This window comes from Ascaphus truei, chromosome 1, assembly GCF_040206685.1.
Source record: "Ascaphus truei isolate aAscTru1 chromosome 1, aAscTru1.hap1, whole genome shotgun sequence".
NCBI classification, from domain to species: domain Eukaryota; kingdom Metazoa; phylum Chordata; class Amphibia; order Anura; family Ascaphidae; genus Ascaphus; species Ascaphus truei.
The window spans coordinates 354,092,109-354,164,197 of record NC_134483.1 but is presented as its reverse complement, the minus strand read 5'-3'; the positions used below and the strand labels follow the sequence as shown (position 1 = coordinate 354,164,197).

The following is a 72,089-nucleotide window of genomic DNA, read 5'->3' as shown; positions in this document are numbered from 1 at the left end:
CTGTTTCATGGACAGGTGTGGGCTATTCCTTCGTTATTTCATCATCAATTAAGCAGGTAAAAGGTCTGGAGTTGATTCCAGGTGTGGCATTCGCATTTGGAAGCTGTTGCTGTGAACCCACAACATGCGGTCAAAGGAGCTCTCAATGCAAGTGAAACAGGGCATCCTTAGGCTGCAAAAAAAAAAAGAAAATCCATCAGAGAGATAGCAGGAACATTAGAAGTGGCCAAATCAACAGTTTGGTACATTCTGAGCAAAAAAGTATGCACTGGTGAGCTCTGCAACACAAAAAAGCCTGGACGTTCACAGAAGACAACAGTGGTGGATGATCATAGGATCCTTTCCATTGTAAAGAAAAATCCCTTCACAACGTCCAGCCAAGTGAAGAAAACTCTCCAGGAGACAGGCATACTGTATCATTACTGAATATGTAAACGAGACTGCAGTCACCTGTGTATATCTATTCAAAGTAAATGATTGGTGCTTAGAGGGTAAAATATAGGATATTGACAGTGTTGATCAAAAAGAATTTGATCAGAAAGGTTTCCCCCTTTATACAGCACTCAAATCATATATGGTCTACTGATGGACAAAACAAATGGTCCTGCAGATATGCTGCGGAAAACTGGTAAGTATCCCAGAATCACTGTGGAAATCAAAAATAATAAAATGTTATTACGTCTACATAGATCATTAAAAACACAGATACAATATTAAAAATCCCCATATTGTGGTGGCTGATATGAATAATTATCGTAGTAATAAGGTAAGTATCATTAATTATTGTCTTGGTTTATTCATATCCTCACATCCAAAATTGTAACAATCAGAGAAAGACTTGTATATAAAGAGTATTTGTAACACCATCAGTAATATACAATGTTAGTACAATAAAGGTATCAGAGGTGATGTATAGAATACAGGGTAATCCCTAGTAATAATGCTCTCTGTATATCACTGCAAAATGCGGACGTGAAACCCCTTCAATACTCCTAGTGTTAACCACTGCTAGTTAGTCCTCATATGTATGAACTGAGAAACAAACACTAAATACACACGGTTTGTTGCAAATAATAGTATCAAGGGAAATAGTTTAGACACAGTCTCTTATGCTGCAACAGTCTCCAAAGCAATGTTACACAGTATAGCAGTAAACCGGAATAAATTTTGGATGTGAGGATATGAATAAACCAAGACAATAATTAATGATACTTACCTTATTACTACGATAATTATTCATATCAGCCACCACAATATGGGGATTTTTAATAATATATCTGTGTTTTTAATGATCTATGTAGACGTAATAAAATGTTATTATTTTTGATTTCCACTGTGATTCTGGGATACTTACCAGTTTTCCGCAGCATATCTGCAGGACCATTTGTTTTGTCCATCAGTAGACCATATGAGTGCTGTATAAAGGGGGAAACCTTTCTGATCAAATTCTTTTTGATCAACACTGTCAATATACTGTATCATTATCAAAGTCTACCATAAAGTGAAGACTTCACGAGCGCAAACACAGAGGGTTCACCACAAGGTGCAAACCATTCATAAACCTCAACAATAGAAAAGCCAGATTAGACTTTGCCAAGCAATATCTAAAAAAGCAGTTCTGGAACAGCATTCTTTGGACAGATGACACTAAGATCAACCTGTACCAGAATGATGGGAAGAAAAAAGTATGGAGAAGGCTTGTAACAGCTCATGATCCGAAGCATACCACTTCATCTGTAAAACATGGTGAGGCAGTGTGATGGCATGGGCATGCATGGCTTCTCATGGCACTGGGTCACTAGTGTTTATTTATGATGTGACAGAAGACAGAAGCAGTCGGATGAATTCTGAAGTGTATAGGGATATATTGTCTGCTCAGATTGAGCCAAATTCAGCGAAGTTGATTGGACGGCCCTTCACTTTACAGATGGACAATGACCCAAAATATACAGCAAAAGCAACCCAGGAGTTTTTTAAGGCAAAGAAGTGGAATATTCTGCAATGGCCGAGTCAATCACCTGATCTCAACCCGATCGAGCATGCATTTCACTTCCTGAAGACAAAACTTAAGGCAGAAAGACCCATGAACAAACAACAAAAGGTGGAATCCATTCGTCAGAACATCCCCTTTGTTTCCTCCTCCCATCCTATACTGCTTCCTAACTCTCCTCCTGCCTTCCTTGACTCTTTTTCTGCTGTCATAGAGCAGGATGTATCACTACTGATCTCCTCTTCCCCCTCTACCACTTGCCCTCTTGACCCCATTCCCTCCCATCTCCTAAAACATCTTGTTCCTACTATAACCCCTATGCTCACACACATATTTAACACCTCCCTCTTTTCTGGTACCTTTCCCTCCTCCTTCAAACATGCAACCGTTATACCATTACTCAAAAACAGCAAGCTTGACCCTACCTGTCTTTCTAACTATCGACCTGTCTCCCTCCTTCCTTTTGCCTCCAAACTCCTTGAACGTCTTGTTTTCTCTCGCTTGCTCCACTTTCTCAACGCCCATTCTCTCCTAGACCCTCTACAATCAGGCTTCCGCACTGCTTACTCGACTGAAACAGCCCTCACTAAAATAACTAATGACCTCCATGCTGCCAAAGACAGAGGTCATTATACTCTGCTCATATTACTCCTCTCTGCAGCATTTGACACCGTGTACCACCCTCTTCTCCTTCACACTCTCCATACTCTTGGTATTCGTAACAAAGCTCTATCCTGGATTTCCCCTTACCTCTCCCATCGTACTTTCAGTGTCTCTTCTGATAACACCATCTCCTCCTCCATAGATCTCTCTGTGGGGGTGCCACATGGTTCTATCCTGGGACCTCTTCTCTTTTCTCTGTACACACTTTCTCTAGGTGACCTAATCACATCCCTTGGGTTTAAATATCACCTATATGCTGACGACACACAAATTTACTTTTCAACCCCTGACCTTACACCAGCTGTACAGACCAAAGTCTCAGAATGCCTCTCTGCGATATCCTCCTGGATGGCCCTCCGTCGACTTAAACTTAACATGACAAAAACAGAGCTCCTCATACTTCCTCCCAAACCTGGCCTTACTACCTCCTTCCACATTACTGCTGGAAGTACCATCCTTCACCCAGTAGCCCAAGCACGCTGCCTAGGGGTCACACTTGACTCCTCTCTCACATTCTCCTCTCACATTCAAAACGTCTCTAAAACCTGTCGCTTTTTCCTCTGTAATATTACAAAGATTCGCCCTTTCCTCTTTTGCTCGACTGCTAAAACTCGGACTCAGGCCCTCATTCTCTCCCTTCTCAACTACTGTAACCTCCTGCTGTCCGGCCTTCCTGCCTCTCACCTGTCTCCCCTACAATCTATCCTAAACGCTACTGCCAGAATCACTCTACTCTTTCCTAAATCTGTCTCAGCATCTCCCCTGCTCAAATCACTCTCCTGGCTTCCTATCAAATCCCGTATCACACATGCAATTCTCCTCCTCACTTTTAAAGCTTTACACTCTTCTGCCCCTACTTAAATCTCATCCCTAATTTCTCGCTATGCACCATCCCGATTCTTGCGTTCTGCTCAAGGATGTCTTCTCTCTACCCCCTTTGTATCTAAAACCCTCTCCCGTCTTAAACCTTTCTCTCTGACTGCCCCACACCTATTGAATGCCTTTCCCCTCGATATCCGACTAGCACCCACTCTATCCACCTTTAAGACCCACCTTAAGGCACACTTGCTTAAAGAAGCATATGAATAGCACCATAGATATTACTAGACATGATACATAAAGCTTGGACCCCTGCAGAAGAACTTACCAAAATGCCCTCCTTCTGTTTCTGTACGTTCCTACTACATACCAATTAGATTGTAAGCTCCTCGGGGCAGGGACTTCTCTTCCTAAATGTTACGTTTGTCTGAAGCACTTATTCCCATGACCTGTTATTTATATCTGTTTATTATTTGTTATTTATATGATTACCACGTGTATTACTACTGTGAAGCGCTATGTACATTAATGGCGCTATACAAATAAAGACATACAATACAATACAATACAACAACTGAAGACAGCTGCAGTAAAGGCCTGGCAAAGCATCACAAAGGCAGAAACCCAGCGTTTGGTGATGTCCATGCTTTCCAGACTTCAAGCAGTCATTGCCTGCAAAGGATTCTTGACAAGTATTAAAAATTAATATTTTATTTATGATTGTGTTAATTTATCCAATTACATTTGAGCCCCTGAAATAAAGGGACAGTGTATGAAAATGGTTGCAATTCCTAAACGTTTCATACGATATTTTTGTTCAACCCCTTGAATTAAAGCTGAAAGTCTGCACTTCTATTGCATCTCGGTTGTTTAATTTCAAATCCATTGTGGTGGTGTACAGAGCCAAAATTATGAAAATTGTATCAGTGTCCAATTATTTTCGGACCTAACTGTATCTCTGAAATTATCCACCCCATTATGGAGTTCTCTGCTTATACTGCATATGTTTGATATATCTTTTATTCTCATTTTTTATTCGGTTGCTTGAGCACAAGATGCTATTTTTATCTACTAGGTGGAAGGAAGACCCGATAATTCTCCTAGTTTGGAGTGTGACGGGAGCTTTGTGACAGGCTGTAATTTACACAAAATATATATAAATATATACCTGGGTCTGAACTGGGACGAGACTTAGATATGATAAAATATAGTTTATTCCTTGATAAAGGTGAACACACAGATTATACAAATAACAGGCAAAATATGGACACTTACTTAAAGATGGGAAATGATGAAACAGTCCCAGCTGGACTGGCAGTTCATACAGCAATCATCCCAAGACATTGCATAGCATTTCTCTCAGCAGTCAGGTAGCAATTCAGATGATATCAGAAGACAATGAGTAAGGGCTTACTCTGACTTATATATCATTTTAACCCTTCTCTTCTACTCACGGCGCCGAGCCGTCTAGCAAAAGTCCTTTTGAAGCTCTTTGAAGCTGATTTTGGACTTCCAGTGTTTAGGGTGAAATATCACACTTAAACTGGTCAGTTCCTTTGGTCCCTGGGCCAAGCATAAACAATTAGGCAATTTAGTCTTTGATGACCAGGCTATGTAAATTCCAGCACGATGTTCTTCCTGCTTATTACCATAACAGCATAGAACCAAAATTCCATATATACTGTAAATACCTTCATAACTTCATAACTTCAGTTCAGTAGTACTTACTGGCATGCGCAACATATTAATACATTCCGTCACGCCTGGCGCTCCCAAAGAGACCAAATATTACAGTGTAATATTAAACTTAAGGGAGATATTAATATCCGGCTCTTAGTAGCTGTTAGATATCAAGTGTTTAGACTCATCAGGTGGGGCTTGGTCTCACGAATACACATATGTAACTCTTAGCATGTTCAGCCAAGGACATCTCATAATATTCTTATATTTAATAAGGTCACTCATTTTGATTTTCTCCTTGGGTAGCCCCACCCCTGGCAGGATACCTGGGTTTGTAAGTGTGAGTTTCAACGCTCAACACCCACTCAGTTCCTGGGTCCCGCATAAACAATTAGGTAATTAGCCTTTGATCACCAGCTCATAGGTGTCAAAACATTTGGTTCTGGTATGCATAACATTTGTTCCTTAATGCATTACAAAGGCAGGCAGAACACAATAGCATCCGGCCTGTACATTTTAAAACTGCATCAGAAAGGCACTTTATCAAAAATATATGTTTCCCTTATGACAAAGTTATATTTTTAATAGGTGTGTTCTTGGGGGGTTTCCCTGAGGCGGCACACCAACAATCAGGGTGCTGGCTCACTCCGTTCCTAAATTAGCAGTGTTAATGGAACGGCTCCTGTTATTCAGCACTGCATATAATATTAACCCCTTAAGCCCCAGTCTGTGTGTTGCAGACACTGGTCCAGAACCAATACATTCTTTTACAGGGGGATAAGTATTTAGACGGCTGAAAAATGGAGCATGAAAAGGCGGGAAAAAGGGAACAACGGGCTATAGTCACTATTTTAACATTAACCCTTTCCCTCCGGCAGCAACCCTAGTGTATGTGTGAGTGCAAACACCAGGATAACACAATACAGTTACACAGGGGAATATACATCTTCATGTTATAACAAGGGTTAAATCACATTTCTGGACCTCAGCCCAGTTAACCCCTTGTCTCCCTGGTGAGGTTAGAGGGTGGCCAATTGGGGTGTAACCCCTTTAATCCCGGGCCAAATCCTCACGAACGTCACACGGAGCAATGAAGATTCCCCAATGAGCGTGGGATGACAAGACACTTGGATCTACTGATGGGGGCCCATGCTGTAACCTGACCTGATACCCAGTCGTTCTGTGGGTTCTGAGCTCGCAGCCATGGGAGTGCCAGAATAATATCTTTGACTGGGTAGTGAATTACATTCAGCTGAAGAGACTCATGATGAACCACCCTGATGGTAGCTATGAACAGAGGAGTCTTCTGAGAGATAATAGGCAAAGACTTTCTTTTGAGCAGAATGCCGACATGAACGGCAAAGCCTGGTCCATGAAGGAGCCTGCAGCCCATAAATCCACAAAAGCCAGGTTTGGCACGAAGCCCCCCTGCCAGGAGAGTCATATGAGTAACATCAGACGACCAGGGGAAGCAGGACAGAAAATAGATGTACCCAGAGATGTACCCTCCCTCCTTTTCTAGACATTGGCATTTCCCGGCTTCTTCATACAGGATAGAGCTATAAGCCCCTTCTCACCGCAATAGAGACATAGCCTGGAAGTACGTCCTCTGAGAACTGCATACCCCAAAATGCATGGCTTCTTCTGTAATGTAGTTGGGACAGGAAGGATGTTCAGAGGACGAGGTTTTGGAAAAACCGACAGGATTTGGCGATCCTCCCTCTTCTCCTGTGTCCTTTCCAGGATGCAGATATCCAAGGAGATGCAGAGGGCAATCAGTCCTTCTAGGTTTGCTGGGATGTCTCTGCAGGTAAGATCATCTTTGAGCCTCTCAGAGAGACCTTGCCAGAAGGTGTCTTTCAGACCTCCCTCACTCCAGTAGGTCTCCGCAGGTAATGTCAGGAATTCGGCTGTATAGAGGCCTACGGGGCGATTCCCTTGTTGAATCCACATAAGAGTGGCTTTGGCAGTGATTGCCCGACCTGGAATGTTGAAGACCCTTCAGAAAGCCTGCAGTGTCGTGAAGTAGGGGAGAACCCCTCTCGTACAAAAGTGACACCCATGCCATAGCTTATCCAGACAGGAGAGACATGATTAACGCCACTCAAGAGCGATGGGAAATAAAAGAGGATGATTGTATTTCAAAGGGAACCCACTGCAGCCAGAGGAAGAGCCAGCATAATGTTCAGGGTAGGGGATAGTTGGTTCCTTGAGAACTACCGAAATCAGTGCCACTTGCTCGACTGGAGGAATGGGTGCAGGAGAGAAATCAGCAGGGGATGCAGAGGGAAAACAGGTAGCGAGGGTTTGCAAGATGGAGGCGATGGAGTCCACATTTTATATCTGACGTAGCTAAGTGGTTGGAGTGACTCACCAGGAGATGTCCCTAGAGGGACATAGCCTTCTCCACTTCTGCGGGGTCCATTGCATGACCTAGGCAACGCCTTACATTTTCGTATGTTACTTTGTACTCTCCAGGTGACAGACCCGCTGGGCAAATGTCAAGAGTATAGACAAATCTGTACCTGGGACCTAGATCCTGAGTCAGTAGAATATTGGGGTCTTGTTCCAGGGTCAGAGAAGGAGAGAAGCAGAATGTTCATGGTCACTGTTCCAGGGTCAGGGCTGGAGAGAGGCAGGGAAGTCCGGCGGCAGGCAATGGTCTGTGGCAGGTGAACCAGCATCAGGGTTCCAACAGGAGACAAGGTAGGGAATACCTTGCACAGGCAAGGGGAATGAAAGCCTTATAAATGGAGAAGGCAGGTGTGAGAAATCCAGCTCAAGCAGAGGGTGACTTCCTGCCTCAATAGCTGTGTTGGTAGAGGCAGCGAAGTCAGTGGGCATCCATGTTGGAGATCTTTATAAGGTAATGTCCGTACTCATGAAGAAAATAGAGAGGGTGATGGTGAAAACGAGACCACCCATGATGTGTTGGTACGTAGAGGCACTGTTGTGGCTTACCTGTACAGTACCAAAGTAATGAGTCCAGCCCAGCAGAAGTGAATTGATGGGGGTAAATTGACACCAGATATGTGTGATTACAGAAACAGAATTGCCTCAGAACAGTGGAAGAGGCATCTGAGAGAGAAAATGACCTGAGGGCCTGAAGTGTTCTCCACCCATGAGTCGGATCGTGGGCGCGACAGTGAGTTGATCACCAGATACACCTTTATCATACCCACCACTTTAGAGAAAGGTCACAGACATCGGCTCAGGTTGACGTGTAAAATGTGAGAACACCACCTACAAGAATTGAAGGGGCAGGTATAATCTCGGAATACCGAAGCCGTACCCTTCACCCATAATTGTGGCCCAAAAGAAAAGTGAGAATGTGTATTGACTATCTTACCTTGAACAAGTGAGCCACTCCTGACCAATATACCATTCCATACATAGGAGATGCATTGGATTGTCTCACAGGTAGCAAGTAGTTATCGGTCCTCGATTTTCAGAGCGGGTACTTTCATATCTCCATGTGTGAACAAGACAAAGAGAAGACTGCCTTCAATGACCGTTTTTTGATTGGTGGAGCGCAGGTGATATTACCCAATGCAGGTAATATAGAGTCAAAACAGACTTGTCAGCTACTCGTTGTCCCCTCTAGTAATCTCCTTTTACGTGGCTTCCTTTTGGCATGCTCAGATAAAGAGATGGAACTACATAGTGTAGTATGAAGAGTACAATATATTAAAACATCATAGCATGCGGCAATACCACTCACATTTTATCACTGAAAAACGGGCATGTAGTTCAAGTGCACAGCAGGAATCTTAAGCAGCAGATGGTACTGGTGATACTATCAGACCTCGAGGTTCCAATCACTCGACTCCCCCAGCATCTGACGTCACATCCAGTGATGTTACTTTTGGTATCGCTGAACACAGATTCCTGCGCTTTCACAAGCAATACAGCTCTCCGCAAATCAGGACTCAACGCGTCCTTCAGGAATCAATTTAATTTTAATATTTTTCACATTTTGCGTTTGGATCGCTTCTTTTCTGCTCTACTTTACAGAGATTGATGGAATGAGTCGTGGGAGATATAGAATTTTTAGGTTTGTGGCTATTATAGATGATTTGTTAATAACTTCTTGGCCATAGTCCAGCCAATGACTCAACTGACCACAGTTTACCCAACAACTCAACTATCCAGTATGGCCCCTGGGGCCACCAGTCAGGATTATTTGAAGATGAATGAACCATTTGGAGATAGATGTACACCAAAGTGCGAGGAAGCCTTCAAAGCCATCAAGGCTTGCCTCATTAATGCACCAGTACTGGCATTTGCCGACCCACAAATGCCCTATGCACTACATGAGGGACTAAGGACTGTATTATATCAGGAAAATTCAGAGTGACTTCGGCCTGTAGCATCTCTGAGCAGGAGATTAGCGCCATCTGAAAATAATTACCTGTTTCACAATCTTGAGTTTCTGGCATTGAAATGGGCAGTAGTTGACAAATTATGAGACTACTTATATGGGGCAACATTTGCCGTGCACACGGACAATAATCAGCTCACATATATCCTCTAATCTGCTAAATTGGATATCACTGGTCATAGGTGGCTAGCTGCATTGGCCACGTACAATTTCAGCCTGAAATATCTGTCCCGGTTTCACAGAGATACCCAGAAGACGGATAGTGGGGGGAAATTACCGCCACTCAGGATACAAACATTGTGCAAACAATTTAAGATGCCTTGAGGCACCATGACAGCGAACCTGAATCTGAAAAATCCATACAGATTGAAGTTGGAACAATCCGTCTACGGATTTTACACACCGGACTGGATTTTCAATGGATAGCTCGGGAAATACTGGGAAACGGATTTTGTTAATCTCTAGTATTGATCAGGAATATTATGGCATGAGAATTCTGTTCAGCAAGGTAATAGTTAACCCCACTGGACTATAAAACAGGAGGAATCAGGACTTTCTAATTAAACAGACTATTTAAAGTGTGAGGCAAGATGGGAGGTTTATCTCTGAGGAAGCCAATGTTATTGGCTATACGGAGGGCGGTACCAACAGGGGAGAGCAGGAGAACACGCAGAAGGGGTCTGTGACACACCTGACACACCGAATTAGAGTGTCTGAAAATCCCACTGTGCGATGGAACCCAGAAGGGACAGCTGAGCTGAACTGACATGCAGCAAAGGTCCATGTGGCAGGGAGAATACAGATCTACAATCTGAGAGAGAATTACACATTCCAACTGATGGAGAGTCCCTGCACACCCGTGAGAAAACCGCGACCCATATGCTTACTTGAAGCTGATGCTTGTGAGTGCAATACCAATTTGAGGCTAAATATACTAGTTTGTTTTAGACATATTACACTATTGTTGATTTTTTTCTTCTTTTCTCCCCTTCCCCCTCCCCTGTTTATGTGTTTGTGTGTCTGTTTGTTAATCACACAGGTTTGTACACACCTTTATTTTATATATTTGTAGCCCTCTTTCCTGCTGATCTAGAGCGACTACTAGTGCTGCATGTACCTGCTGGCTCAGCGAGATCTGAGCCTCCGCTAGCTGGGAGCCTGGGGTAATATTAGGGTCTTGGCAGCGCCTCCACTTACCCAGGATCCCCAATAAGTGAGATTCCCCGAGGTAAGAATAATGATAACACACTTCAACTTTGTAACCATTTACTAATACTTAATTGCATAACCTTAGCTTATACCTATTAGGGATAACACACATATAATACCGTATATGAATGGCTGACATGCAGTAATATACACCTGTGGCTCGGCCACTCTCCTATAGAGTAATGTCACTTCCCACCACCGCGTGCACCCCACACCGTGTCCAATATATATATATATATATATAGAATCCAATGCACAGCCGGCACACCATATGCAAGTAAATAAGTTTTGGTGCTTATCCCATAAAGCAATAACAGACCATACGATACCGGTTGCAACACGACATCAAGGGACAGCACGCAGGTAAGTAAATCAAAAATGTTCTATATTTGATAGAAGACACAAAAACCGACGTTTCGGTCCCCCAGTGGGACCTTTCTCAAGGTGGTGCAGTCCCTTGGTCACTCAACCCAGTGTCCCCAAAGAGTCCTCCCCCAAGGCGGGATCAGCGCCTGATAGTACTGGTGTTGTTGCACTTATTAAATACCTTCCGGCTATTCCTGCAGCCGGCAACAGACTTCGAAAAGGATCCGCCGATCCAGAGCAGTCTCTCACGAGTTGGTGATGTCCAGCAGCTTTGGCCCAAACCACTGTTCACACACCGTAGCTCCGCGAACACTGTGTCCCTGCCTGCTAATACAGTAAGGGAATAGAATGTCTCTCTCTCTCTAGGGCTTTCCCTGCAGAATCACAAGCTAATGGTGACTCAGGGTCTGCACTGGGCCTTAGGGGAAATCAGGCCTACGCAGGTGGGTCACTGACCCCCTGCACACACACAACCTCTCCCTTTGCTCCCCCGGTGCCCTCTGGCTAGAGTGGTCTCTCCCCCACGCTCCCCTTTCCTGCCTGCCAGCAATCCCTGCACTCCTATTCGTTCCCTGGTGTCAGGTGGCTCTGCTGAGGCTCATGGGACTTGTAGTTAAGCTTCAGAGCCTCCTAGTGATTGGCCCGCCGTTCGCGCGCTTTACACTGCGCATGCGCGAACTCTCTCCGTGCCTCCTAGTCACGCCTGACTATTGCGCAATGCCCAACAACATGGCGGCGCCCTGTGCTATCGGGCAACCGCGGAACCTTCGAACGCTCCATCGCGGCACTACCCACGATAGTGCCCTGCAGTGGAGGTACAGCGAGAAACAGACACCCTACATATTTTTTACATTTTCGTGACTGGGGGTCTCTCGGCATATTATCATATGGAAACTGTGTAGTGTCAATCATAGATTATATAAACAGTCCCAGTACTATGTTATTGTTTTGGTTGAAATAATGTATGAGCTAATAAGCCATTTGGCCTGTGAATTTTGAGTAGCATATTAAATAAAAGGTGTATAAGTGAAACCCTCATTGAGTCCATGGGGGTTTAGAGTTTTAAGACAATAAATCCATTTAGACTATTTTCTCAGTAACTGATTATCCATGTCACCGCCTCTCATAGTATTTGGTCAATTCCTGAAATGTGAGATAACTGATATCCCCTTTGTGCTGTTGGATGACGTCCTGTGCACTGGTTTATCTTGTTCCTTAAGCACACTTCTGCGCAGTTCTCTGATGGTTTTGCCCACATATCTAAGGCCACATTTACAGGTGTTAAGGTAGATAACGTTGTTGGTTCTACAATTGCTAAAGTGTTTTATCATGTACAGGGCCGCGGACAGATTTCCCGGGGCTCAGGCCTACAGTTCTGACCGCACCCACACACCCCCACACCCCACCACCACTGGCAGTGTTGCGAGCCCCATTTCACACCTCGCGAGCCCCCTCTATTTCCCTCCCTCTTCCCATGTATTTCTCTCCTCCCCCGTCCCACCTCTCACTCACCTCCTTCCATCAATTATCCCATTCCCACTCAATTCCTGACCCCCGCCTCACATATATTTCTCTCCCCTGTGTCTCATTCTTATTCCCTTTTTTCCTCACTCCCCCCTCTCTCCTCTCACTCTCCCCCCCTCGTCAATTTCTCCACTCACTAAATCCCCCTCCTCACACTCATTCCCTCCCTCTCACACAATTCCTCCCACAAAATATATACCAAAAAACCCCACCCTCAATGCAAAAAAAATCCATCCCCAAATACATACCAAAAAATCCCCACCCCCAAATATATACAACTCCCCACCTCCCCAAATATATACAAACCCCTCCAAATACATACAAAAAAACTCCCAGTACATTTGAAACCCCCCAAAACAATACATATAAAAAATATATATAAACCCCCCCATACATATAAAAAAAAACCAATACATATAAAACCCACCCAAATACATATAAATCCCCAATACATATAAAACCCCCAATACATATTAAAAAAACAATACATATAAAATAGACCCCAATACATATAAAAAAAACAATGCATATAAAAAAAACAATGTATATAAAAAAACAATGCATATAAAAAAACAATAAATATAAAAAAGCCCCAATGCATATTTTTACAACAGTAAAAAAAAAAAAAAACAATATATATATAAAAAAAAACAATACATATAAAAAATACCCCAATACATAAAAAAAAATACATATATAAAATAACAATACATATAAAAAATCCCCCCTCCCCAATACTTAAAAAACAGACTTACCTTGTGCCTTGTCAGGCCGCGCCCGGTGTCGCGGCCGGGCCCTGGCTCTCCACCTGCAGGCCTCTTCCACTCTGGCCTACGTGCTTGCAACGCTGGCCCAATTTGCAGCGCCAGCCTGCCGGGCCCCCCCGCAGAAACCGGGCCCGGGACATCTGTCCCTTCTGTCACCCCCTGTCGACGGCCCTGATCGTGTATGATTTTTTTTTGTCACTGTTAGTGAACTCTTTAGTTGGTAAAAAATGTTTACACGCTTTGCACTTATTGCACCTGTAGGACCCTTTGAGTGTGGATTTCAGCCAGCCGGTTGTAGGTTTCTGGGAAAAATTACTGTGAACTAATACGACCCTAAGGTTTTATGACCTTCAACTTGGTGATACTAGGAGTGCCGTGCAAGACCTTAGCTAGGTATTCATCTGGTAAAATGGGGGCATGGCTTGGAAACTGAGCTGAGCAGACGCAGGTCTGCTGAGCTCCGTCAGGGAGGAAAAGCTGGGGTGCTCATGCGGTGGCCATTTTATTTTGGCCACAAAGTCCTCCCGGAGCGCTGGGGATTCGGCTGGCGCCACCCCACCCACACCTCTCCAGAGCAGGCACTCTGCTGAGTGGAGGGGCAGATAAGGCATTACTCCGGCCGGAAGCGCTGCTGGATGACCATGGAGGTGAGGTCTGGCGGTCTAGCTGGCCCAATGCTCATCAGCCCCAGCCCCATGCCTTAAAATGGCTTCCATCTGCACAAGTGAGGAGTAAGGGAGCCCAGGGGAGATGTGACAGGCAATGTACAGGACAACTGCCTAAATGAGGTACTGTGACCACAGGGAAGCACTACATGAGCCAAACAAAATAACTACAAAGCTATACACTAACTGCGTCAACTAAATTTGCCCAAAAGCTAAATAAAACAAAATAGACACACAAGGCAGCAGCAGAACTGTAGAGAATGCCCACTACAAATAAAGGCTGTAGCAGCTGAAAGCACACTCCAGATGTTCCGGAGGCAGGGCCCAAGCACACAGGCTCGGTGGGCTCGCGAGTGCCTTCCGACTCTCCGCAAGGCTCACCGGGGCAAGGGAAAGAAAGGGAACCTGAAATGACTGAAGTCCAAGTAGAATATGCCACAAAAGCAGACCTGACGAATTTTGCAAGAAAAAAAGATATACAAAAGCTGCTGACAGACCTAATGCTTAAAACCGAACTGTCTGAGATGAAAAAGGACATTACTACTTTGGGAGACAGGGTGGATGAGCTGGAAAAAAAAAGCCAAAATGGTATCTACAGTTCAGGAGTATCTAACTCATAAAGTACAGGAGCAGGAAGAGACTATGCAAAATGTGCTGCTGCATATAGAGGACCTGGATAATAGAGGGAGACGTTCTAACATAAGAATTAGGTGCAGCCCTTGTACCCCCCCCCCCCCTTAAGTGAGATTGGTGTGGGGTACGCTTCTCTGACTACTTCTTTAGATGTTGTGCTGTACCTGTTTGGCAACAGGAGAGCTGAGTGCTCCGCGGTGGTGTGGGGAGGACAAGACAGGTTCTTCATCGGTGCAGCGCCTCCAGTCAGCATGGATCCTCTGTGATAGCAGTGGATGTCCCATACTGACACTTTCTTCTCTCAGCATCAAGACAGTGAAGCACACTGGTGATGGTACAATACTGCACAGCCCTTCTTTAGGGGTAAGGCCTTGCAGGCCCCATCCAGAGTCTTATCCTTGGTTGTGCTCCGGATAACACACACACTCCCACTCCTCATGGGGAGGGGAGACAGACTGACTTGACTTCTGGGAAAGTGTCAGAAACAACCCTCAGGAGATGTTTGTAACCCTGCCCCTTAACAGAGCAGGTTGAATAGTGATTGGTCATCACATACAACAGATGAACCAATTAGTATCCTTCCTTCAAGCTGACATTTTCTGGCTGTTGCTAAGGCCCGCCCTTGGATACATCTAATGCATCCAAGGCTGCAAAAGCACACAGGGCCTAAAAGAAGGAATTAACTCCTCCACTGCCTGGACCAGGGATGGCTGGACTGCCCGGGCCTACACACTCACCTCTCCTCCTTATATCTCCACAACAGGACTGGTGAGGGCAAATGGCTCTGTCTGCTAGCGATCTGAATAGCGGAGCCACCCATTTTGAGAGAATAGGTATGGAGGTCTTGAGAAATGGGGGATCAAAAGGCTGATCCCAATTTTGGTTTAATTGTGTATTTTTATTTGTATATGTACAGTATGTGTATGTGTTTTTATTTATTTTTTATTGTTTCTTTTCTATAGCAAGTCAACTGTCGCAGGGAGAAATTATCCAAAAGTTTACTTGGCAGAGGATGTCCGAGGATAAGGTGGCACTAAAGAAGGCAGAGGTTGGAGTGAGAAATAAACTGAGGTTGGTAGCTAACTATCACTACGAACCCAAACACCATAATAAACATGACATATAGGATAGGCACTCTGAATGCAAAGGGGCTAAACTCACCGGTAAAAAGGAGACGGGCCCTGGAAGAGATTAAAAAAAGATTAAAAACTACGTAATGATCAATAATTATATTGTACAAAATTTCTATAGCTCATCAAGAGATAAGAAAAGCGGGGTGGGAATTATGCTGCAGGATATCACCACAAAGAAAGATATAGAAGGTAGATATATAATGATCAAAGGGAAGATAAAGGAGAAGAAGGTTACCATAGCAAATATATATATATATACGCCCCCAACGTTGGGCAGGCAGATTTTTTAGAGGAAGTGCTTGCTATAATTAATGTGTTTAAAGAAGGAACTCTATATCTGGGTGGTGATTTTAATGTTGCACTAAACCTGGTGTTTGATACTTCCAAAGATATCAGATATATTTATCAGATATATTAAAGCGACTCCAAAACTTTGGCAAACAGTGTCTTTATACCAGGTCAGAGTGCGCATTGAGTGGAAGTGTCATCAGACAGGGGTGTCAGGAGAGATGAACCTCAGCAGTATGAGAGAAAAGTATCCATGGTTAAGAAAATTATCTTTTAATTTGAAATCCGCTTCTGTGGAGCAGTTCCTCCTTAATCTACAAAATTGTCCAGTGGGGATACTTGATATCAGATAGCCATGATGTTGACTTTAAACCAAGAGTAGGCTGTTTGTCGCAGTGTTTTTCTGTACTTTGTAGTCTGTATGGCATTGTTCATGTCTTTGAAAAATTTTAAGTCCAGAAAATAGATTTCATTGATACTGAAATCTGTGGTAACTTTTAGATTCAAAGAGTTGGCATTTAGTTGATTCACAAATTCATTGACAAGAGCTTCAGGTCCAATCCAAATGAGTAGAATATTGTCTATGTCCCTGAGTCCCAAATCACTGTGCTCAGTCTACATAGATTTATCCATAGAAAATACAGTTCCAGCCCAGGAACAAGTTGGCATACGTTGTGCCTATTGCTGTACCATGGGTCTGGTGGTAGAACTTAGCATCAAAAAGAAAATAATTATGTGTCAAGATATATTGCAAAAGGTCGAATGTGAACTTATTGTGGGCAGTTTGGTGAAGTAATGGTGCTTGGTCCGTATATATTAAGTGGAAGGGAGCACTCACTGGGTAATGAATAATTGAATTATTACAGTACTAAACCTACAGGGGGGCTCTAAGATTACCTTGAAGGTAGGGGTGGGTGTGACGATAGCTTCCACAGGCTTATTAATATTACACAAAAATAACTGGGTTTGAACTGAACGAGGCTTAAGATATAATAAATTGTATTTATTCCTTAGAATAAAGGTGAACACAACAGATAATACAGTAACAAACAAGAAGTACACTTACTTAGGGGTTGGGGAATGAGAAGTATGATGTAGCATTTCTCTCAGCAATCAGGAAATCATTCAGGTGATATCAGGTAACCATATCAGCAAACGAAGACAAAGGAAATATGGGTGGACAGCAGTTTATAAACCTTTTGTCCCTCTATCTGTAACATTAAGTACCGGTGATTGGTTTTCAATTACCTCCAGCCAATCTTTAACATGGGAACACATTTCAACACATGCCCCCCTGCTAGCTGGCACAGGCGCAGTAGAACTCTGGGGTCTCATTTCTGTAGCCCCACATATGCAAATGGAATGCCAGCCATTCTACCCATTTGGCTTTATGGCAGGAAAACCTTTGTTGGAAGGTGTTAAATGGAACACTTAAGAACTGCTCTGGTTTGAGCCTCGGATAAACAGTGAGGGTGACAAAACTCTTTGAACAATACTTAAGTCCTAGACATTCGGTCGCCTCTCCGGCCATCTGCTACATTATGGCCAAAGAAATTTCCTCTGGAATTTATCCATACCTTAGAATACAGTATTAAGCATAAAACATAGACGTATTAAAATATCCGGTTCCGTTGGGTCTAGCAGGTCCAAACTTCCCAGTTCGCATTGCCAGAACTGGGACACCATATGGTCCAAAAAGCGACTTGCTACGACCTAAGGAACCGGAGTTACACAAATGCACATTAAATCATTTTAATACAAAAATCTCCACTGAAAAAGAAATCTCAGCTTTTCACTAAATCCCCATTGAAAACAACGGGCAGCTCCGCCATAGACTTTCAATGGTAAATCGCCGCCATTGAAGTCAATGGGGTTTTTCTGCCATTGAAGTCTATGGGAAAAGTCCCGAACTTCAAGGGGGTCCATACTCCGTCGGGTTGGTCCAAGCGGGTCAAGGATGGTTCCGCAGCGATGCCGGAGCAGTGGCTACAGATACCCCAAACCCTGATCCGCTGGACCCTCCGGAACCGGAGCTATGGAATACCAAAATTCAGTTTTTTCCACTTAGTCATTTTTCAGAGCCGTTTTTGCCGCCGCCGGCAAAGCCTATGGCGCGGCCCGCTCTATCTGGTTCGACCCTTAGCGGGGGTCCAGGATTCGGGGACCCGGTGGTGGTCGAGTGGGGGGAAGCCTCGGAACTAGGGGCAAAAAGAATTTTATTTCTAGGTGCCCTAGAACTGTTTATTCCCACATCAATTAACTTTGAACTTGACTCAAGTGATTTTAACTCTTTTAAAGGACATTGTATCCGCTTTGTGGTTTGCGGTCTGGACGGCAGCCAACTCGTTCTTCGAAAGGGTACCTCGAGGCATCTCCATTGAAGTCAATGGGCCCATTGACTTTCAATGGGAAACCGCCGCTCTCCCTCTCGGACGCCACCTGCTGTTCTTTACAGGAAACAGGACTAAAACAGCACAATCTTCCATTGGAATGCATTGAGCCCTAATGGCGGCCAATGGGGCCTGCAAAATGGTGCCTGAAAAGGCGGGAAAACTACACAAAGAGCTATAATCATTAAAGAACTATTAACCCTTGTGCTCCCGGATGGATTCTAGTGTGTGTGTGATGCAGACACTGACTAACACAGACATTACAATGGAACAGGGGAACAGGGGAAAATACATTTACAGGTCATAACAAGGGTTAAATCACATTTCTGGACCTCAGTCCAGTTAACCCCTTGTCTCCCTGGTGCGGTCCGGGGTGGCCAAATGGGGTGCAACCCCTTTAATACCGGGCCACCCCCTTTCTCCCTCTACAGTGGGTTGTCCAGAGACACCCTCCCCCTACCCCATTGGGTTGGCCCCAGGTAAATGTACTCACGATACTTTTATCCCTCACTGGCTCCCTTCCAAAGCGTGCTGCTGTATCCAGATAAAGAGTCCAAAATGTGAAGAGTGTGCAGCGCACAGCAATGAATGAGGCAAGCAGGTCTGGCAAACGAAATCCTTTATTGAGAAGCCATAAAATAGAGGGCTGCAACCCTTCTAAGCGTTTCGTTCTAGTGCACTTTATCAATCACTTTCTTGATAAAGTGCACTAGCACGAAACGCGTAAAAGGGTTGCAGCCCTCTATTTTATGGCTTCTCAATAAAGGATTTCGTTTGCCAGACCTGCTTGCCTCATTCATTGCTGTGCGCTGCACACTCTTCACATTATTGTGGGCAATATAGTCACAACTGCGTGTGGACAAGTAACCGGCCTCAGTCCATTTGAGTGGATTATACTAGAGTTTAGTCTTCAACATCTATGGTTGCCTAATGTGTGTCTGTGTTAGTTACAATGCCTGTTAGTCTCAGAACAGTATATTTAGTGTCTTTGACATAACTTGGCAGTGCTGTAATGATGTGACGTAATCTTTTGTGGTGGTGACCATTCCTACGTGCTACAATCACTTCCTCTGTTATTAACTTTTTTTACTCTATATTTTTCTTTAAATTTGCACTTTAGTCATTTATTTATTGTTTGATCAATGTGTTACCCCTTATTTTAATTACTATTATTAAAAGTTATGTTCTAATAGCCTAGGGTGTGTACCACAAGCGTGATCCTTTTGGGGGAATCAGTGACCTCCATCATTGGTTTCCCTTAGCCCATCTATTCATAATTTGTATTTTGTGCAGGTACTGTAGCACCCCGTGGCCACCTGTCCAGGCTAGTTTGGGCATAATCACTAAAACACTATCATTTCTGAAAGTAGATTTCTTGTTGAGTTGTGTATGCTCTCTTTGTTCTACATGATGTAATTTCTCTCTAGAAGGACTTGGATAGAATGGAAACATTTTCCACAGGTGTGCCAGCAGAGGACAAAAACCCACGCTCCTTCAATAGCATACCAACATCTGTCCAAACACCCCAAGCATATCGTCAGTCAGTGTAAATGTTGACAGTCTGGTCGTTGCTAAGGGTGCCATGGCAAGTGCGTGCAACTCAATCATCTGGGATGAGCATGGGGAGGGTAAGGTACCAGCCTGCCTGACTATGTGGTGTCTGTCTGTCCCTGTGCTGTTGTGTGAGAACAGAGAGGGCACATTTCTGTGACATACAGATTAAAAGGTTTATCATAGTCTGGGAATCCTAATGCTGGAGCAGAGGCGAGAGCCTCCTTTAACTCCTTAGAAACCAACAGGGCTGGTTCATCCAGTGTGACTGGGTCTTGTTATTTGGGAGGTGGTGATCCCATAAGGTATTCCTCTAAGGGAGCTGCTAGGCAGGCATAGTCAGGTATAAATTGTTGGCAAAAAAGGGTCATGTCCAAGAAGCCGCACAACTCGTGGACCGTAGTAGGGACAGGTGTGTTCCTGATACTTTGTACCCTAGTAGGTCTGATCGCATGGGCATTGTGGGAGATCAAGTATCCCAAATAAACTACCTGAGCTTTGTCTATCTATAGTTTATCCTTATTAACCTTTCGGCCCTTTGTTGCCAATGCCTGCAAAAGAAGTCTGAGGTCATATTGGATAAGGGTGGATCCTCCTGAGAATTTTTTTCGACACCCTAATTCAGATAAACAATATCAGATTCAGACTTTTTTTTTAACCTGTAATTCAGACCTTGTTGTATATGTTTTATGGTGCCAAAGTGGCAAATGCTATGTTGACAAGACGATCCATCCCATTAAGAAACATATTTCGGAACACAAATATGCTATACGCTTAGCTCTCAATAAGTTAGAACCTCTATTGAGTGGCAATTTTTTTTTTTAGAAATGCGACACAATGTTAATCAACTGCATTTCCAATTTATAGATTGGGTTCCACCATTTAAAAGATGTGGGGATAGAGATAATGCACTATTAAAAAAGGAATGCTGTCTGATTTTTGAATTAGTTTGAATATTATATATAATATAATAATAATAATATAATAATATAATATATATTGGTAAATATTAGTATATTATACCCCTGAGGAAGTGACGCACACGAAACGCGTAGGGTAAGAGGTTAAGGCTAATTACAAGAGGTGCGTGCAGCGTTCTAGGCACGGTGATATACTACCAATCAGCAGCAAGTGGTTTCTTTCCCCCGGCGCCCACACTGGTACCAGAGCTCGGTTTACGGAGCGTATGGACGGCATCGGAACGCCACTGCAGACGTCCCCCTACAACAGAGGAGATAGCAGCAGCTTTTGCCACAGTTGGACGTGCCTATATTACTCTGCATTGTTGTGAGAGGGATTCTGGTTTTTACCCCCAGACCAGCAGCACCACGCTTCTCTATTTATAGAACTTTATTGTCTTTTAAAATATTTTTAATAAATTAGCTTAACTGTTTTTCAGCTGCTTTATTTTGTATTTATTTTTGTTTGTAGTGTTTTTTGCAGTACGTTGTTTGTTTGTCACGTTTTGGTGTGTTAGTTCTGTATTGTCTGTTTTTGTTTGCTCTTTTGTAGCAGTATACACTACAATTTTCTTCTGTGTTTAATCCCCCTGAGACACTTCTCTGTGGATCAACCCGATCGGTGTGTGCCAGATTGGACTTCTTAACAAGGTTCCCAATACCATCTATTAGTTAATTTGGACATTTATTGGTAATTTTTTGAGGCGCTGGTTCGTATATGTTATTTGTTACTGAGTTCTGATCTTGTCCATTTGATATCAGGCAGCCTTTCTCATATGTATGAGTTTTCCTTACACTATTGATTTTATATAATCACTAGAGGTCACATTATTTACTGTTATAAATCGAAAGCGCTTCCAGCACCTTCTTTTTTGTTGTATAATGAACTGTGTATAATTTCCTATAATATGGCTAAAGATATTATTATGGGCTTTAAATTCAATATTTACCAATGTTGTATTTGAAACAAAAAGTAGTAATGATACAGCAGTAATGATATAGATTCCACTTATAAGCATAGCAACAGCAAGTCATTAATAACATTTTATTTACACTCATTTTCATTTTTACTAATATTAGATATTTCAGCAACATTTTCAGAGACAGGAAAACATAAAAATAATAATAATGATACATATTTGGAATTAACCATGTATACATCACACACATTAAAAGAATATTTTAGAACCAACAAAACATGCACATATTACAGAAGATTGGTAAGATTTAAAAGTAACAGGGTTGATTGACCAGAGAAGAAGGGCAGACTATAAGAAGGCATCACAAATATATTTCAATATTTATCTTGGTTATAACTTTATCGTTGTTCTTGGTTACATAGCACAATGACAGTATGGTGACTCCATCTAGTGGTTTGAGACAGTTAAAGTACAATAGGAGATCATGTATTATTATTGAATGAGTGACATTTTGCAGAGGGGCTATGCCATCGGGATTGGAAAAGAAAATAGGTTATTTTCATTGTAAAGCCATCATTTTCAGAACCGAAAAAGAATAGTTGTTATGACTGCCTTCTGCTGGTCAAAAGTAGTGGCACTGAAAATAAAGAACAGCAATACATAGTCATAACAATTTTTCCCTGTCTAGGATCACTGTCCTGATCTCAGGACACCAAGGGCAAAGTCGTGATATATAGTACTACAGATGTCAATGAGAGTACATAAACACTTTTTTTTTTTCCATAACTTTTTTTAAATTTTATATATACATATTCCATATTCCAATTGTTGCACTGATAACCTAATACAAAATCTCTTCTCTTGTCTGCTATTACTCATTTGTTAATTATAACAACACATAATCCAGGCACATTTTTTACCATAAATAATATTAAAAAAAATTAAACAAAATAAATGAATATATCCACAACTCTCAATGGTACTCTTTTAACAACACCCCCCCCCCCCCCACTCCCCTTTGAGTCATTATTGACTATTACTTCTGAAGGACCCAATCCATGCCTTCAAACGTTTTTATTATTTTTTCTTTTTGACTTATGGGTAAAAAATCCAAGTACAGTTCCCATTTCTTGAAAATTTTCTTCGAGCCTCTCTGCAAGTCTGAGAATGTATCTTTTTTATTGAATTAACATCAGCAATTCTCTTTGGATATCTGAAATCGTGGGTATTGCTGATTTTATCCAATCCCTTCCAATACGTTTTTGGGCGATTGTAGTTATAATTGCTAATTGTAGAATTCTGATATTTTGGTTAAAAAAAATTTACATTTCAAAATACCCTAATAATAATCCGTCTACTGATTTTGTAAATTCTATTTAAAAATATTGCGGAGGAATTGCAGCACTTTATTCCAGAACTTTGCAAATTTTCTACATGACGGTAAGCAGAGCTTTAAATCAGCCTTTTCTTCATTACATTTAGGACATCTTCCTGACTCCTTTTTGCAAGCAAAATTCCCTTTGCTACGGTGCTATACGCTCTACTTAGTATCTTGATGTGTGTTACTTGCATTATTGCACCACTAAGAGCCTCTAAATTGGCTTCTTGGTGGCTGATAAATTTGTCCAGTGATACTACTGTAGTTCTGGAAAATATCTTTTTCCACGCTCTGTATTTTCCAAAGCTTTCTCTGCATTCATTGACAAAATCAGATTGTATAATATATGTTGTCTGAGCTTAATCGACTTCATCAAAAGCAAAGCTGAATCAATTATACTTTTTCCCCTTAATAATGCTTTACTTTTTTGGAGCACCTTGTTTATATAATGTCTTGCCTGAAGATAAGAATAAAGGGGACTATTCGGAATATCAAATTCTTGCTTTAGCTGATCAAATTATTTTACAGCGGTAAAGATAAGATGATAGGCGGTCACTGCGAATTGGAGCTCAGCCAAAATAGATGTAGTAAAATCAGCTTTATTGAATCCACATGCTGCACATCACAGAAAGAAAAACACTCTGACGCATTTCGTTACGAGATAAAGTCCCATCTCGGGACGAAACGCGTCAGAGTGTTTTTCTTTCTGTGATGTGCAGCATGTGGATTCAATAAAGCTGATTTTACTACATCTATTTTGGCTGAGCTCCAATTCGCAGTGACCGCCTATCATCTTATCTTTACCTCTGTCTACACTGGCTGGAGCACGCAGGCTTCTCACTACAATATTCTTCCCAGCTTGAGTGTTGGCGCCACCCCCTTGAGTGTGTGGACGCGCCGGAGTGCACTGTATGCTGGGACAACGCCGCATCGACGGCTCTTCCTCCTAATAGGAGACGGCGTCCAAGCCGAGTTGGAACCGGCTAGAGGGTTTGCACAGACACCGGGTCGGCGCGAGTGTTGGCGCCACCCCCTTGAATGTAGGGATGCGCCGGAGCGCACTGTATGCTGGGATAACAGCCGCACTACCAGCTCTTCATCCCCTCAAGAGACGGCATCTGAGCTGAATGGGAACCGGCTGAAAGAATAGCACAGACACCGGGTCGGGCAAGGGCAGCAGTTTGTGGACTTCAATGCATTCATGAGTGAGGCGTCTGCGGACACTTCACCTCTTGTTTCTATCCTTCATCCTGCACACTAGCCCCCCACCCAGGGTTTAGTCTACACATGCCATCCCTTTTTATGACTTTATATAGTTTATATTAGTAGTGAGTTGCTCTACGTTGTTATATATGGATTGGAGGTTCCAAATAGCCATACATGTGGTTTAGCAGCATCAGACATATTGGGTTCATTCCCTTTTCTTTCTACATGTTTCCCGGGTGCTGGTGCGCTCCCGTATCCGAGCAGAGTTCACCCACGTTGTGGCCATTGGGCAGGTACCTGCGTTTACCTCCCAGTGGGCCATAAGCGGGGTGCTTTGCTGAGTATCCCCCCCACGTTTTCTTTTTTTAACTCCATCTCCTCTTTTAGTGCACTTTATTTAAGTAATAATCCCCGAAGAACAGGGCATTACTGGCCAATAATGCTCTGGCTGGAAGAGTTGAAGGCCCGAGGCGAATCCGAGGGACTTTAACCCAGCCCGGGTATTATTGGCCAGTAATGCCCTGTTCTGAGGGGATTATTACTATTATAGGCTAAATGTAGGCTTATTTCATAAATAATAGACACTTTTGTATAATAATATATCGATTTTTTAAATTAAAATAAAATGGTAAATACATTAAACCACCTCTATATACGCTTACACTGCAGCTATCTATATCCACACACTGCCGCCCCCTCAGTGTACACAAGCGCGCACACACACACACACACACACACACACACACACACACACACACACACACACACACACACACACACACACACACACACACACGCACTGCAGCTCTACACATATACACATGCACACTGCAGCTCTATACACACACACGCACTGCAGCTCTATATATATACACACACACACACACACACACACACACACACTGCAGCTCTATACACACGCACACACACACCAGCTCCACACACACACACACATCAGCCACACACACAGTAGCTATACACACAACACAGAAGGTCTACACACAAACTCTGCTGCTGCTACACACACATACAACACAACAGCACACCACACACACACACTGCTACTGCTGACACACATACACATACTAGACAGACAGAAACTGTAGCCACAAACTGCACTCACTTACTTTGCAGCTACACACTCTCTCTCCCCAGTCAACTGAGTCTGTCAGCTCTGTTCACGGAGGGAGGGGGAGGAGTCACTGCCTGCTGCTACCTACGGAACAATCCCTGCCCTGTCTCTGACAAAAAGGAAAAACTGATTGCCTAGAAATAAACACATTGAAAATAAGCACATTGCAAGCTGCAAAAATTCCGGGCATTACTGAATGAATAATGCCCGGAATTTTAACCAATCAGAGAGCAGGGATTTCAGTAATGCCCAGAATTTTACTGCTTTAGCCTATAATTTAAGTTACAGTGCACTGAGCTGGTTTCTTTTTTTTACTTCGTTTTTAAAACTTTATTTCTCTAGTTGGTCCTCTGGCCAACCAGATGTTGTATATACTGATTGGCTGGCAAAGCCAGCCAATCATATTTAAGGTTTAAAATATTGTATAGCTTGGATCTCTATTTACCTTTTACCAAATAAAACTCCAGGCCTACGCCGTATCTCTAAACATATTTTCTTTTAAATCCTCCGGAAGAGCACTTTGTCTTGTTAAAGAATATATTTGAGGAATATAAGACACACAAGCACCGGAGTAATTCTTCAGCTGGTTTTACTATATAGAAAGATGTGAACTATACCCAGGGGTATACACATGAGTTAACAAAGGAATTGCAAAACAATATATTCTGCCTCTTACAGGGGCGTAGCATACATTTGATAACACTGGATAGAGTAATACATCTATGACGCTTGCTAGTGTCTGATAGGACAATAGAATCTGCATCTCTTAACAGAAATAGTAACATGTGCAAATATGTGTTATTGTTGTACTGGATTGGCTATTATAGGAGGTGGGTGAAGGTCATTTGCAGAAAAACTGTGAACAACACTTTTGATATCAAGTCCAGGCGCAAAAATGAAAGTAACGTCCAGGATAAAATAATGAACAAAGAAACTGCAAAATGGAGATTCTTAAAGGCACAGTAACACAAATCCTTTCAGTATGGCATGCAAAAAATATGCTGGGTAATTAGGATATAACAATTCCCTTTTTAGTGTCATATTTGTAAAACTATTCTAATGTACTGTAGTATCCACTCCCCTGCATAATGGAACACGGCTATTTTGTTAAATAACTTAATATTTGGCAATGCTACTCCACCATATTGTTTAGACAGATACATTTTATCTATGTGAATACAATGTTTTTTAATATTCCATATGAATTTTGTGAAATATTTGTTCAGTGACTTAATGTCCTTGTTGGCAATCATTAGAGGGAGCATTTGCATGGCATAAATGAGTTTGGGGGAAATGATTGACTTGATCACACATGAACACTTTAGAAGCGATGTGAGCTGCCATTCTGTAAACCAGTAGTTCTGAAACCTCTCCTCGAAAACTAGTGACCGCATCATGTTTTAGGAAAAACCAATGCTCTTGCACACACGTTTTATAGCTCACTGCATAGACAGTAAAGACTTGTAGTCAGTTGGTTGGTCAATGCAAGAATATTCACTGTAAAGCAGTGATGCCAGACATTCTTTTTCATAAACAATGCTGACAGATATGGACTAGTTTGCGGCTATGGCAAAGCGTTAAGGTAGTCTATGAGTTATAGGTCAGTCTCTGTAGGCATACAGCCGTTTAGGAAGAAAAGAAAATGGAGTAGCAACACATAAGTCATTCAAACAACACGACAGCATTGGAATTAAACTCTGCAGGGCAGATGTGTATAGTACCATATGAGTGTAATGAGCAATAACATTCAATGAACCATCACAAGGTTTTAATTGCTGGGAATGCTTTAATTTTAGACATGGAAGTGCAGGGTAAATTGTAGCGATCACAGAGAAAGGCTAGTTAATTTGTGCTCTGGGGTTATAATTTGTCTGCAAGGCAGATTAGTAACTAAACAGATACTCTACAAAGCTCCAAAAAGCTTGATAATTGACTTTTTCATATGAAGTAATAAAAACTGAGTTTTTTTTCAATATAATGATCTGTTAAATTAGCTAAAGTTTAGTGAATTTGCAGATTATGCATGTAATGCGTGTATTATTATTATTATCCGTCTCTGTAAGGATATTTTTGTGTTTCTGATGGAAATAAGGCTGAAGAGAATCACATAGGTTTTAATGAAGGCATTTTGGGGCCTTATTTACTAAACTGTGCTACACCATAAGACACTGTCCAGCATTTATTTACAAAATGTTTTACCAGGACGTAATACATTGAGAGTTACCTCTCGTTTTCAAGTATGTCCTGGGGATAGTTATGATGACAAATAATACATGGTTACAAATACATAGTTACATAAGTGAGCAGGGTATACATTATATATAAGACATTGTTTGTACAGTGAGATAATATATATTATAGACGTGTGTAACAGTTACAGACCAGCTTAAAATGTGAGACAACTTTAGTTTTGCACGGCGTCGTAAATGATTTTTCAAGTGAATGGGCTGCAAGATGTCTTCTGGCATGGAATGTGTTATGTAGATAACACTAACACTGCATAGGAACTATGGTCCATTACGTCCTATTCACTTATATGGGGCCATAAGGTGCCTTCCAGAAAGTGTTCATGGAGTAGCACTTCTAAGGCCCTTCATGCTTGTGGTGAAAGGGTAATGCCTACTTCTTAGTCAAAGCTAAAGGTAAATCTCTATTGTAATTAGGCATGATCCCTGATTCATGTTCATAACTTTTCCTACACAGAATTCCCAAAATGATAAGATAGTTGAGCGTTATCACCTGAGTTGAGAAAGGCTGGCACTTTGATTTATTCCACTGTACTGTATATCTAAATCAGGGGTGCGCAAACTGGAGGGGGGCAGGGGGACGACTGTTGCAGAGGCCCCGCGTTCTTCCGCAAGGCATTTAAATTAAATGCCGGGGGATCGCGTGAGGCCTCTGCAACACCATAACCTACCGTGATTCAGATGCTGTGACATGTCGCCATGGCAGCACGGCATCATTTGAAGCCCCTGGGGCTTATGTGACACGCGTCAAATGACACCACGGGTCACGTGTTGTGACATCCCATGACCCCCACACCATCATTTGACGCAGCTGCAAGATAGGAAGGGGGGCGCGAGTACTGGGGAAGGCAAGACAGAGGGGCGCAGCAGCAAATGTTTGCGCTCCCCTGATCTAAATGACCCTCAAACCATGGGTTGTGCTGGAGCTAACCAGTCGCATGTTGCGTTACATGGATTCAGAGTTTACAAATATGTCATATAAAAGGCCTGTTATATAGAGGATGCGGCCGTGCGTTCCTATGCGAACGCGCGTGCACGTGCTGCATGCTTTTCCTATATATAGTGCCGAGAGCTGCAGATAAGGTATATCTGTGTATATGTGTGTGTATGTGTATGTATGCGTGAGTATATGTGTGTGCATGGGTTGTGTGAGTGAATGTAAGTCCTAGATAGATTTTTTAAAGAAAAAAAACAATATATATTTTTTTAACTTCTGCAAATACACACACACACACACACACACACACGCGCGCAAAAAGATGAATTTCTTCATCTTCGCCGCTTTCTGTCGGCTCCCCTCTCCCTGCTGTGCGTGCGGCCCTTCTATAGAAAGGCTGACTGAAGTCAGCCAACTAAAAATCCGCGCGCACGGAGCAGTACGCGCCCGGCACTATATAACGTGCCTTAGATGCACTCAGGAGTAACATTTGAGGGTTGATTTAAGCAAGCATTAGCAATTGACACATTAAGGAATGAAGATTCAAAAAGTTATTATCTACATGGATAATATAGACACCGGTCTCCCCTACAATCTATCCTAAACGGTGCTGCTAGAATCCCTTTACTCTCTCCTAAATCTGTCTCAGCTGCTGAAATCCTTCTCCTGGCTTCCTATCAAAGTCTGCATTACTTACAATGTTCTCCTCTTTTAAGGCCGAGTCCATGGTGACTCAGCCCGTCCGAAGGCGCGCTAAGGCTGAGGGAAAGCGGGTGCTTTCCCTGGCCTTGGTTAGCGCGCCGTCCGGGGGCATGTTGGGGGACGGACCAGTGACGTCACGGAGCTGGTTCGCCCTCATTGGGCGAACCGCTCCCGTGAGCGCTGGAGTCTAAAATTTTCTTAAGACCCATGCTTCCGCACGCTTGCGGAAGTGTGCGCGAGCCCCTGCTAAAGCCGCTCTCATTGCGGCTGCAGAGGCTCACTGGTAAGCGTGAGCGCGCCTCAGCACGGGTCAGCACCTAAGCGCTGACCACGCCTAAGGCTCTTCTGCGCCCTCTTTACATCTCAGCCTGAATTTCTCTCTATACACTTGCCTGACTTGTGTTCTGCTCAAGGATGTCTTCTGTCTACTCCTTTTGTATTTAAGCCTTTCTCACTTACTGCCCCACACATCTGGAATGCACTGCCCTCAATATCCGACTAGCACCCTCTCTATCCACCTTAAAGACCGTTCTTAAAACACTCCTTATCGAAGCATATGGGTATCTCTGCTGCTTCATACAATACCTCTCATATGCACGGACCTTAACCTCTTGCAGATGCACTTTTATTGTAAAGCACTATATACCTGGATGGCACTATATAAACATATACATAGATACCTGCATACATGGTAGAGATAAGATGCAAGTAAAAGATAAAATAACTGTTTATTTGAATTACTTCCCACAAAGAGAACATAGTGGTGACTGACAACGATACATAGAATACCTGTAGATAAGAGTTTACAAACAGTCCTATCACAAGGGTGAAGATTAAAATTTTAAAAAATCACATATGAAAAAACTTTCTTTTAAAGGTGCCAATGAACTACATGTTCAAAAGTACTTGTGTGCTCCATAGCCAAACCAATAATTATATATATATATATATATATATATATTACACATACACTTAAGTTATGGTGGGTGGAAAAAAATATATATATATGCGCACTTTTAAAATCACTGCAGACAATGAAGGCTAATCAGTTGGTTGTGTTGTGATTAGTGCAAGAATCTTCATAAAATAAACTCTGATAGGGACTGATTTGTGGCTATAACCCCATCGTGGTCAAAGACTTTGGCAGAGAAAAGGTTAAGGTAGTTAGAGTGGTTTTGAAGCACAAGTGTGCAGGATGGGTAAGCGTTCTCAACTAGCAGCTGGCATGTTTGGAAGCCTGATGTTTCAATTGCAAAAAAAGTATTTTACTTGTAGTTTTACTGCCCTGTGGAGTGAATCCAAGGAACATGAAAATCTAGTTTATAATTTAATTATTCTATTTTGACATACTGCTTTAATGTTAATGCTCCTCCATCTCATTAAAAAAATAAAAAGATTTTGGTATAAACTGATATAACAGAAATTGGGATTGTAGTAGAAAATTATGTAGAAGACCTTACCTATTTTGAGCACCGTGCTTAATCCCATGATACATACGATAAAATAAATCAACCACACTCGTTTCGCTGCTGGACTGAATCTCCTCTCCACTCCTCCCCAATTATCTAAAATTAGCCTGGGTGAAAACCATTTTCCATTTTATGGGGTTTATATATCAAGGCAAAAGTGTAGCAATTCTGGGCAAAAACAACTGCAACATATCAAAGACAAAAGTTCCATTGAATTCAATGTTTTTTTTCCCTTTCTTTACTACATCTGGACCCAAGAATATTGAATGGTTCATGCTTAAACCTACCAGGATTTCAAACAAAATTATTCAGAATTTCCTACGGTGAGTCTGAAGCAAACATCATGTTTTTTTTTCTTATTCAATATACATCCACATTACATATCAGCATAATTACCCTTTGCAAAGTTTCGGTAAAGCATGTTGATCATGTAGCATTCAGGGAAGCAGAAACATATTTACATGGTTCTGCTACACCAGTAGTCCGTGAAAGCCAATCTCAACATTAAAAGCAAACCTCACTTACAATGCTTTATTGTGAGGTAAGCTGATTTGTAATTAGTGATCTTGAACATACTTCTATGAAGGGGTAGTCCTGTAAAGCAGGTATATGTATATAAAAATAAAAAGCACTTAACATTAAAGTGTCAAAATATGTGAAAACTCATGTTTTAAAAAACAATCATTTCTGTGGTCCTTTGATTTCTATAGCAAGGTTTAACCCACCTCCCCCGCAGTGCAATATAACTTGGGTAAGAATGTATTATACATTGTCACATATTGGATATTAATATTGCTCCTTTAATGTACTCAAAAATATACAACATGCTGCTCTTTTCAATCATTAGAAATGCTTAAATAAGCATTTCTCGCACAATTGTCAGCCAATTGACTTTTGATAGAAATGGCAACTATCTTGACGTTAGTGAAATCTGGCTTAGGAGGCTGTCTCCAGAATGAGACAAATAAAGAGAAGTACCTGGGACTGCAGTTACTGGAAATTAAATCTGAACAAGGCTTCTGCTTTCTACTATGGATTCTTGCATTGTTTTTATTACATCAGCGATAAAGTTATTGCATAAAATAAATGAAACGCACACAAACCCTTATGTATCACAGTTCAGTATGTGTAGTGATTTCGCTACCCAGTCCATTTGGTTATTGTTCACTTATTTACTCGCTTCCATCTTGTAAAATCAATTTAACAAAAATAATAACAAATTATTTGCATAATTTGTATGTTGTCTCATCAAGAATGATGAGCCGGGTATGAAATTCAACTCAAGCCATCAACTGTTACATTTTAAAATAATATGCAAGTAACGGTGTAACAATTATTACTTTGGGCTGCAACACTTATGTTTAGTTGTATTTTATTAGTGTCACTTAATTTGACAACTGCTCAGTTAAAATGGTATAGGTTTGAAAGACTGATTTTCTGCAGTCAACATCCAATCAAGCATGATGGTTCTTCTGCCCTTGCCTGCAGACTGTGACCAAGTGTTTATAACCAAATAAATACTAATTATTGCGTGGTTTCAATCCATAACCTTGTATTTTAGAGCGCTTTAAATGACCCTTCCTAAAAATATTGTATATATTCCATTTCAGTGACACTACCGTGAGATGGTGATGTGTCCCTTATAGGGCCAAGTAGATCAGACCAGAAAGTCATGGAGCGAGCACGCAGCCAGGAAGCCTAACAAACATTCGGGGGAATGTCATGCTATTTTTTTCTAGTTTAGGGGATATCATCCTCATTGATCAAACAAAATAGGAACAGACGTAAAGCCCCATACACATCACTGGGAGTCGAAGATCACAGAAGATTCCAGCATTCAAAATTCAGCCTCTCATTGTTCAGTAGGCAAGTAGTTATATTCCCGGTATGATGGTAAATTATGTAAAGATTCTGTGAGAGAAACATCATCATGCACGAATTAATGTTTGGAGAACAAAGTTGTCCTGACTTATGTTGTCACATCCCACACTTAAGGCAGGAGTGGTGGCACCACAAGCAATTGTTGAGCAGTTCCGAGATGGAAAAAATTACTCGAGAATGTTTTGTGGAATAAAGTTTGCAAAAACAAGTTCTGTTCCATAAGAAGTGTAACAGGATTCTAACATAGGAATTAGTCTGGGATATCCTATTACATGGACAATATACATGTGTACAAGACGACAATTTATGCTGAATTATACATGGTGATCAATGATAACATTACAATAATAAGTGCAAAATCGTAAACATTTCAGTCAGTCATTCTGTACCAGACAGCATCTAACTTAGAAAATTATTCAAGATGCAGAATGCCTGTATATGTAGAATACAAGTACAGTATACAAAATGTTGTGTGATATGTTACACTACAAACACTAACAGTCTTTGTAGAGTTGCAGTTAGTACAAACAATTGCGTTTATGGAGAAATAAAAGGACAAATCTAGGTGGTCTAAAAGACAATTCACTGTACACATTTTATTTACAGTTTTGTACACTGTCTTAATATGAATGGTGACTGCTTTTCTACTTGAGCCATTTTTAACCAAAGCAAAATATACTCTAATACAATGTGTTAAAATACTCCATAAGATACAAAAAAAACAGACATACTATTTCTAGTAAGGAATGTAATTATGGGGTACATTAAAAAAAAAAATCCACAATTATGTTTAAGAAATCACAGAAACAGGTCACTGATTCTACTGAAATGCATAAACTTGCAGCAAAGCTTTGTATGTCATACAAAAAATAAAATAAAAAAATGTTTTTAAACTCACAAAATAACACTTATTCAACCCATTTGTTTTTCCCCAGATCCATCACCAATGTTACATGAGCCAAAAAATGCTTTAAATCAGAATATCACTAATGTTATCAAGGAGGGAAACAAATAAATTAAACCTAGCAGCCATCAGCACAATATACAGCTAGAACAATGCTGTTAAAATAAAGGGGGGGAAAAAAAAGAACAAAACCATGAATCGCTAATGAAGTTTGAATGCATTTTAATCCTCCGCCTTGCAAATCAGCCAACTATTGTACTGCATACAATGCAAATGTAAAGATTCATTTTCCTGCAGGTGATGCGAGTGCACATTCTGGATAAATATTTCTGTAATAGTAATGAACCAAAAAAGCCATTACAGAGATAACCTGGGAAACAATTAAGGATACTGGGAGGAAGGGTGTTTGCACATTGAAATGTTGTTTTCATTGGATAACTTATTTAAAAAATAAAAAAAAAGGGGGGAGTGGGCAGGGGGAAAGGGAATTTGAACATAGCACAAGACAAAGGAGAAAGACTTTTCACAAATCTTAGCAATATTTTAGGTGGAAATCAAATTTCAATGCAGTCCACTCTGCTTTTGAAGAGGCTTTGGTTCAGCTCCCAAGTTGCGATTGCTTGACGCAGTCTCCTATGAAAGAATACTCAGAAGGCGTCTTCTTAAACAGTGAACCTATTTTTAGTGGTGGAGCCGCTCTTGGTAGCCGTGTCTGCATGGGACTGATAGCCAAGCGCTACTTTTGGAGGCAGTCCTAACCTTTCCTTGTAAACCTTCCTATACAAAGGCAAAAAGAAATTAACGTCAGTCATATCTTATACAAGAATAAACTCAATATCAAGAGTTAAACAATATGGCAGTTGCAATTTTTTTTTTTTTTTTTAACTTCAAACATTTTTGTGCCGTGTGAGAAAACTGTGTACATTTAGTTGGGAGTCAACAAAAACAATCAGAAACAATAGATCATGCTACAATTTAATTTGACTAGGACAGGGGTGACCAACTCCAGTACTCAAGAGCCACCAACAGGTCAGGATTTCAGGATATCCCTAGCACAGGCAGCTCAATCAGTGGCTCAAAATGTGCTGAAGCATGGAAATCCTGACCTGTTGGTGGCTCGAGGACTGGAGTTGGCTATCCCCTAGACTAAATTATAAAGCTTCCAGTAAAGCTCAACGACACATGAGAATTTTGGAAGAGAAAATCAAAAATGTATTTTAGCATAGCCATTTTAAATTAACATTTCAGACTGCCCTTGAATTTTTTTTGGTGTATTTTACTCTTAAAGGGGCAACATGAACCAACAGCAGTGATATTTAATACTAGGTTAAATGTAGGCGATTGTTATAGAATGTAGAAATATTTTGTAATATTAAAAATCATGTTCCCTTCTTAGATTTGTGAATCTTAAACAGGTTATTCTTTTGTCCTTTGTTCTTGCAATAGTTTGGCTAATGACGACATTATATTCAATAATAGTCAACCAATAAATATCTGATCAGCATAAATAGCACAGAACAAAAAGAAAAACCATATTAATTTCCCATGGGATACAAGTAATATTTTGACTAAGATTTTTCACAAGAAAACATTTTATATTTAATCTTGCGAGTATGTTAAACAACCAACTAGAGGAACATTGGACACTACAAAAGGGAGATAAGGTCAGAAAAAAACACCAGTATAAATAAAACAAAATACTTCAACAAGAGCGAGTCACTGCACTTTCTAGAATACCTGCCGTAAATATAAACAATGTAATGTCCGACTTTGCTATATAAAAAAACAAAAACACACGAAAGAAAAAACACATGGTTTTATCTTTAGCTCAATTTGGTCCTACGTGCACTTTTAAAATGCGAACGTCAAATTACAGAGAATGTAGGAGTGGCTCACAAAGTGTAGGTACAGTACATGAAACCTAGAGCTCAGCTTTTACACTGCCCTGATACAGTGAGCCTCCTGTTGCTCATGTGGCTAAGAGGAGGCAGAACGAACTCTAGTGCATACCTGGATTATCTATTTCCATCCATACTGTAGTCACATTTAAGATGGAGGGAAATCTTGTCAAACGTGATTCAACGTTGGTGAGTAAGTGGAACTGAAACCAACACGTAGCCTACAGTATTTGTTAACTGTAATAACAGCTATATCCATATATCCAATTACAACCCGGGGGTTCAGTTAGATTGCAAAGAATCCCTATTTACAGAACACATGCTGTGCACAGGAGTCATACAAGTTTTCAGACTATATTTAAAAGATGAAACAAATCTTAACGTACCCTATATGTGTTATAGCGTCCTTGTTTTCACAATCAGTAGTCCAGATTGCTATTTTATCTCCTTTTGCTCTAACATTTACAACGGCTCCACATATATCATCACTGTGCTCATCAAAGGATTCTCCGATAAGGCACATGAGCTGCGGAAAGAAAATCAAAAGATGACACTTGGGTGAATCAAGAGTGCAAAGGTGTATATGATTTTGATTGGAACCAGTCTTGTTTAGCCAAAGTTGTTAAAATCAGTAATTATCTCTTCTAAATGTTCTAGAGTCCATTTTTTTTTTTAATGTTTCTCTTTAATTGGGGAAACCCCCATTCATTTTATAGTTGGACTATAGAGGACCTTTATTGAAAGAATTATAGTCTGGATATGTATACTGTTAAGGAATGAATGGTGCAGTGGTCGTTTTACAAGTAAATAATGGCAGCACTAAAGACCAGTGGGAGTAAAACAAAAAGGTAAAAAGAGCACAGCAGAAGAGAAAATGTACTGCCCACAATTTTTGGTTTCCCATTTACCATAGGGTTAACTCCATCCTTAGCTTAAAGTAGGATAGGAAATAGTTTCTGCAGGTAGTACTGTAGTATAAAATACCCCCCAGACTACATGCAGACAGTCTGGTTTCTCCCATAGCTGAAAAACAACTGAGACGTGATTAGAAAACAAAGGGAGGGCGGATGTGGCCACTGTAATAATGGGTCCCAGAAAAGAAAAAATGACGGTAAGAAGACAATTTCCTTTTCTTTTCCTGTTCCCCATAGCAGTGGGCACACTAGGGTCATACAGAATAACATAGGGAGGAAAAAATATATACCACGCAACCTCAAACATTCTGATATTACAAACTGAAGGACCTTTCAACCAAAGCTGAGGCCCGAATGTCCAATCTATAATATTTCATGAATGTATTGAAGGATGACCACACGGCTGCCCTGCAGATTTGTGAAGGAATTGTTTATGCCTTAAATGCCCATGATTTGCATTATGACAGTATGTGGTCATATTCTGTGGTCCTGGTATGTGGACGGCTGCGATATTTGTCACAACCGTCTGCTCATGAAAGAATCGATGCCGTCAACGTCTTTTGCTGCTTGGCCCTCCTTTCATTGTAGCATTTTTCTGCAAACATCTTCACAAACCTACCGTCTCTAGCCAAAAGCGATCTAGGTCATTTCTTCTTTGTGGTTTATTTAGTGTAATTAACCATCTTCCTCCACGCCTATTCTTCTCATCTTCCCACATGGGCTCAACACCGTCCTATAAAAAGCAGGCCAAAAAACAAAAATCAAAAATTAGTTTAGTCGTGCTAAAACAGTCAGCAAAAAGGTTGCAGTGAAAGTCTGAAAGAGCACATATACCAAGAGGTTAAAACATACCTTAAAGAGCGAGTAGTCACAACCAGAAATTAAGTTACTAGACAACTGGATATGATTGTAAAGCCTGGGTAGTGCAGAAAAAGAAAATGAGAAACATCAAAGACAATATTAAAATACTTTACCAGTTTTAACCCTCTTTGTTGCGAAGAGAGCCAAAGACACTACATAGCAAAGTAATATTTTTTTTCGCTATCACTGGCAAAGTTTAAATATTTATTAGGATTTCAAAGCGATTTATATTTGGACATACAGATGTAGCATGACATTGTTTCCCCAGATAACTGATATATCTCATTACATCTCAGAATAGTGCAGTTTCCATAGGATTTGATGGCACACTCCTAACATCCATCTGCCCCCTCCACAAACCTAATGGTAGCAGCTATGCGGCTGGACCAAACCCCACGCTATCCAACACCCCCTTAACATCAGCCCCCTCCCAAACTTTGAAGGGACCAGCTGTGCAGCTGGAGCGTACTCCATCCCACAATGAGCAGCAACTTTCTTTTGTTTCAACATTGCCCCTTATTCCTCTGGACTAAGCTCTAGGGAACACGGCCCTCATTACCGCCTGTATGTGTTTGCACTTGTGTCCTTATTTGTATTCCCCCGATTGCGGAATAGGTTGATGTTTTACAAATAAACATAATGGCAATGATGGTGCCGTGTAACACAAGGTAATTACATATCACAAGGGAGAACAATGAGGGAGAACAATGAAGCCTGCTACACGTGTGACATTTTAAACAGAAATTGTCTCAAATTTTGTGATGCTGTTATATTGACAGAATCAGACCAATACCATTTAACAATTTTTTAAAAAAAAATGCTGTATTTGATTTTAGCCTAAAATGTTTTTTTCCCATCCCTATTCTTCTCGTTATAAATTCTTGTAAATCCCTCAGTGAGATATAGCTCATCGATGACATCATAATGCACACAGCCTGGTGGCAAATAAGGAGAGTCAGATAGCTATTAAGTTTAGACAGAAAGCAGACGAAGAAAGGAGGAAGTCAGTATACATGGGAGGAGAAAGCAAGAATGTTGGAGGAGAGGCGGAAATAATTGGTAATATAAGGCAGCGGTACGCAAACTCCCCGCGCACCCCCTACATGCTCCCTCTGTTGCGTCCCCGTCGCGTCCAATGATGCATCAAATGACGCTAGGGGTCATGTGATGTCACGTGACCCGCAGCGCCATTTGACGTCACTTATCCATGGCACCGGGCGTTATTTGACGCCGTGTTGTCAGAGATGCGTGACCAGAGCCCGGTAATTAAGTTTAGAGGCCTCACACTCTCAGCGCGGGACCTTTGTAATCACCGTGACCCCCCCCCCCCCCCCCCAGAAAAGTCTCGGGCACGTGCACCGCTGATGTAAGGTATTACATGAAAGATGCAGTGGAGGGAGGGCGGAGAGAAGATTGGGTAGAGAAAGGAGGGGAGAGGAAGAAAAAAAAATAACACCTGTCATTTTGGTGAGGGCAGGGTTGGCTCATGGAGCACGTTTGGGCTGAGCCCTAGTATATTGGGATGAAGGAGTGGCTCAGTGAGTAAAGGCACCGACTGAACAATGACAGAGTTTTAAGTAGGGAACCCAGTATCAGTTCCTTGTAACCTTGGGCAAGTCACTATCTCCCTGTGCCTCAGGAACAATCCCCCCCTACAGATTGTACGCTCATCTTGACAGGGACTGTAATAATTTTGGGGGCTGCGTACCACGAACTCTACTGTAATTCTGAAGCGCCGAGTCATTGGGAGAAAGGCGTTACATGAAATAAGCAAGATTTTTAAAAAATAATTAACTATATTACTGCTGGGGGTTAGTAGGGAATTGTTGGTCAGTTTTTGATGGTGTTAATAAATCTACTGTAGTGCACCAGCATAGAATATCAAGTCAATGTCAGGCCATAAAGATCTCACCGTCTACTGCTCCATACTTCAGACCGATGTAATAACATGACCATCATGGTCTTGAGGAGGTATCACAAATCTATATGCTGTGAAGTGTTTCCCTGTGCTGAAAAACTTTTACACACACGGATAAGGAGGGTGGCAAAGACTTCAAAGGCCAATGCATCAAATACAAAGCCACACTATACATTTTTAAATTAACAGTTTGATAAAAATGGTTAAAAATAAAATAAGACTAAACAAAATGTTATATATACTAGCTGAAAGTACCCGGTGTTGCTCAAATTTTAAGAAACCAACCCTACCATCTTCTCCTCCCACCCATCTCTGTCCTACCCATCACTTCCCATTAATACCTTAGGCTGCGCTTATAGTGCCTTGCAACAAAACAAAAACAAAATCAATTGAGTCCGTCGCATGGGCTTATAGTAAGCGCGACTGTGACGGAGTAACGTCACGACTGAAAATTTGGAAGCCGGCTAAATTTGATTTTTTTAGCGACAGTCGCCACATGCGACGGTCTCTAAACCAATCAAATTGCGCGGCCCTCCCCCTTTAGTGACGTCACTGGCGACAGTCGCAAAAAAACAAACTATAACTGTCGCTGGTGGAGACGTCATCGGTCGCGTCGCCAGCACTATAAGCGCGGCCTTATGATGTACCCAATTCTTCCACCTTCTCCAGCATTCATTTTCTCCTCACGTGCTAATGGATTTCCTCTTTGTTTGTTTTCTGTGAAAAGGTTATAGCTGTATTGACTCCATGTCTGCCACCAGGCTATGTGCATTATGATGTCATGTGCTTGATGCATAGCCTACCAGGTACACCACCCAGTGGCTGATTTGCTCGTCAGAAATTGTAATACATTTCCAAACAGAAAAACCTGCTCCTTGACCTCAGGAACCATCATGCAAAATGTGGTTACGATATCTTAATATCTTAAGAGATGTCCAAATCAACAGCGAACAAACAAAACTTACATAAACAAATATATTATTATTTTTTTTTTACATATACTTACGCCCAAAAATCTTCAACAGTGTCAAACTTTGAAATCAGGCGAAGGTTCGCCTGCCAAGTTTTGCTTTTATCATTTTTAAAGAACCAAAGGGCCCATCTAAAAAAAATAAATAAAAAAAATACACATTATGAGGAGTTTAGACATTGACATGGTAAACAATGATGTGCAATGTAGACTCTGGTTTCTGTTGAGCATTCTATTATGGAGAAATTTATTGGAGGTGTGACACCACTGATGATCACCACAAGTTCTGCCAGATGCACGACCCCGTCACTGAAATGGTTAAACGTTAAAACAAATAAAAATGTAAAATGCAGTCACGACGACGCTTTAAATTTTAAATACTGAATTGCTGTGTGTGGCTGGTCTCTCTAGCAGCGAGATTGTCCAATCTGATCGGCTGTTATAAGATACTGCATACATGCTAGAGCTGCAGGTCCACTTAATCTGCTCCATTTTCTCCCTGTTTGCATGGTGATATTGTGAATGGCATATTCCAACAAAATGTATGTCATACGGGCCATCTTCCCAACGTAAATATACAGTGCAGTGACTGGCCGCGTTCACTACACTGAAATTCAATACTTGCATATACCAACAACAAGAATCCAAAAACTAGACGTGGACCATGAGAAAAAACAAGTTTATTTGCACAGATTTATAACCTAAAACAAAAAACAAAAATAGGAGCGCATGAAAATGAAACCAGAAGAAACCAGAATTAATACATATATTTTTATCATGAAAAATCATTCATCATACAAAAAATACACATAATACAGTAATATAATAATAACCTTGTCTAAATTGACACAAATAAATTATGCACGAGCCCTAGCCACACAGGAATAATGGATGTAAACACCCAAATGCACAACCCTAGATTGTGACAGGGAAGGAGAGGTGCTAGGAATGCAAGATGTTATAGAAAAAACAGACCTTTAGGCACTAGAATTCCCCTTTGTGCTCCTCGTGGCAGGTAGGGCTCCACCAGCTACACAAACTATACCGTCGTCACGGCCGTGCGTCGCTGCGTTATGACATCACCAACATGTTTCGTGTCACATGACACTTCATCGGGGCTTGGCCATAGACACTCAGAGGGGCACTAATATACCACCCCTGGTTCCTATATTAACCAATAGGGAACCATGTCTTATTTCAGGCTATCAGACCATCCAATCAACTGCTCACATACTAATTGACAAATCAATATAACTAAATGCCAACAGTAAATTAGAAAAATGATAATACATGCATGACACTTACAAAATAATACACACACACACACACACAAATACATAACATGACAACATGTGTCATGTTATGTATTTGTGTGTATTATTTTGTAATAATCTAGGGTTGTGCATTTGGGTGTTTACATCCATTATTCCTGTGTGGCTAGGGCTCGTGCATAATTTGTGTCGATTTAGACAAGGTTATTATTATATTACTGTATTATGTGTATTTTTTGTATGATGAATGATTTTTCATGATAAAAATATATGTATTCATTCTGGTTTCTTCTGGTTTCATTTTCATGCTCTCCTATTTTTGTTTTTTGTATTGCTGATTATGCCCCGCTGATCACGGGAGATTGGGAGCTGCGGGGTGACACCGGGTAGCCGTGAGAGGGGGGTCGTTTGGAGAGACAGCGCGCTCAATACAAATTTTCAGATTTATAACCTACATATTTGTTCAGAGAACAGTTTGTTTAGTAGCTGCAATTGCTTGCTTTAGCACTGCTGAAATGCCAATCAGGCTCCTCAACTGGCAGCCCATGGGTGCAGTGTGGCCAGTGGACTTCATGTTAGCTGCATAAGCAACTAGTATGAAATGAAGAGCAATTTTACACCTGTTAAAATAATGTAAATATATAGGGTACACGTAAAATATGCTTACAAAATGTTGAAATGCAATAATCCAAGTCTTTAAATGTATCTAAAATTATATTACAATAAGCTTGAGGCCCTTCTACTCCTACATTTTTGGGGTCTAGCCCCATTTGAGAAGTAGTGGAAGAGCCCTGCTGTATGCATTAGGGAAGTGTGGCTCACCTATTTTGTAGTGGATGCTTAATGTAGTTCTCAGGGCTCACAACCTCCTGCCCAGTCTCAGTTTTTTCCTCGTCTGTAGGTTGGGGATTGTCAGTGGTTTCCTGCATAGAACAAAAAGAAGAAAAGATGCATATGCAAGAATTACAATTCAATCAACATTTTCAAACTGTAGTAGGCAGGAAATCAAGTTACAATTGTAACAGCGATTGATGGTACAAATGCCAAAATAGACCTAGTATTTCTATTAAACCTAATGCAACGTTTTTGGCAAACCTACAATCTGTCTTATATCGTTACAGAAAAAGCTAAAATATTGGTCTTCCGTTACCAAATCAAAAACTACCACATAAGGTAGAAACAAATGCTTACTATGTAGATTGGTCAGTTATAAAATTACCATTTATTGCTGAAAGCAATTTTTTTCCATTTATACAAATACATTTTCTAACATTGTTGGTGGCCGCTTTAGACAGACCAAGTGGCAACGATGAGCATCATTACTTCACACACAAAAATAAATAAATAAAAAGGGATGATTGTAGCTCAAATTGATAAAGATCACAAGAAAGGCAACTGAATGGATTTGTGGGATCAGGTGATAGAAGTCTGATCTAAAATTGCCACAAAGCAGGCTACATACCAGGTACACGCAAAAGTTATAGCAAGTAAAGAAAAGTGAGAAAAACAAACCCTGCTACACAATGAGCAGTCACATCTCAGGCAGGTGCAAAAACCGGGCTGTTCAGATACATGGCTCTAACCATGCAGTACATTACTCATGAACTCAGGGAAGCTGCATATTGCAAAATGTATGTTTAATATTTTTGTTATACCCGTAGTACAAAAACACTACAATGGTCCCGTCTTGTACAGACTTTTAGGAAGAGACCAATTTACCTCAGTCTCAGACAGCTCAAGTGGCAGAGAATAAATCCCCTAAGTAGCTAAAGACACCCCAACAAAGTTCAAAACAACACACATTCCTATTAAGCTCAGACTCCAAAACCCACCACACACACACCGAAAGGAGTGCTACTGAGCGTGGCAAATGTATACAACCAAAGTTGGAGTTAGAGCTTGCTGGGAATGTGTGTGTTAATTTAATTTCTAACTGGCAACAGTTGTTTGGAGGTAGATGGCCCCTCCTACCAGAGCTCACCCCTCCCCCCACCTTTTTAACTTAGGAGGTTCTCTCATTTTGCTGTGTGGACAAGACCCACTGAGATTGTTTCCCCTCATACAGAGGTAAAAGGAAAGGTTGACAGTTTAGTGTTGGGACCTGCAAATTTGGTTATACCTTGACGTTGGTATGCAGGCTTATGATGCTTTGGCCAAAGGGTTTAACTAAATAACCAAGAAAACGTTATTATTGAAGTATTTGTACTTTATACCATATATGTTTTGTCAATTGGATTTAGCATTGGGCACCCCTGCCTTTTGTTGTATAAAGTTCAAAACTAGTCAGACACAGGGACAATGTCATATTGTCTAGAACAAGTGTTTGAACTTCCCTATGCTAAACACATAAATTAGCATCTTCTGTTTACTCACAGAATATTCAATTACACTCCCATTGGCAGATTTAGCATTGGCATCTTAAGAGTGCTGCATCTTAAAGTGACCATCTTTAAGTGAGAATATATAGTTAGACCATAGTTTATATAGTGTATTTACAGTTGTGGGAAAAATAAAGTACACCCTCTTTGAATGCCATGGTTTTTCATATCAGGACATAATCATCTGTTCCTTAGCATGTCTAAAAATTAGGTAAATACAACCTCAGATGAACAACAACAACACGACATTACACCGTGTCATGATTTAACAAAAATAAAGCCAAAATGAAGGTGTGAAAAACTAAGTACACCCTTATTGCTTCCATTGGAATTAATATGCTAAGTAGCAGACAGGCGCTGCTAATCAAATGCCCTTGATTAATTGATCAGCAGCAAGTGTGACCACCTCTATAAAAGCCAAAGTTTTATCAGTTGGCTGGTCTGGAGCATTCAGGTGTGTGTTAACACAATGCCAAAGGTAACTTACATATATATGTATACATGTACCCACACTTGGCGCTTATGTAAACAAAATGCCCCCCCCCCCCCCAGCATTGAGCATGCTGGAAAGTTAATTTTTTTGTTTACATAAGCGCGGAAGCGCGTGTGCCCGCGCGGGGACATAGATATATATGTAAGTAACATGCGTCCCCGCTCAGTACTTGCGGGGACGCAGCCTTAGTCTACACACTCACTTGGCTCAGCTTCATGCAACATTACCTACCTCTGTGATAATGAACTTGCTATGTACCTCAACTTTGTTCTTTCTTGTGGCCTCATGAGAATGTTACTCTCTATCCTCCCTCCTGGCCTACACCCAACATCACCATACACCCTGAATTACTCAAAAGCCTTGTACCATCTACTGAATGTTGGTGGAGAACTCTGAAAAACAGCGTGGAGGACAACTTTAACCAGCCCAGTACCTGCTGTGACGGCCGTGGAGCGGATGCTGTAGCTGTGAATATCTTGTCTGACCCTATGACCCAGTGTGGTCTGAATGCTCTCAAACAAAGGCACTTATGTAAGTGAAATACTTTGTGTTTTTAAAAATTAAAAACAGTATTATACTATTTTGCTTTCCCCTTTTTTTTGGATTTCCCCCCCTCTATATGGATCTGGAGTACCTGTCTGGAGACATAAGTTGGTAACTTTGAATAACCACAACGCTTTCATTTCATGTTAAACACGTGAGTGCAAATTTTATAGAACTTCCAGCATTGAAGCTATTTTGTTGGAGTAGACAATATTGCACTATTTTGTGTTTTCAATTTCTTTTTCATGTCCTGATGTGATTTGCGCACCTGTTTCTCCTTCGTTTGCTGATTGAATTTGGTTTGAATTCTACGTCAGGAGCTGCACTCATTAAGGATAGTATATCATCTGTGTCACTTTTGATTTATTTGTGATATTATTTGCGCTTGTTTTTCTATTTCACTACCATCTACTGAATGTTGGTGGAGAACTCTGAAAAACAGCACACCAACACCACCGCTCACTCTAATGGCAAACATCACAAATTTACAACTTCCATACTACAGTACTCAAATTTCTACTCATAGCATAACTCTTTAGCAGGTGATATTTAACTTAACCCAGGCCATCCCTTCTCAACTCTGTCCCATACCCCTGAGAATACCTCTTTCAAATTCCAAAAAGGTCTGTCACACATATAAATATCCAGAGCCTGCAACCCAAACTGGATGAACTAAGGGCATGATGTCTTATGCATAAACCCAAAGCCATCGTACTCACAGAAACATGGCTAATCCCCAAGACCCGCAATGCAAATATTGCCATTCAGGGATACTCAATTTCTAGGAAATATAGGTCAAAAAGAGGAGGAGGGGTGTTCTTTTATTATTGCAGACACCTTACAATTTACACTGTTAAATTGTCCCCCAAGCACATCCTTTTGAAATCCTAGTTGGCAAAATCTGCCTCCCCTTTTCTAAGCCCTTCTTGGTTGCTGGCATCTACCGTCCCCATAAAGCCCCTGTATAGTCCCTGACTGATATCACCTAGTTTCTTGTCTCCATTTCCTCTCTGAATGATTCTGCGCTCGACTATTTCCAATCCGAGTTTTTAAAACTCTGTTATACCCATACTCCATTACACAGAATAAGAGACGAGGGGGCAACCTTCCGTGGGTTACAACTGACCTTATAGCTCTCTACCATTTCAGGGATACCTTGTGGGAAAGCTACAAAGTATGTCACTACCAAGGATCTTAATCACTACAGATGCATGCGGAACTTGTTCACAAGGCAAACAAGACACGCAAAAGCACAACATTACTCTGACAATCTCCACCAGAATACATCAAACCCAGCTAACTTCTGGAAGGTTATCAACAATATATTCCAGCCTTCTAACCATCAACAACCAAGTAATATCACCAAGGGGGATATTAGTCTGACAAATCCCACTGACATTGCAAATGCATTCAATGATTACTTGGGGTGTGCTACTAACTTATTGGTGAAACGCAATCCAAACCACAAACATGAACCTCATTCTGAGAATACCCCTATAGCCCCACCCCCTCCCAACACTGCTCACAATTTTCAATTTGTCCCAGTATCCGAAGGAGATTACACAAGCGCTCCTCAAATTAAAACCAAGCAGCCAATGTGGACCTGATTTACTGCAATCCAAGTTCCTAAGACTTGGTGCCCCATCCATTGTCAAACCAATTGCTCCCATAGTCAACTCTATTCTGTCTGCAGGCCATATCCTTAAGACCTGGAAAACTGTCAGAGTTGTCCCTATCTTCAAAAGTGGGGACAAAAACACTGTCTCAAACTAGTGGCCAATCTCTCTTCTCCTAATAATATCCAAAGTCATGGAAAAATGTGTCCACTCCCAACTAAGCGATTACTATACCAAGATAAATTTCCCTAGCCAATTCCAACCTGGCTTTCGCCCCAAACACTCCACCGTAACTACCCTGCTAAAAGTTTGCAATGAAATTCAGTGTGGAATGGAACGGGGACAACACACTGGTACAATATTCCTAGATTTTGCAAAGGCTTTTGATACTGTTCATCATGTTAGCGCAGCGCAAACTTTGAGCTGCGGAACCCTTCCTGGGAGCCGCAGCGTTCGCGCCCCCCTCTGCCGATGGCTCGGCGTCAAATGACGTGTGTTATGTGACATCACCCCACCGCGTCATTTGACGCGCATTGCCATGGAGACGCCACGACCCCGCTGCGTAATTAGACGCCGTGTCGCCGGAGACCCGGCTGGCTGCAGATAAGTGAGTTAGAGGCCTCACCCGGCATTTAATTTAAATGCCATGGGGAAGAGCGCAGGGCCTCTGTAACCGCCCGCTCCACCCCAGCAAAATCTCACGCCCCCCAGTTTGCGCACCGCTGGATCATGTTATCTTTCTTAACCTCCGGTGCTCTGGTATAGGGAAGCATGCTTTAAACTGGCTTCATTCCTTACTATCCAGGTAGATCCCAACATGTGTCTCATGCTCTAACTCCAACCCCTTGGATATCCCCTGCGGTGTTCATCAATGATCTTCCTACAGCTTGTAAGGAAGCTTCAATACACGTACTCAAGATGACACAATCTTGTATCCACACAGCTATAGCCTCTCCGATCTTTAACACATACTTCAATCTGACTTTGAGACTTGAAAATTGGATTTCCCAAGACAAACTACATACTGACAAGACTAACAATGGTACTTGGGACCAAGGATACATTTTTAAAGCTTCCAGTGACTGAGCTCCAGATCAGAACCAACGCAACACCACCCTAACTCCTGTTACTAGTTTTAAATATTTGGGCATATGGTTTGACTCCCATTTAACATGTGGGATGCACATGGATACCGACATACAAAACCTATGCCAAACAAGGTGTACTTTACAGGAACAAATCCTCCCTAAGTCTGCTAGTCAGAAAGCATATCGCACGGGAGATGCCAATGCCAATTATTGACTATGGGGACATAGTATATGGCTCGGCACTACAAACCCACCTTCGCAAACTTGATACCCTGTACAATTCAATATGCTTTTTTGTTCTCCACTGCAACAACACACATCACTGCAAAATGATCAAAGAACTAGATTGGTCATCACTTGAGTCTAGGCGCAAAGTTCACCTTTCCTGTCTTGCCTTCAAATACTTTCTGGGCAAGCTACATATCTATCTGAACAAGCTCCTCACCCCTACCACATGCAGCACCTATCTGAGATGTGACTCCAAAAGACTGTTCAGCAAAGTATCCAGCCGCTCCTTTTACTGTGCACCTCACAACTGGAACAATCTACCGGAGACTCTCAAATCCACCACCAGTCTAAATTCTTTCAAAACTAAAGCTGTCTCACATTTTAATCTGGTCTGTAACGTTTACACATAAAAAAATGGATATCTATCTATATATCTAATCTATCTCTATATCTATCTATATCTGTGCATGCAATGTATTGTATATAATGTATACCCTGCTCACTTATGTAACTATGTATTGTAACCATGTATTAGGCATCTTAAATCTAAGCCCAGGACATACTTGAAAACGAGAGGTAACTAACTCAATGTATTACTTCCTGGTAAAACATTTTTATAAATAAATAAAATTTAGCCAAGCAAACTTGTAATCTAATGATTCAGATTGCCAATTCCACTGCTCCTCTAACTGTGTTAACCCCAATTAAGTAGCTCATTCCTGAAGTAGTTGACCTACTGTTTTTGGTAAAAGTAAATAACATGGCAAGCAATGAACTTTGGAGTATAATTACATTAACAAAATATGACAAAAACACTGCCCACTCTGGTGAAAATATCATACAATCCAATTCCATCGCTACCACAGATACCGAGAGAATAGAAACATCCAAGTCCCAATGTCCTCTGTGTAACCTGCACTATTCGTTATGCCCTTTACCTTTGTGCCGAAGAGTGCACGTCTGCATTTTAATACATCAATATCAGTTTCAAATGCATCAGGACCCTGTGCCAGAGCACACTACATGCTGTCTATTCCTGTAACGAGGTGTTCAGGAACGTTCCCAATTAACACTACAAACACATGGAGCGCTCTCCATTTTTTGCTTTTAAATTTTGTGGAAAACGGGCTTCAATTAGGTGATTTTACAAAACTTTCATAGAGTTTTAAGTTGGCACAAAACTGTGAACCACTTCACAATGACTTGACTGGTAAACCAGACATGTCACAAAACCCAAATGACATCCCCAGTGCAGGAAAGCTAGCAAATTAGGAAACAGGAGCAAAACTGACACATGTGATCACAAGACATGGCAGCATTAGCTCAGAAACCAGCTTAGTGATTGGGTCCATAAACATTAAATGCATGTTTAATGTATTGTTTGGAATATGTACCCTACAACACTTGAAGCTATGCATGGAAACCTTTTCTGGCAATAATGCAGACATTAGTAGATTGCCCATCAACTATAATAGGATATCATGTTAATGCCTTTAGCTTATTCAGTTGTCATGTTTGCATGATGGGTGGTTTTATTATCTGGACATAGACTTTAGCAATGAGATTAGCATTGCAATGAAAGGAAACAGGTTTTTGGGGGTGCCAAAAGACAATTACCCGACAAGTTATTGAGGAACCAACCAGGAGAGGGGCAATACTGAACCTAATAATATCAAACACTGTAGAAGTAATAACACATTCCAGTACGGGAACATTTGGGAAACAGTGATCATAACATGGTCTCATTTGAAAATAAATAAATAAAAAAAAAAAAAAACATTACAGTATACGGGTTCAACAAAGACTTTACATTTTAGAAAGGCAGCTTTTAATAAATTTAGGAGTAATCTACAAGAAAGACATTGGAATAATCTTTTTGCAGGGGAAAAATGTGGAAGATAAATGGGCAGTCTTTAAAACATTGTTTGAAGAGAACACCATCAATGTTCAATGTTTACCCTTGGGTAATAAATATTTAAAAAAAAACATGTCAACCAATGTGGCTAAATAAACAGGTAGGGGAGGAAATGGAAAAGAAGAGGCAGGCGTTTAGATTCTTGAAGTCAGAAGGGACGGAGGCATCATATAAGAATAATAAAGAATGAAAAGGGGGGGGGATATAAGATTGCTATAGAAAATAAGATCAATCCTAAAAAGTTATTTAAGTACATTAAACGAGAAAATAAAATATTCCCCTTCTGAGATATCATTGGATAATATGTCACTGGGGTTTTTTGTTTCCTTCCTCTGGATCAATATACTGTCAGTACGGATATAGGATAAAGTATCTGTCGTCTAAATCTAGCAAAAGTTGAAATTGATGATGTATGTCTTTTCAACCTCATCTACTAAATGGATTTAAAAAAACAAAACACGTAATATATTGCTTGGTCTACATCCTTTAATAATAATCTTTTGCTCATTTAAATCCAAAAGGACTATTTTTGGGCTCCAATTGAACCTAGTAACATTTGGGAAGCGATTAACTGCATTTTGGGATACATTTTGCTGCATTGGTGTTTTTTTTTTTTTCATTTTAAGTTCCCTACATAATTTTTTTTATTAAAAATGGGACCAGGGACTCCGGAGACAAGACTTTAAATTATTCCTGGCGGCGAAAGCGTGTTGAGGTGTAGTGTCATGGTTTTTGGGAGAGATTGCTCATTTTTCATCGAGTCAGCTACATAGCTCATGTTATGACCCCTTACAAAACCCACGAGTCACATTCAAACAGGTATGTCCATCTGGGCAGTATGTGATTAAAAGCTAAGTGGAGCACGTTCATTTTCTTTTTACCGGCAGGAGCCAAGAGACTTCTATAGTGTCTGCCCATGCTACAATTGATCTTTTCACTGAATAATCTGTACAACTCACCTTTAAATAAAAAAGTCTAGACTCTTGCTCTAGTTAATGCCTTTCTATAACTACCATACCTCCATTGCTTATATATCTGATGTACATGCTTTGGGAATGCCTAGCCAAGCAAATACACAGCAAAAAAACATGGGGTGCTAAATTGTGGAGGCTTAAGGAAAGAAAAAGCCATTGAGGCAACAGCTTTGGAGCAGCAATCAGCTCTATTCAACGTAATAAAAAAAAATAAAAATAAGAAAAGGGTATTTTTACTATTGTTATGAGAGATTATGTACTCGCATCTATCTGGTGCTTCAGCGGTTAATGGTGCAACAATGTATTGGGTTTATGACAGGTCAAGACACTTTCTGGGTCTGTGCAGTGGGGGGGGCCTTCAAAGAGAAATTAATTGAGGGGGCTATCATGGATAGCCCACTAAAAGTGACACATGAAGTTTAGAGGGTTGTAAACGCTAACCAGATACTATTCTGTCAGCCTCAAAGAAACCTCAAGGTTTGTGAAAAATTACTGGTGCATTCCAGAGCAGTGACACAGTTGAAGGACTTTTTTTTAAATGAGAATATCCTGTGACGTCATCTGCTGTACATGCTTAGAGTCCCATTTATGTGTTCGTGGCACAGAGGGGCATGTACTGACACCATACACTGCACATTTGTCACTCAAATTTAGGATTAAGATGGTCATGATTAGTCTTTGCATTGGTCATGAGTGCCAGAATCTGTTAATATGACTCACGTATGTCTAAAAATTAGAGAAGGGAAGTTATGAGTGCGGTTATACAATTAAGCATGGTTTAAATGTAGTTTGTAGCAGTTTCTTTACTCCATCATAAAAGTGTCAATCTCGCAACTGATTTACGACAGGGGTGAGTTTATGTTGTTTCAATGGGGGAAAAATAGGATACAAGTCTGAACAAGGTTTATGAAAACCAGATTTCTTTGGGTTAAACGCATGATTTCTCACCATTACTACGCCAGTGGCCTCTGTGAGAAAACCTATGACATATGGTAATGTACTGTAGAGGGATTTCTATTATATGTGTTTTATCCTGTTTTAAGAAACGGTCCTGCATTTACTGTACACTGTATGTTCTTGTACTCCTTTTTCTTTAATCCAAGCAGTGTATTTTTATATAAATTAAATGTTTTTAAAAGTGATGTTTTGGGCTCTGAATGAACTTTTGCATACTCATGAGTATTTACATTTTGGGACACATTTTGCTACAACAGATTTTGGTGTGTTAAGTGCATACTTTTTTCTATCAAACAGGGACCAGAGACCCTGGCAGATTTATTCATTACATATTTTTGCATCTCTTGGGTGGTGGCAGTGTATAGATATGATTGCAATTGAGTAAGGATTTAATATTAATTGAAAGTACCTTGCGGAGAAGAAAGGCGCGTTGGCTTAAGTAGCCGTGTGTATTAACCCTGGCTGCATATCTAAGTCACGTGCTCACTTGTGTGCTGTTAGTGACAGATGGTATATGGGGACGGATTGAGGGGAGATATTGTTCGAGTGACCTTTGCGAAGGTGAAAAGTGGGACAGCTTGCGAGCTGTTAATTAACCCGTGTCCCGTATGCAGATCACGTGCTCACAGGTGTGCCGGACGTGACTGCCTTTATCAATATTTTGCCAGTTTGGTGTTTATTTTAAGCTAGCCCGCCATTTTAAATTCTGGAAATATCCGTTGCTGATAATTTGCTTCCTATGAATGTTAAAATAGCAGCGCCCATTAACAATTGAGGTTGCCACAGTAACACAAACAGGTGAAAACTCAGCAAAAAAAAAGTTTTGAAAACAATGTTAGAAATAGAGCACACGATCTGCAAGGCCATAGTGCAGGCATAAGGCGCCGCTCGCCCCTGCTGCAGAGGCGATCCGTGCACTGTGGGATGAGGAGACGCGACAGGAGGCGTGGCCGTGACATCAGGGAGCTGGTTCGTGCGCTCTATTGCCTGCCTCAGAGGTACGGCCTTTTGTTCGCGCGACTATGGAAACGGTCTACGGTTACGTTAGGACTGTGGTGGGGTTGCAGTAATGCACACTTATCTTAATTGCCAACTCTCGTAATTGAAATAAATATAATATTACACTGTACAAATGCAGTGTTGAAAAAATTACCACTTTAAATAGTAAGTAAATGCAACTTTTATATGCAAATTGACAAGTTCCCATTATAATAGCTTTGGAGCAGTCAGGGTCCTTTATGGAAGCTAGTTCTACAGAAAGTTTGCATTTGTAATGAACAGTGGGTATACTTTTATCAATGCAGAGGAAGCCTAAACTGTTGCATAACAAAAGAATCTGCAGAGATTGCCTTGCTGTACAAACCTAAAAATACTGATCTGCTTGACAACATCTACCAATGCAGACTTTACTGTTTCTACACAATGATTTCACCTACAGCACACTTTTGAAACCATCTAGAATGGTCTTTTATTACAACCAGCAAGAGCGCAACAATTTTCTGACACTGGTCAGAAACAGATTCTGATGGAAAGGATGACAGACATTAAATCTACTGCAAGTGACAGAAAAATTAACAGCTTCATGCTGCTACAAGAAACACTAGTACTCAAATAATGACAGCAGAATCAACATGAACCAGAATTATGTATTAATACCTGAAAAGAATTTGGCAGTGAAATTAGGAAACAAACTATCCTCAGAACTTGCTTGGTAGAAAGGGTCTAATTTCCAATTCCTAAGCAATGAAAAGGGCTGAGCACACCTAATTTTTTTTAATGTCACTATGAAAGAAGTCCATTCAGCAGTCTTATCTTTTGCAACATTTGCCTCAAATAGGTATGGGCACATAAGTGTACCAAAACAAGTAACATAACGGTGGCAGCATGCCAAAAATCAACTTTCTATCATGTCTGATGTAGTTATGCAACTGTGTCTGAGGTGATCACAATACCTTTTACAGTATACAGTTTCACCCTCTACAATAATTCTCTTATTCTATTGAAAAGTGAAATAAAAGGTGAAAACATCAGGAAGTCTGTTCTGCTCAAGTTTATGTTCGAGTCCTATTGTAGTCCAAGTGTATAATGAAAGTCAGTGCTGATTCATCTCAACCACTGAATAGGTCACCTGCGAGAAGACAAACACACGGTGTGTCAAGATGGACATGTTAAATAAACTGTGTCATGCTAAAAACAGCACGTGGGTAGCTTACTGGAGAGATCAATATAAAAGTGGAAACTAAAGCACAGGACAATGTACATCTCCACTCTTGGATATCAAATGTACTCTAATATCATGGCAAAGTATTAAGATAGGACAGGCTGCCTGGCACATGGAATATATCAAGAACCATGTGTAGTAAAACACGACAGAAAGCAGTGGCTTCTGCATACAGAATATATTGTAAAGGGATTCTCAGTAATTACAAACCATATTTCAAATAATGTTTTAAAAATAGATTTTAAATTCAACCAGACAAATCAAATTATGGCGAGTAAAGAAGTTAGTATAGACAAATAGGTGAACCCCCGCAGCTGTCTGAAGGCGGTTGGTGTAGGTGCTCCCTAGGTAGGTATCAGTAATCAGACGAACAAAGAGCAGAAACCTAGAATGGCCCTCTGAACACCTGAAGGGTGATATGATGGACACGTTAAAACTTATACTTTATTATCCAAATTAAAATAGTGGGTATGAAAACGATAATTAAACGCTCTGATCCTATAAGTATGAACACTCAGTTAGGTGTTCTGGATCAAACTCAAATACTCTGCACTTAAACACTAAATTGTGTACTGCAGTATGAACAAGAGGGTGTGATAGACCACTGTTCAGTGTGAACCAGGGTGCCGCTAAAGAACTCTACTGTATTAGTGTGTGCTAGTATAGAGACCCTGAGATGATAATATATAGCAAATTGACATGAAGAGGTGGACCCTAGCCAGGTCTGCCAGTGTGCTGAATGGCAAGGTATCTGACTAGATAATGCGGGTCCAGGCCACATGTAGATATGACATAATGATGTAAAGTCAAGATGCTAAAGGTATAAATGACCTGAATATCAGGGTCTAAACAGTCTAGTTCAGTTCCACTGGGTGTGTGATAAACCCTAAGTAAGGTGAAGCTGAGTTAAAAGAATCTCAAAAATTGGTCCCATTCCAACTAAATGTGGAAGTGAAATACTAGATAAACACTTAATGCACCAGTAGGCTTGAACAGGCAAAAACTCAGTGTAGAGTCTGTTCAGAAACCCCTCAGGTGGAGACAAGTCTGCAGATACTATGGTTGCGTTACAGAAATCCAAAAGGTGATTAGTATCTGTATGGTAAACGGTACTGACCCAACACCAGCTCTGTTGTCAGAGCTGGTCTCTAAAGGATCAGTACTATATGAGAGGTAAAAAGGTATGCGAACATAGTAACGGTGTATTAATATACAGCTGACTAAAGTCATACCCCTATAGCTAGGCACGTCAACTTTTGCCAAAATGGGAACCCTGACTATCAAGTTTACTGGCATTGATAAATACTCCCCTGGGATTAAGTAAGCAGTCAAAGTAAGCAGAGTACATTACACAAAAGACTGTTCACACTGCCCCGGTCAGTCTCCGGTTATGTGCACCTCACGACAGGAACAACCCAGAGACTCATTGCCACCTGCAGTTTAAATAATTTCAAGAATTCAGCGCTCTCTCATGGTAATCTGGTCTGTCACTGCTTCATACGCCCATAATCACATTACCCTTAATGGTCCATGAAATGTCTGTAAATTGAAGAATAACTTCTGTTCATTTAATTGATTCCCTTGTTTAACCAATGTCTGTTCTGGACTGAAAGTTTAAACATGATAGGGGAGTTTACAATCTAACCCAATTTCTAACATACTTCCAAAGTTTCAAGTTGTCAACCCATTGATAACTTCCGGGGCGGGAGACCGGAGCTGCGCAGGAAGGGGGGGGGGAGCGGAGAGAGAGGGGGAGAGGAGAAAGAGAGAGGGGGAGCGGAGAAAGAGACAGGGGGAGTGAAGAGAGCGCAACATTTTAATCCCAGGCAACGCCGGGTCTCTCAGCTAGTCAATGATAAATTACAATGATCAGGAGCAAACTAAATTATATATGATACCACCAAAAAAACTGTAGACGCAATTGGCAGCTAAAGGTATACATCAAGGCACCCATATAACCGTGTACTTTATATGAAACTATGTAACAACTCCTATACTACAGGACCAGTTTCAATATTTAGAACGTGTGCAACAAATCCAACTAAAAAGAACACGTAAAAAAACTTAAAACCATAACAGTGCAATGAATAGGGCAAAAACTTGATGTGAATTCCTGTTGCGTGCCAACAGATGATGCAAGTTAGATTTACAGAACATACAGAAGGACCCAATTAAAGGTTCACAAAATCCAATCTTATTTTAGATACCCAAGCCTTAAAACTGACTCAGGGATAAAAAAAAAAAGTTAATACAAGTGTAATGAAATATGCTTGTAAGAGTCAGCAGGGTGACTCAGTCAAAAGTGACAATTACAAAAATGATGATGACCCGACTCCAGGAGAAACAGTTTACCCTACTAATCTACATGTACTGCCCCACACCCCTGGAATGCCCTCCCCCTCAATATCCAACTAGCACCCTCTCTATCCACCTTTAAACACACCTGCTTAACGAAGTATACTAGTAACTCCGTGGCTCATACTATACACCTCATACATAAACCTTGGCCCCTTGCAGAAAGCCCTCCTACTGTGTCTGTATGTTCTTCCTACCAACAAATTAGATTGTAAGCTGTTCAGAGAAGGGACTTCCTTTCCTAAATGTTACTTTTATGTCTGAAGTACTTCTTCCCATTATGTTTTGTTATTGATATGATTATCCCGTGTATTACTGCTGTGAAGCGTTATGTACATTAAGGGCGCTATATAAAGACATGTATACATGTATGGTACAAAAGATAGTCATGCTCTGTCCTGCAATATACTCACCCTCACCTAAGGAACAAAGGCTGGGGATTCGTCAAGCTGCAATGAGTGGCATCTCATCTGAATCCCATGGTAATTGGCATTCACCACTGGATCAGACAGCGATACTATGCATTGCGGCTTGAATCTCGGCCAAAGTTTAGAGTAATTTCATTTTTTTTAGGCCAAGGGAAAGAAAATGGTCAAACCTGAAAAATTGTCAGTAGAGTTGATCCAATTAGTGAATATTTTCAAATGATCGTTCTCTAGTAAAGATTTTTTTTGTTTGTTAAATAAGCCCATGCTATAAGGATATCGAAACTATACCCAGTATCACTTTGGGTGAGGTTAATTAACAGAGGAATCCAGTAATCTTGTAACTGTTAGATGTGTCCAGTACCCAAATTAATTATGTAATGTCTATAGATTATGTATCGGTTACATGGCCTAAAATTATTGAGATAATTAAGCAAAAGTAGCACAAAAGTTGTGAAGTGTCGATATTAGATACAAACAGCTGTAGGTTCATTTCCCCAAAAGATTGTATTGCAGAAATAACCATATAGCTCAGCAAAGGATATTAAAAAAGGCAAATTTAAACTGATTTTACTCTGCATTCCATTGTTAACTTTCCTATGTACAACTGGACGCTACAACTTGCAGACCATGGGCCAAATCAAGCCCATGAATAGCCATGGAGGGGGGCCCTTGACGTTTAAGTTAAAAGGTTAACACAAACGCATTTGTAAGTATATATGGTACAAACTAACAAATGCTAGAGTATAAGCATATTTGTAACCATTGTTAAATATCATTGAAATACAATATATAGTGTCCTCAGTCCTTTTTTTCCCACAAACTTTTTGGAAAACGAGCTGAGGAACATAGTATAAAGTCCTCAAACATGGAACACTGGATAATTCGATGTCAATAATGGAAACACATTGCATAGGAAGAGACACCTGCCCACAAATCTACTTTTCTGTATGATGCACAGTATAAACATTTTCTGATACTTAAAAAAAAAATCCAGATTTAAAAATAAATTAACCTTCTCCCCCCACCTTTATTAAAATGTCTTGCTATAGGGCACTTCAAATTTTGCGCCCTGACTTTACAATGCCCTCACCTCCTCAGAACTGACATAACTACACGATCCCTGGACAGGTAACAGACAGCTGCGCGGTGCCAGTGCAGGGACACCTCGTGTTCCACCTGCATCATTCGGATTCCAGCGGGGCTTGTGACGTCACAGTGCGGGTTAGAACCCGACACCCACCGAGAGCGGGCAGAGCCTGGCTCCATCTCACCCCTCTGGTGACGGGGCAAGAGGGGGTGACAGCGGGGCCGGGGCATGCATGCGAGCAGCACGAGGAGGAAGTTGGCCACAGCGCATGGAAGGCGCCGTCTGAATGAGCGAGAGCCAGCGTGAGAGGAGGAGGAGGAGGAAGGAGAGAAGAGACGAAACTAGTGAATCGCGTACTTTTCCTGGCACGGGGAGGAGTGCAGCACACTGTGAGGCAAAGTACGCATTCCTGCAAGCAACTAAGGCCAGAAAAGTGTGTGTGTGTGTGTATTATATCGGCGCAATATAAGTTTTCTATCAGCAATAAGGGATCCCAGCTCGGTGGCCACACTCTGCCTCCATTTCCTCACACCCTGGCCAGGGGTTGGCGGAGTCCGCCGTTTCCCTTCACAAAAAAAGCCACATGCTTTCACTACTGGTGCGTCCTCGCGGCAGCTGGCGGCCGTTACAGCCGCGTGCCGCCTCTCACACTCAATAATGGAGACAGGAGGGGGGGTGCACGCGCGTCATCATCTGTACGCCAAGAGCGCGACCTCTCCGCTAACCGCCACAGACTCCGGAGCATGAGCTCCGGGCGAGGTGGCGGAGAGCCGCCGTCTATCCATCACGTGACGGTAGTGCGGCCGACTGACTGCAAGAGACACGCCGCCTTCTCTCCGCCGCCTCCCCCTCTCCCGCACCGCCGGCGGGTTAAGGTGAGCTCAGCCCGCTGCCTGCAACCGTCTCTCATTCCCCGTTCTCCCTCCCGCCCATGTTTAAAACCCGAGTAACGCAGGCACACTCACCGGTTCCACGGCCGCCATTTTAGATGGATGTGACTGCACAGCCGCCGCTGGCAGGAAAGAAGAAGAAGGAAAAAAAAACCATTCAAACCCGGTTGGTTTGCGGCGTGGCACGTGACGTCTGGCAGCCGCTGGGCCTGCGCCGCGCTGCTGCTCCTCCCACCCGCTGAGCCAGGGCGGCGCGGGGGATGCTGGGAGTTGTAGTTCAGAGTGCGTATAGTGACCCGGTTCCAATTGGGAGAGGCAGGTGACGTCACTATAGTGGGCGGGGCCCCGTGGGGTTATTAGTTCTATGAAGGGCACAGGGCGGCGTCCAGTAAAGATGCAGTCCCATTTATCACCATGTGCTGGGAGTACTATACAGAGGTGACAGCACACAGCCATGCTGCATATTCTATACAATATCTGTTGTATATGGGTTTTATTATTATAATTATTTTTTTTTAGAGAAAGATCACTGCGGATCCCCAAATAAACATGATTAGTACAATTTAGGGATGGAAGTAAAAAAAAAAAAAAATAGAGGGCATCTGTTTATGGCAAAATTGTATGCATGATATTTCATGTTCCTAGAGGCAATGGTGTGGCCATATTCTTCCATTGTATGTCTATATACATATGTAGTTTCATGTCTCCTCCTTGGAGTATTATGTCACAACATACCCATTGAATCCATGGAACATCTGTGGTATTTTGAGGCATACCGGAGCATGTTGAGTTATCTCAGGGAGCAATGCTACTCCTGTATTTACCCAACATTTCTTACGAACTAGTGCACCGTCTTCCTCCTGCCTTTGCCTTCAAACTTCTTCCGCATGTTTAACTTTTGAGATTCCCATGCCCTCCCAAGAGGACATTTACTATGGTCTGTTGTGGGATAAAGTGATAGGACAAGGAGTAAATGCTACACAACATAATATAATAAAGAGATTGATACAGTTACCGGTGCTCCCATCAATGTACGATCGGCTGCGTCCAATCCACAGCATACAGGAGGGATAGAAGATGGGGCACACGAATTTAAAAAAATAATAATTTATTAAAGCATACACAACGTTTCGACCTAATAGGTCTTTGTCAAGTGCAAAAAAGTGACTTCTGTAGTTCTGCTCAATCATGTGCATTAATCCGCACTCAGGTGAAACTGTCCTTACAAAAGTAAAAAAGTAGTCAATGAGCCACATGTAGGTAAATCTCAGACTCGCTTCCCTCATTGTTTTACTTCTTTGGTTCTCAACCATTTTTACATTGTGCACCTCCCTGCTAGAAAATATTTGTTCCGCAAACCCCTAACTAATAAGTTTTATTGTCTACTCATCAGACTATTGCTAACAGAACTGATTGGCCGATCCCAGGCAGCATAGTGTCTTGAGATTGTGGGTGGAATAGAAACTTATTAAGGGCCCCAAACTGCACCTCGGAGTGTGCAGACAGCATGTGTGGTATAGCTGTCAATACTGCAATGTCTTCCAAAGTCACACCCCACAATGCCTTGATGCTGTGCAAAGCAGTGTGAGGAGCAACTTTGGAAGCTCCTTTTATAATTGACAATTATACCACTCACGCTAAAGTGCAGTTTGAGGCCTTACTAAGTGAGCAGTCACCACACAGGCTCAGGAACCCACTACTGTCTGGGATCTGCCATTACAGATTTATTCGGGCAAACCACTTGGAGACACCTTGGGAACCCCCTGTCGGGAATCACTGCCCTAAATTATCACTCTGCTACTTTCAATACTCTTTATTACTCGTTTCTTCAGATTGCAAGTTATCGTCCATTCAAGTTCACCCAAAGACAGTCAATGTGCTTTTGTGAATTTCCATGTACACTCCCAGAAGCCCTTGAGGGAATGGATGCTGCTAATGATTTATTCCAAATGATTTGAACTTGAAGGGACTGTTGCATTGTTTATTTCAACCTTGTCATCTGTGAATATTCTTTGTTCTTAAATATGCAAGTGTTCGAGTTTTAATAAACAGTGAAATGTAGTTACAGAAGCTACAGTCTGGGCTCCTCCATGGTTTGTGGCATCTTGTTCAGGAAAGAGTCATACTTTTACGCAAATTAAGTTCAAGGGTGACATCATAGGTATTGTTTACAGGAGAAGGGGGTAAGATGGTCCGTGGTTCACAGCAACTTCAGCAGCCAACGCATGGATGTCTAAAAAAACTTTATTGATCGCTAGCAGCAAACATCAGGCAACCACTCTAACATGTTTCGTCCAGGCTATGGACTTTTTCAAGGAGAGACTGACACGTGACGCAAATGTAAACACAAACGTTAATAATGGGGGCACGCAGGGATGTCGTCGGGCGGGATAGCTGTGCCTGGTATTCCGGGTGACCTCCGCTGAAAAGTCTAATTCCCTGCTCAAAAAACATAAATCCCCTAAATCTCCCCGCAGCCCCGCAAATCAAAGTGATGCGTATCTAGCTCCCTACACCCCCTCCCCCACTCCCAAATGCCAGATCATGGCTTGCTCTACAACACATCAGGGAAGATGAGTACACTGGCCACTGTGTAGAAATCACTTATATTGTAAGCTCTTTGGGGTAGGGTCTCCTTTTGCCTTATGTCAGGGGTGCGCAAACTTATCTTCATGCCCCCCCCCTTTCTCCTCTCCCTCCGGATCGTGCCCCCCCCCTCCCGCACAGCCCCGGCATCAGGTGACATTATGTTGCCATAGCAACGTGATGTCACATGACCCCGTCGCCGGTTGCCATGGAGACGCGTTGTTGGAACCAAGGTACGTAAACCAGTTACAGAGGCCTCACGCGATCCCCGGCATTTATTTTAAATGCCTTCTGGGAAGTGCGGGGCCTCTGTAACACCCGCGCCCTCCCCCAGACAATCTAGCGGCCCCCCCACTTTGCGCACCGCTGCCTTATGTTGCCATTTACCTGTTGCACTTATCACCATTGTTTGTCATTTATTTACCTTGTATTGTAATTTTGTGAAATGCTGGATACATTGTTGGCGACATATAAATAAAATGATCCAGAAAAAAAACCTCATAGCGCATGGGAAAGAAAACATAACATAGTATATATAGCCTGTAAGGATAATGGGTTATACCTCACTTTGATAGTTCAAACTGACAGAATTTCTTCTTGATAAAGCCTTTCTATGCAATAGATCAGACACTGGTACTGCCGGGCCTCTCCTTCCCAAACACCATCTCAATGTGTTTGAGCAAAATATGTAAAGAGATTTTGCAAAAGGCAACCCATAGTGTAATGCGGTTTAATAGAATATTAAAATCATAAAAAATGCACATTGCACTCACAAATTGATAGTAAATAGTGCGCAGTTTGAGTAGTTTTAACTCAGTGGAACGGAGGCCTGCTCTGCCTGTCTGCCCCGGCATCCAGCGTCCGTGATATCCAGTGCAGAGTGCTTCGTCACGATCTCGTCTCGCAATGTTTCGACAACCCACTGGTTGAATGTCTCTAACTCTGGCGCCGTCTCTCACCCTACGCGGTTTACACAAGCTTCGATAGGGGCGCCGAAAAACATCGCAAGACGAGATCAGGATCCTCACGAGACGCGGAAGCACTCTGCGCTGGATACCATGAACTCTGGATGCCAGGGCAGACAGGCAGAGCAGACCTCCGTTCTGTTCCACTAAAAGTTGAAACTACTCAAACAACGCACTGTCTACTATCAATTTGTGTGTGCAAAGTGCATTTTTTTATTTTCAATTAAATGGAATTACGCTGCGGTTTGCCTTTTGCAAAATCTCTTCTCATATTTCGCTAAGACACACTGATATGGCGTTCTGCGGCGGTGAGGAGAGGCGCAGCAGTACCGATGTTCAATCTATTGGCTATAAACACTTTATCAAGACGAAATTCTGTGAGTTTGGACTATTATCCTTAAAGGCCACACACACTCTCTCTCTCTCTCTCTCTCTCTCTCTCTCTCAGCATGTCAATTGTCACTATTGAATCAACACATTAATTGTGCGCTGTTCTATTTTTCTTCTTTATAAATAAAATGATACATACATTCATTTAAACAGTGTGAGGCCGTGGTCAGTAGAACACCGTGATCAGTTAAGGATTTCTATTATCCGCAGGAACTCTATTTTATATTGGTAATGACGTTACTAATGCATCTTTCATCCTATGGAAATACATATGGGGGTCTATAAATGAAGGCAATTTTGGAATAAATAAATAATAAACACTTGGCTCCTCTCAGCATCATTGTATTTAGGTTAATTGTTCCAGTTCTGTGCAGTATGTGTCAGCTTGCATTTGTGGCATGTTGAAATGTAGGACTTATGAGGACATGACACACAACAGAGTGTATAAAATGCAACACCCCTTTGAGGAAGTAATGATGTAGGTCATGAAATGTGTCAGGGGTGGAGATCATCAAGGCGTCCTCTTAAATAGCCAGTGATATATATTTCCTTAATTGGTAAATCAATAGATAGATTTTTAAAGACTTAAATGTAACGTTTGTTTACTGACGTCCTAGACCAGGGGTGGCCAACTCCAGTCCTCAAGGGCCACAAACAGGTCAGGTTTTCCAAATATCCTTTCTTCAGCACAGGTCATAATGACCGAGGCACAGATTGAGCCACCTGTGCTGAAGCAAGGATATCCTGAAAACCTGACCTGTTGGTGGCTCTTGAGAACTGGAGTTGGCCACTCCTGTCCTAGACAAAGCCAACACAGTATGTGGAGAAAACATTTTTTCTCCGTGAGCAAACGCAGACACAAAGGTACTGTACAAAGTTGAAGGCCAGTAGTTGGCAGTTTATTGTAATATGTAGCGACAGTCGACAATTGAGTAAATTGTGAGTATATAGATATTACAAGTCAAAAACGAGTGAGAAAGTAAAGGGACTATTACACATTTTCAACATTGTCAAAAAATAAGTACTGTACATAATCCTGGTCACGTACAGCACACCTGTGAGCACGTGACCTGTATATGGGACAAGGGTTAATACACAGCTATCTAGCTAGCCCAGTCTTCACCTTCACAAAGGTTTCTCAAATTAACAATATCTCCCCTGAATCCGTCCCCATATACCATCTGTCACGAACAGCAAACAAGTGTGCATGTGTCTTAGATATGCAACCAGGGTTAATACACACGGCTACTCGAGCCAGCTCACCTTTCTCCTGCGCAAGGTACTTTCAATGAGTTAATATTAACCCTTACTCAATTGAAATCGTATCTATCCGCCTCCATCAGACAAGAAATATGCAAAATATGTCATTAATATATATTATATTGACACTGGAGCACACTATATACAGCTACCCCTGATCACATACTAAAGGATATTTATTGCAGGAAAAGAGAGAAAGAAAAAAAGCCCTATTTTCAGGACACATTAAGGACTACAAGATTCCAGAGATCTCACAGTGAAGAAACAGGACGCAGGAGCACCTCCCACATCGAAACGCAGAAGGATGGAGGGCTTACAGCTCATAGAGCGAACACACAGCCCCCACAGCAGTACGAGGGAAGGATAAACTACTCAGGCAAGAAGACTGACGTCACTGTAGATCGACGGGGCGACGATGACGATGCTGGAACGCATGGGCATGCGCAGAAGAGTCCCGTGACGTCACTGGAACGCACAGACCGGAAATGAACACAGGAACCGGAAATGAACTCTCATGGACTGTTATGGCTATGCATGGAGATAGCACTGATCAGGGGAAGCGGACTGGGAGCAGCTGGGGTGATTATGTAACTGTTTTCACTTGTTTTTTCATTTGTTTGATTAATGTTGGAGGGTATATATACTAGGTAGACCCTCATTTGAGTATGCCTTGTCACTTGAAAAAGACCTGTTGGTCGAAACGTCGTGTGGCACAATAAATTCATTATCTTGAAATCCGTGTAGCGCTGGATCTCTCTCCTTTTTCCTCAGTGTACTTTGGAAATTCCAGGCAGGTACTTCCTTGAACCAGCAGCACCGGTAAACTGTATGTATTTGATTATGTATTGTGGTGTGCAGCCTTTACCCCCCTTTACATTGATACTCTGTTCCTGTCATTAGGCTAGCACCCTGGAAATCCCTAGGGATTAATTTAAGGTACTTTACAGATCAATTATTTCTGTGTACCATTGTAATTTTATATGTATATTTTGGAGACGTTGAATTTTCTCCCAGTACATTCCAGTTTCACCGTAGTGTTAGACTGGTTCAAGTGTAAGGCTTTACTTTATGGAAGGCCTAGCCAATCTATCTCTTGGACTTACAAACAAAGCAGAAATCAAAACCTTTAACGAGGAGGAGATTAGTAACATTTTGTTTAAGACTACTCCCGAAGAGGCTTTTGGTCCTGATAGACCAGCCGATTATATTCAAGACTTAGAAAGACTTAAAAAGAAAGAAATAGAATTTTTTGCCCACGGAACAACCTTAAGTGAATACTATAAACAAAAACTTATCCCCAGAGGCTTCAGGATCCGAAACCGTCCCACCATTGGCATAGATAATCCATCATTTTGTGAGAACTGGTGCAAAATACTGAATAAAGCCTCCTTGGATTTAATGGTATTGGTCATAGAGGAAGCAGGGAACCAACTATCTAAGACAAGACATGACATTTTAAAACTTGAGGTCACAATAGAACATACACATCAAAGTGACATTACATTAAAACTCTTGGATGACTTAAAAATAAAACTACGCAAGTTTAAGGAGGACTTAGTCCATTTCAAAAAACAGAAATTCAAAAAAGTAGTGGGAGACTATAAAGAAAATAGTGTTTACATATGGACTAAGCAAGATAAACGCACCAGATCCACAAATAAAGGAAAGGCAAGAAAAAATCCAAAAAGAGGAGAAAATTTCTCCAGTGACCAAGAGGCCAGTTCATCTGCTGATGAGGCACGGGGACAGACACCAGGACCCTCCAACTCCGCTTCTTTTTTAGGAGGAGGGAGAGGAACGGGGAAAAAGGCAAAAGAAAAAAGACAAGGAGGGGGAGACGAATACCAGCGGACACCGCCCGTCTTGAGACCCCGGCAATAAGTAGTGTGCATAGTCTTGTTATCAATCTCTCTGATTACTCACTGTCCAACACAGAATTGGAGGTTTTGTCTAGAGGACCCTCATTTGTACCCACCACTATAGCAAACAGATTTGATTTAGAGGTGGAGCTATTTAAGATGGAGAGAAAACTAAACCTTAAATCTTTTTTTCTCAACGGGACCGGCCAAGCAACAGCAGCAGCCATCAGTAGCCACACAAAATTTGACTGAAGAAACGGTATGTAAATTAAAATCTACGTTTGTACCTCCTGTTAAGAATTCAGCAGTACAAGCATACATGAATTTGGTAAAACATGATATAAACACATATTTTAAGAAAAAACATCGCATACAATACAACCTTAACATCAGTCAAAAGCAATGTTTAAAACATTTAGCCGATAACCCCAAGATCATCCTAAAAAGAGCAGACAAGGGAGGGGCCCTCGTTCTCCAAAATTATGAACAGTATAGGGCAGAAGCCAACAGACAATTAGCAGACACAAACTGCTATGTGAAATTAACACATGATCCCACAAACCCATACCAAGAAGAAATAAAACAAATCTTACAATTGGGTTTGGGTAATACATGGCTAACAGAAAAGGAGGTAGAATTCTTAACAATGGAGCACCCACGCCGACCAGTGCTGTATCTACTACCAAAGATACATAAAAGTCTGCATAATCCCCCAGGTAGACCGATCATATCTGCCACAAGTTCCATCAACCAGCCATTGTCAATGTTTGTAGACACTTTTTTACAACCATTAGTAAGAGAGGGTAGATCGTATATAAAAGACACATTTGATTTTTTAAATAAAATAAGATCAATTGATTTTAAAGATAGAGAAGTATTTCTAGTGACCATGGATGTCACTAGTCTCTATACGGTCATCCCTCATTCAGAAGGTTTAGAAGTGGTTAGGGAAAAATTAGAATTAAGTCACCAAAAAGGACCACCAACTGATTACATCATGCTATTGTTACACTTTATCTTGCACAAAAATTACTTTAAGTTTGAGAACAATTTTTATTTGCAGACCACAGGTACCGCCATGGGGAGCAATGTAGCACCATCCTATGCTAACTTATACATGGCACATTTTGAAGAAAAATACATCTATGACACACAATTCTTTGATAAAATACTCTTCTATTGTCGCTATATAGACGACCTCTTTTTTATCTGGGAGGGAACAGAAAATGAACTTATTGAGTTCTTCACATACTTGGCAGAAATACCTACGCCAATTAGATTTACTAAGAATTGGAGCAAATCTCAAATATCATATTTAGATGTAATGATTACATATGATGGACATGAGGTACACACAGACCTTTTCCGTAAACCTACGGATAGAAATGCTACATTGCATGGGTCTAGTTTTCATCCAGACCCATTAAAAAGGATGTTACCTTATTCGCAAAAAATCAGAGCGGGAAAAATTGTCGACAGGCCTACACATCTAGCTAGAACCATAGCAGATATAAAAACCAGATTTACTGAAAGGGGGCATAAAGCATCCAAAGTGGAAAAATCTTTGGAAAAGGAACCACTAATGGTGACTAGGCCAATAACTAAAGAGGATAAAATAACCTTTGTCAGCAAATACACCACTGCAAGTAAATTTATTAAACAAACCATGCAAAAACATTGGAAAATTCTTCAAACAGATCAGATATTAGGAAACATTTGTAAAGAAACACCGAGATTTGCCTACAAAAGAGGAGAGAATATCAAGGATATTCTCATTAAAGCAGATAAAAAAGAGCACTATGTGAGTGCACATTTTTTAAGTAACCCAAAAGCAGGCTGCTACAAGTGTTTTAATTGTTCGGTATGCAACAGTTTAATGACAGGCGATGTATTTTGTCATCCAAGAAGTGGTGCAAAATTTAAAATCAATAAGCGTATCACCTGCACTACCACACAAGTCATCTATATCATTAAATGTCCTTGTGGGCTTTTATATGTGGGTAAAACAAAAAGGAGTCTAAAAACCAGATTTATTGAGCATAAGAGCAGGATAAATAATAAATCGGAGAATACGGTTTTTATTGACCACTGTACAGACCACAACCACCCAGTCTCATCCCTTCGTGTAATGGGGATAGAACTAATACAAAGAAAGTCCACAGGATTCGATGTAGGTACACTTTTATTACAACGAGAGACATTCTGGACATACACGTTGGACACAGTTTATCCTAAAGGGCTAAATGACTACATATCCTACAACTGTTTTCTTGATAGGAGATAAAACTGTTTCTTATATGTTTCATATATGGCATGGCTGCTGTTGGTGAGAAGCCTTTTAAGTGAGTAAGGACTAAATAGATTGATAAGCATTCCATAAACTTTTAATAAATGTTTATTTTGCACATTTTAAATTGACACTGGAGCACACTATATACAGCTACCCCTGATCACATACTAAAGGATATTTATTGCAGGAAAAGAGAGAAAGAAAAAAAGCCCTATTTTCAGGACACATTAAGGACTACAAGATTCCAGAGATCTCACAGTGAAGAAACAGGACGCAGGAGCACCTCCCACATCGAAACGCAGAAGGATGGAGGGCTTACAGCTCATAGAGCGAACACACAGCCCCCACAGCAGTACGAGGGAAGGATAAACTACTCAGGCAAGAAGACTGACGTCACTGTAGATCGACGGGGCGACGATGACGATGCTGGAACGCATGGGCATGCGCAGAAGAGTCCCGTGACGTCACTGGAACGCACAGACCGGAAATGGACACAGGAACCGGAAATGAACTCTCATGGACTGTTTTGGCTATGCATGGAGATAGCACTGATCAGGGGAAGCGGACTGGGAGCAGCTGGGGTGATTATGTAACTGTTTTCACTTGTTTTTTCATTTGTTTGATTAATGTTGGAGGGTATATATACTAGGTAGACCCTCATTTGAGTATGCCTTGTCACTTGAAAAAGACCTGTTGGTCGAAACGTCGTGTGGCACAATAAATTCATTATCTTGAAATCCGTGTAGCGCTGGATCTCTCTCCTTTTTCCTCATTAATATATATCTGCCAGGGTCTCTGGTCCCTGTTTATTATAGAAAAACTATGCACTTAACGCAAAAAAAAATTGTTGTAGCAAAATGTGCAACAGTACATTCAAAATCCAAATAATGTTTTAATACATATAAAAAAAACAGTGCTTAGATTACAGAAAAAGATTATTACAAGAACATACAATTACAATAAATGCAGAACAGTTTCTTAAAATAACAGGATAAAACATAAAACAGAAATCCCTATACAGCACATTACCGTGTGTCATAGGTTTTTGCCCAGAGAGGTCACTGGCGTAAAAAGTTGAGAATTTACATGTCTGATCACAAACCCACCTCTGTTGAATTCTGATTTAATCACTCCAGGGAAAAACCTATATACCATTCTTCTCCCTTTGAAAACAATATAAGCCCATCGTAATCATCAATCAGTCACTTGGATGACATTTACGATTTTGAAAGAAAAAAACATTTTCTTCTGAGGTTAAAATTTGACTGGATACATAAAAGACCTGATAACTTTGTGTCCCTGATACTTAGACATACTTGAGTCATATCAATAGATAGAGACTAATTTTGATAGACTTGCCCCTAAATTTGAGTGACAAATGGATATCTGTTCCTTATTACCTGCTAGACCTGAAAGGTTTTGCATAATTTGATTTGATTAATTGTAACATTTACAAATATCTATCCAGTATACTTCCGAGTATGTGCCAGGTCCATGATATCTTCATATTTTTGAACGGTAGGGTTAGTCATGCCCACTGACACTCCGTAGAACCCTTCCAGGAATGCTTTGAAAGTTCCTTTAAACTGTCCTGTTTATGTTAGTGTCAGGAGAGCCACAATTTAATCCCATCTCTGACAAAACAAATGCCCTTATCGCTAGATTCTATCAGTCCTAAAACTATGCCTGGCCAAGGGTTTAACAGGCCATAAAACATTTCTTTGTATTATTAAAATCAAACTATAGCCACATTAACCACCAAATACCAGATTGATTAAAATACTTCATATTCCCCACCCTTCTCATTACAATGCTGTTTTAAGAGTATAGTTACTGTATATACAATCTAAAAATATATGCAACATTGTCCACATTTTAGTAGAATCAATAGGTAAGTAAACTGAATAACTACTGAAAAACTAAATGTTTGTGTCATTTATATGTGTCAGCCAACATGGTAAGTGGGCCATCCTCACACCAGAAGTACACATAATCTCTCATTTAGGAATTGGTTTAATACGGGATAATAGGTTTAATACTGGATAATATTCAGGAATACCTAATGGAAAACAAAATTATAGTCAGCATGGACTTATGAAGAATAGGTCTTGCCAAACTAACCTTATTTGTTTCTTTGAGGTGGTAAATAGGAATTTAGACCAGGGTAATGCAGTTGATTTGGTCTACTTAGATTTTGCAAAGGCTTTTGATACGATTCCACACAAGAGGTTGGTGTACAAAATAAAGCAAATTGGACTCAGTAAAAATATATGTACCTGGATTGAAAACTTGTTGAAGGATAGACAAAAGAGGGTTGTCTAAATGGAACTTTTTCAGGTTGGACTAAAGTTGTGAGTGGAGTACCTCTGGGATCGGTACTGTGACCCCTGCTTTTTAACTTGTTTATTAATGATCTTGAGGTTGGCATCGAGAGCAAAGTCTCCATCTTTGCTGATGACACTAAATTGTGTAAATTAGTAGAATCAGAGCAAGATGTAATTTTTCTCCAGTCGGACTTGGATAGACTGGAAACTTGGGCAGGTTAATGGCAGATGAGGTTTAATACAGATAACATTAAGGTTATGCATTTAGGAAGCAAGAATAAACAGGCGACTTACAAATTAAACGGGGATAAATTAGGGGAATCCTTGATGGAAAAGGATTTAGTAGTGCTTGTAGACAGCAGGCTTAGCAATAGTGCCCAAAGTCATGCAGTTGCTGCAAAGGCAAACAAGATCTTGCATTAAACGGGCAATTGATGTAAGGGAAGTAAACATAATGATGCCCCTTTATAAAGCATTAGTAAGACCACACCTTGAATATGGAGTACAGTTTTTGGACACCACTCCTTAGAAAAGACATTCTGGAACTAGAGAGAGTGCAGAGAAGAGCCACCATATTAATAAAGAGGATGGACAATCTAACTTATATGGGGATGCTAGCTAAATTAGATTTATTTACATTGGAAAAGAGGCATATAATAGGGTATATGATAACTATATACAAATATATTCAGGGACAGAAATAGGAGCTTTCAAAAGAACTATTCATCCCACGGGCAATACAAAGGACTCAGGGGCATCCCTTTAGTTTGGAGGAAAGGAAATTTCACTAGCAACAAAGGAAAGGGTTCTTTACAGTAAGGGCAGTTAAATGTGGAATTCATTACCCATGGAGACTGATGGCAGATACAATAGATATCTTCAAAAAAAGGTTGGACATATTTTTGGAAAGGAAAGGTATACAAGGATATACGAAATAAGTAAACATGGGACGGAAGTAATCTGATAATATTTGGAGTCGGTAAGAAATGTATTTTCCCCTTATGAGATATCATTGGATAATATGTCACTGGGGTTTTTTGTTTGCCTTCCTCTGGATCAATATACTGTAAGTACGGATATAGGATAAAGTATCTGTCATCCAAATTTAGCATAGGTTGAACTTGATGGACACGTCTTTTTTCAACCTCATCTACTATGTAATTATGTAACTAGTTTCAGAGGTTTGATAAATTGCACACGTATACTTGTGTAGTAATCAATGGCTTCTTCCTATTTATTTTCCTTATAAATGTTTCTGACACACATAAAATATATTTATTACATCAGATCATGACAGATCTGAGTTATACCAGTTAAAGTAGATGAACTAGTTCACCAGGAAGTCATTTAAGCCTCTTTATGTTGAAGAAGTCTTCCATATTTAAAATCAAGGTAGGCTAATTAAATAAATCAAATAAAACAATATGCAGAATCTCTAGTGGGCCACTTGTTTGACTAGAACCCCAAGATAAAAAAAGATGGCAAACAGAAGAAATGCAAAGTTAAATAAAAAATAAGTTCAGAATTAACTTAATATAAACTCGGGGTAAACTGAAAAAAACATAGAAATGGCCCCAGAAACAGGAATCCAAGGAAATCACAGCAAAGCGAACGATA

The 72,089-nt window shown here is 41.0% G+C and overlaps 1 protein-coding gene and 3 long non-coding RNA genes across 4 annotated transcripts; 3 read left to right on the top strand and 1 right to left on the bottom strand.

The window, feature by feature from the left end:
- Positions 1-33,455: 33,455 nt before the first annotated feature.
- EIF4E (eukaryotic translation initiation factor 4E) lies at positions 33,456-59,056 on the bottom strand. Its single transcript, XM_075609591.1, has 7 exons — positions 58,874-59,056; positions 42,448-42,548; positions 40,391-40,486; positions 37,458-37,521; positions 37,225-37,338; positions 36,078-36,217; positions 33,456-34,570 (listed from the first exon to the last, which is right to left on the bottom strand). Exons 1-7 carry the CDS (start codon positions 58,889-58,891, stop codon positions 34,456-34,458), a joined length of 648 nt encoding a protein of 215 aa, XP_075465706.1. The 5' UTR covers positions 58,892-59,056; the 3' UTR covers positions 33,456-34,455.
- Positions 57,949-64,738, top strand: LOC142499761 (uncharacterized). Its single transcript, XR_012802731.1, has 2 exons — positions 57,949-58,307; positions 64,185-64,738. It is a non-coding gene; the product is annotated as an uncharacterized LOC142499761 (long non-coding RNA).
- On the top strand, positions 58,333-60,868 carry LOC142499757 (uncharacterized). Its single transcript, XR_012802730.1, has 2 exons — positions 58,333-58,783; positions 60,631-60,868. It is a non-coding gene; the product is annotated as an uncharacterized LOC142499757 (long non-coding RNA).
- A 1,152-nt stretch (positions 64,739-65,890) lies between the features above and the next one.
- Positions 65,891-68,889, top strand: LOC142499746 (uncharacterized). Its single transcript, XR_012802728.1, has 2 exons — positions 65,891-66,117; positions 68,336-68,889. It is a non-coding gene; the product is annotated as an uncharacterized LOC142499746 (long non-coding RNA).
- Positions 68,890-72,089: the final 3,200 nt, after the last annotated feature.

Coding starts and splice junctions, on each gene's coding strand:
- EIF4E (XM_075609591.1), bottom strand. Junction 37,339..37,457: donor GTGACTACTCGCTCTTTAAG/GTATGTTTTAAC, acceptor TGCTTTTTATAG/GACGGTGTTGAGCCCATGTG. Junction 34,571..36,077: donor GACGCTATAACACATATAGG/GTACGTTAAGAT, acceptor GCCTTTGTATAG/GAAGGTTTACAAGGAAAGGT.